Source organism: Neopelma chrysocephalum, unplaced genomic scaffold (assembly GCF_003984885.1).
Source record: "Neopelma chrysocephalum unplaced genomic scaffold, ASM398488v2 Primary Assembly neopelma1_76, whole genome shotgun sequence".
In the NCBI taxonomy this organism is placed as follows: domain Eukaryota; kingdom Metazoa; phylum Chordata; class Aves; order Passeriformes; family Pipridae; genus Neopelma; species Neopelma chrysocephalum.
Window position 1 is genome coordinate 14,030,523 of NW_020897737.1, and position 52,911 is coordinate 14,083,433.

The 52,911-nt window shown below is 44.3% G+C and overlaps 2 protein-coding genes across 2 annotated transcripts; one reads left to right on the forward strand and one right to left on the reverse strand.

The window, feature by feature from the left end:
- Positions 1-3,437: 3,437 nt before the first annotated feature.
- On the reverse strand, positions 3,438-23,531 carry UBASH3A (ubiquitin associated and SH3 domain containing A). The gene is made up of 14 exons (XM_027689088.1): positions 23,419-23,531; positions 19,911-19,964; positions 18,421-18,607; positions 16,343-16,541; positions 15,683-15,852; positions 14,636-14,844; positions 13,709-13,835; positions 11,444-11,552; positions 10,216-10,338; positions 9,353-9,445; positions 8,285-8,429; positions 5,264-5,370; positions 4,642-4,748; positions 3,438-3,628 (listed from the first exon to the last, which is right to left on the reverse strand). The coding sequence occupies exons 1-14, from the start codon at positions 23,529-23,531 to the stop codon at positions 3,491-3,493; spliced, it is 1,881 nt and encodes a 626-aa protein (XP_027544889.1). The 3' UTR covers positions 3,438-3,490.
- A 2,053-nt stretch (positions 23,532-25,584) lies between these two features.
- TMPRSS3 (transmembrane serine protease 3) lies at positions 25,585-45,913 on the forward strand. The gene is made up of 13 exons (XM_027689071.1): positions 25,585-25,602; positions 26,937-27,081; positions 29,015-29,125; positions 29,999-30,115; positions 32,183-32,306; positions 33,345-33,470; positions 34,199-34,242; positions 34,977-35,142; positions 36,631-36,800; positions 38,360-38,455; positions 39,536-39,678; positions 41,092-41,244; positions 44,940-45,913. Exons 1-13 carry the CDS (start codon positions 25,585-25,587, stop codon positions 44,958-44,960), a joined length of 1,434 nt encoding a protein of 477 aa, XP_027544872.1. The 3' UTR covers positions 44,961-45,913.
- The last annotated feature ends 6,998 nt before the right edge of the window (positions 45,914-52,911 follow it).

Genomic DNA, 52,911 nt, shown 5'->3' on the forward strand with positions numbered 1-52,911 from the left:
TATCCCACACCACCTTTTGATTTCTCAAAACAATGTTAAACCCCCCTGAGGGGGTTTATACCTTTAGAAGCACAAACTACCACCACCTGTGGGAATAAAAGGAGAGAAAAAGAAGAGAGGAGAAGGCAAGGAAGAGGAGTTTGTCCAAAGGCTTGAAAATAGAAAGCAGAATTAAGAGGTCTAGTCAGCATAACAGCACATTTATCTCGCACCAGTATTAATGATGGCACAAGGGAAAAGCTTAAGAAAAATCAGGAACAGAACATTCAGAGAATTTTTTTCATCTTGCTTTTCAGAAGAATTGGACTCAAATGTCTCTCCAAGCTCTTCTGCTTAAAACTAGTCCCAAACTTCATAAATTTTGATGTTACTGTCCTTTCAAAGGGTGTGGATGGAGCATTATTGTTCAAATAGAAGTGTTGGTCCTCCTCTTCATCCCTCAATCACACAGGATCTTACTTAGTCCTGTAAGTCTGAGGTTGTGTTTTCCCACAAGGTGTCACCATAGATTAGGTTCACTGGAGGTCTTTATCAAAAGAAGTTGTACTTTTACTTTTAAGTTATAAAGAAAACATTCAGAGTCTCAAGGCAGTACTAGAAGCATGTATTAAAGTACATAACTTTGTAATGAAACAGGTCCAATTGAAAAACATTGCAATGGAGTAAAGCAACATCTATTTTTAGAAGTGGAGTAAAAAATACTCAAGAAACTGGAAAAGAATTTCCTATTTCTTTTGCTTAATACAAAATCAACTTTGAAACTTCCCAGGACATTTTCCTCATTTCCCCTGTGTTTAGTGATTAGTGTCATATTATGTACACAGCACATTAGGAATGCTCTCTCTCCTAAGCACTAGATTGTACAATTAAGAAACCTGGTATGTTTAAGTTATAATTTCAGCTCTGATCTTAAAATGTGTTTAGAGGTGAGTCTGTGCTCCCATGGGAAGCCAAAAGCAGGGTCCTTGTGAATAGAAGAGCTTGTCTTGCCCTTCCATCTCAGTCATGAAACTATCTCAGTCACTAAGACTGAGATAATTTCAATGGCTTGCTGTGGGTGCTGCCTGTTCAATGGAATCAAACACTAGAAAGGGAGAAGTTTTTATAAGCTAAATACAGTGTTTTGATTAAGCATTTGTCCTCATCTACTTAGCACTGTGGTGTCTGGATTAGAAACCACCACAAGAGAATACTTAGGTCCTCAAACCCTCTTTCCCACATGCTCTGAAGTTCAATTCCTTGTTTTCACTGAAGTAAAATTCACTGGAGTGCATCTGTATTAAAAACAAACAGAGCACAGTTGGATTTTGGTCCAAGTGTTTTAGTGATCTGCCTGTTAAATATATTTAGCTTGTCAATAGGGTTGTTTGTGCCCCGTTGGCATTTGATTAGATGCCAAGATGGGGTGAACTGATTGAAACCTTCCCCCATATCCCCACCTGTAAGAGACAGACAGACACTTCCCCCATCCACGTCCTCCCCTCCTCTCACCTGCCTCTTGGGAGCTGCACACACTCATTATGGATAGGAGCTTGATGGACAATAACAGCATTGCAGTGCCATAAACTGGCTTTTAGTAACATTATCTCTGCAGATCAAAAAGTTTGAAAAGCAAAGAGAAATATATCATTGCTATTTTGTACACCGTGGCAGCAGAGTAGGACATCTGATCAAAAAAAGGAGATGATGCAAAAGATTCTGTTCTTATGGGTTACTTTTCACAACAGACCCACCTTGACAACATTTCTGGTGCCACTGGGCGAAGGGAGAGGTGTCACTCGGTGTTTTATTTTGCTTTTTTTTTAAAGGAAGACCCAGATTCTTTACCCAAACTTATGTTTGCAGCACAATCTAGGATTAACACATAAGATAATGCCTAAGAAAAAACCCCCTCACATAATTTATAAAAAGATAGAGGAAAATTTCTCATGAAAGCACATGAAAGCTTTAAAACGCTTTAAAATGCTTTTTATGTCTATGCTTTAAAAATGACCAGTCTTTTAAGTGGCATTGAAGACTCTTGTCCCTGAAGGAAGTTTATTTTTTCTCTTTCTTGTCTCCATACCCTGCAGGCAGGTGGGTCATGCAAAAAGGGGAGCACAGGGCTCACCTGCCTCTGTCTGCACCCTTTGTTACATCCCTTGATAGTTAAAGGGCTCCGGCCTTGGCCATGGGATATTTGATTTTCACTTGAAAATCACAGCATTGTCAGAAAATCAAGAGCTCAAGCAACTTCACCAGAGCTGAAAAGTCAGAATGAGTCACTTCAGGTGCCCAAGTGAGAGAGTGAAATCTCTACACCCACAGATGAAGGTGCTTGTCAGACACCTCTCAGCCCCAAAGATGGAATGTTAGGTGGGCTCTACCAGTTGCCCTGATGGGGCATGAATGCAGAGAGATGTGAAATAGGAGCAGGTAGTGAGGAGTGAAAATGAAAACATTTCCAGTCATGCTTGGAGACAAACATTTCTATTTTTTCCTTTCATTGAAAGGAAAATTTGTACTTTCCCGGATGTAGTTATCTGATAACTAGAAATGAACATTATTAGAAAGAAAAACAGGCTGTGGAAAGGCATTTTCCTGTTTGTGCCCAATATTTCAGGGCTACATTGTCTTAATTAAACAAATCATCCAGAGGAGCTACAGAGACATTTTGGGTGACCCATCCAGGAGATGTGTCACCATTTATACAATTTGGCAAAAAACAGCACAAAGCAAAGCTGTTGTCCTGCAAGTGCCATCACAGGAAGGGTTCAGAGTTAAGAGCTGTTCACGTCATGGTTTTGTCACCAGTCCAGTAACACACTTTTTTTGTCCCAGTAACAGCAAAGCCATCAGTTTAGTTTTCTTCAAAAAGCAGGAATTTAGACCCTTCTGCAGTATGGATCCCTCAAGAATAGCTGAATGAGGAGCTGCTTGATAGAAAATGAACTCCCTTCATAGAAGAGGTAAATAAAGAGTCAGTGGTATTTGCTCTCACAGAACTGACGGAGTGAACAGGAAACCCAGTGGTTTTAGGTAGACATGATCCCCTCTTCAGGCAGGAGATGACTTTTTTCAGTCTCAGTTTTTGTGTTGTCTGAAAATATCCAAGTGCCTGAAAATAAAAAAAAAGGAATTCTTGCTGCATGTAGTTTAGTCTTGAAAATACAACATTTACTTCAATGCCTTTTGCAGTGGAATTTATAATCAGGTAGTTAGATCTGTATTTATTGAACATTTGTACTCTCAGAAAAAGTTAAAGGGAACTTTCCTCACCACTAGAAGTGTTATTTGTCACTTGAACTCCAGTACATAGTTCCCCTCTTCTCAGTCACCAAAATAAAGACAAAATTCAGGCAGCAAACTTGGAAGTGTTTTTCTGTGCTTTGACAACTCGGAGAGGGCATTTCCCACCCACTGTGTGTCTTCTGGATGAATCCCTGGGCTGTGCTGAACCATAACCCGCCTTTGGCTCATTTTTGACAACTGCAAAGGCAGAGCCAACCCTTTAATCTTCCACGATAGTATTTCTCCAGTTAAATGCTGCGTTTGCTCCGTGAGTTAAGGTCTTCACTGGTGGGTTGACCATCTGCCACTTGTTCTCCTCTTTCAGTTCTTCGCAGTAACACATGCCCAGGGAAGGGATCTAGGAGAGAAGTTACCAGCAGAGTTATCAGCAGGGTCATTGCTTGGGCATGAAGGGGGGGGTCTTTGCTACACAAGAGAGCAGACCCTGATATTTTGTCTCTTCTGAAATGAACTGAAACCATTCTGGAGGCCTGAGGGGTGAGAGGTGAACTTATCTCTTCACATTCATGCTTGGCTTTGATGACCAAAATATATTCACCCCTTCTTATGCATCGACAGTGGTAGTAAAAATATATCTAATTATATCTAAAGACTGAATATAACTGTAGGTTACACTCACCATGGGGAGGAGAAGGAAGGTTCTTAGCCCTGTTTCACAGAACCATGGAATCACAGACTGTTTTGGGTTGGAAGGGACCTTAAAGACCACCCAGTTCCAACCCTCTGCCATGGGCAGGGACACCTTCCACTGGCCCAGGTTGCTCAGAGCTCCATCCAGCCTGGCCTTGAACACTTCCAGGGATGGAGCAACCACAGCTTGGGCAACTTGTGCCAGGGCCTCACCACCCTCACAGTAAAGAATTTTTTCCTAGTATCTAATCTAAACCTACTCTCTTTCTGTTTGAAGCCATTCCACCTTCTCCTGCCACTCCTGGCCCTTGTAAATAGTCTCTCTCCATATTTCTGGTAGTCTCCCTTCAGGTACTGGAAGGCTGCAATTAGGTCACCCCAAAGCCTTCACCTTTCCAGGCTGAAAGGAAGGAGGACAGCTCCAGGTTTCCAAATGTGCCTCTTGGCTGTAGGTGTTACATGGCATTGACTTTCCAGGGGAGTTGGATCAAAATCTTCTCCAAAGACATAACTGCTAGTCACATACAAAGCCACCCAGATGAAATCCTTCTCTTGACCTCCAGTGCTTTGCTAAAACTAAGTGAGATTCCCTTTGGAATGAGAAAGCTGACGTCATTGGTATTGGCGTGCTCACGTCTCCCTGCATAAGCAGGCTCCCTATTAGAGGTACAATAAAACAAAACAAAACAAAAGCTTCCTGATGGAAAAGAATCCTCTTACCTTCCGTACCATCTGGGCAAAGTCACTGCTGTCTCTGCTGGGGAGCCCCATCAGAGGCCGGGTGAAAGATGCCAGGGAAGAGCCGTGGCCCACGATGAGGATGACGCCTGGTACACCCAGAAAAAGCAAAGAGGAGTAGTAAGGGAGCTGCAGCACTGTCAGGCTCCTCATCAGCAGATGGGTATGAGGTGCTTTTGGGGCTGTTCATCTCTCCAGACCTTTTTAATCATGTGGCTGGGGGTATTGTGTTGGGCAGAAAAAAATCAGGTGTGTTGTAACACGCCAGCCAGTGAGAGAAGGTGTTTGCTAGTGAAAAAGAAAAAAGCTTTCCAGAAAAGTGTATTATCTTTTGCTGAGCTACAACCCAAGGTAGAAAGACCAAGAAAAGAGCATACTCTTGCAATTTAGTAATCTACTTTCTCTGTTTAATTTTACTTTCTCTCATTTCTAGCTCATAAATTGCATGTATTTTTACTTCAGTGTAGCCCAGGACATGCACTCAGACTACTTTAAGCTTTGTGCAGCACCAACAACTCACATTAAATGTGATTCTGCTGGCAAATCTCTGCCATTTCCTGTTTCTGAATGTCTGACAGAATATACAAAGATCTGAAACCTTCACCTTTGCTGGGGCAGGCAGCGATGATCTGTTTCATAACCACAGAGCTTCGGCTTAAATAGTCTTCATAACTTTCCGACGGCACCAGAGAAGAGAGTGGGAAGTTACCCCTGACAACAAAATCACAAATATGTTAATCTGGGTGTCTGCTGGGACACTGATAGCACCACTGAATGATTACACCAGAGAAAAGGCACTTGGTGAAAAGTCTGCTGTCTTGGCTGATACACTGTGACCTCAGCTTGCCTGGAGAATTAGCTTTCCCCTGGTCAAATGGACAGTAAAGACTTTCACTCCCAGAGTTAAAAAGAAGGTGTTTCCAGGAGAATTAGTCACAATGCATCACTCCTAAGCGCCTGAGATCTTCTGCTGAGACCAGGCATTTCTTCTTTCTTTTATATGCCAGGGCTCTTCCTGCACTGAGTAAATATTTTCCAAAGAAGTAAGAGTCAAACTGCTGTGAATCAGGGAAGCCTCACAGGACTGGTGGGGCTTGGGTCAATGAACAACATTCCCTCTGCACAGACCCATCCTAGGGTTCCACAGCAGCTTCCAGGACACCAGTTCTGCCCAGCCCCAGGAGGAGGCCTGGGGGCTGCTCCAGTCCAGCAGCAGGAGGGAAGAACCTGAAGGGCCCTGATGTGCCCTGAGGTGCCAAGGGTAGGTGGCTGGGAACACCAAATTCCCACTGATGGGAGACCCTGGCAGCCTTCTGAGATCTGCAGGACAGGCAAAATAGGCAGCAGGACCACAGTCATTTGCTGCCTCTCACCAGGCTCCCACTTAGCTGATGCTTGAACCAGGACTTCCTGGCAACAGAATAAAACCTCCCCAGACTCATGTCATCCATATAATCTGTCTTCTCCAGGAATGGGAAGTGTTCACTGCTACAGCTGGCAAATCCTTAACCATGTGTTGTGATACAACACAGGTTGTTAATTTTTTTCTACAAACAACTGCCCCCCCTCTCCCTGACTTGACTGTCTCCTTATTCAGTGAACAGGCAGGAATGAGATTAGATTAATATATTGCAATAAAGTGTGGTATCATAGTGTTCTTTCACAGGTGAGTCCTCAGTACATTAACTCACCACAAATGGCAGAAGTAGAAAATATGTAAAACCTAATATTAATCTTGGCTAGATCAGACAAGTCTAGATTGGGGTGCTCAAAACTGGTCTCCATTTTGGCAGAGCTGCAATTTCTTTTTTTTTTTTAATGTGTTGTGCTGTTGGCACCTTCGTCCCTTCAGTATTAATCATGTTGTTAACCAGCTGTCCTACCCCAGAACTGATCATCTCCAGCACCAGCCTGGGTGGTCTCCAGGCTAAATACCAACAGGATTGCTCAGCCCAGGATAAGATCTCACTGAGATTGCTGTGTCCAGCTCTGAGTACTACAGGCCAAGTGACACAAGGATCAACAAGCAAAAATCCAGAGAGGAGCTGTGAACAGGGGTCCAGAAAGCACAGCCCACGGGGGAGCACAGGAAGAGTTTCAGCTCAGAGGAGTGGCTGAGGACTACATGATAACAGTCTGCAAAGGGCTGTTGTGGAGATGGAAGGTTCTGTCCTCCATGCAGAGGATGAAGAGGAAAGAAATAAGCAGCTTTCACAGCAACTCGAAGTTAACAACAGCAGGAACAGCCAAAGCAGAGTTTATTTTATCCTGCTTTGGGACAGGGAGCACCTACCAACCTCTGCTTCTGTGAGAATGTGAAAGGATAGAGAGGCAGAGTTAATCCCACCCAGCTGCCTACAACTCAAGTGTCTGGCAAGGTCAGTGGAAATAAATAAGGTCCTTCAGAGGGAAATTTGTGCTATCCTAAGCACCTGACAGAGGTTATCTATGACAGAAAATCAGTGTCTTGGGAGTCCCCTTCTTTCCACCATCAAGAAGGCTGCTAGATAACCATCACAGCCCAGGCACCCAGCTCCTGGGTGCAGTTTACCTGAAGGTGATTTCATCTCAGCACACACCACGTGGGCAGCAAGTATTGCAAGTGCTCTCAGGTTGCCTCTTAGTGGCACTGGAAACAGGAAAATTTGAAACTGGTCCGCTGCTGACAGGGAACAATCAGGGACCTGACCCAATTAAAGGTTGTCATTTGCACAGGTGAATGTGGTAAAACCAGACCCTGGGACCTCAGGATTTTTAACCCTGTACGTGGTGGGAAGCAACTGGCAACATATGTGCAAGTTTATAGTTCATCCATCCCATTTTTGCCTGGACCTGAGTGAGCTGGGAGGGGCCTGAACACTGTAGTTAGCGTTGCTTCAGAGCTTCCCTTCTGAGCTTCTCAATGCTGTCCACTTGCACGCTTTCTTTTGAGGGAAGTGATTTTGTACAAAAAAAACCCCAACAACCTAGGGAAAACAGTCTGATGGCAGAAAAAAACCACACCAGAAAACCCTATACTCCAAGAAAATGCAGGATTTTGTTCCTTCATGCAATCTCAAATGAAGATGCTTGTCCGTAAGAAATGCATTAAGACATAAGAGGTTTCCTTTCTCCCTCTCTTGAATACGTGGGAAATCCCAGAGACACTTTTATCAGCTGAGTAATTTCCTGGATCTGGCTGTGCACTGCGAACACAGAGCAGCCTGGTTTGAGAGCGAGATGAGGAGCTAGATTGAAATGGAGCCTCATCATTTCCTGCCAGGGTGTGGTTTGCAAGTGCTCAGAAAAGGCATCACCTCTCACTCCACCAAGTTATGAGAGCCCCAAAAAGTCCTTGCTGAGCACAATATTAATATTCAGGCAAATTAAAATTAAAAAAAACCTCAAACATCAATTATAGTGAAACACTGTTGTCCTGCCTGTCCCCAAAACCAGGACAGGTGGCTCATGTCAGGCTCATCTCTCCCTTCCCAGACCCTGTGTACTCTGCCCCAGGGTTGCACAGAATTTGATCAGGACCATCCCATCTTTGCAGTGTTTGTAGTGATTTATGACATATAAAAGGATAAGAAATCTCAGGGGAAAAAAACTCTACAACTTTATCAGCTAGAAATGGAGCAATTACCTGTAACTTGTATCTATGTTGTAAGATGCCTCTGCCAGTTCTGCCACAGTCATGAAGTTAGGGATTACTTTGCTTGCTTCCCACTTGGTCCATTCAAACAGACCTGGTTCCACCCTGATTTTGACTTTTTGATTTAATTTAAGCCCTGCAAGAACAAGAAATCAATCATAGGAGAAAGGTACACCCAAAGTGCTGCATTCAGGCTATACATTCTCCCTGGTTTGCTGCAGTACTTTCATTAAAGAAAACAAATTACTTATTGTCAAACAAAAGAGGATTGTGTTGATTAAATGAAGGCACTGTTATATTCTTGTCTGACTAATGTTAAGACACTTCAAATTATTATATTATTATTATTATAATTATAATAATCATCATAATTTCTGAAGCTCGCTCTCTTGTGATGCTCTGCTAGAAGAAAAAAATTGAAATCTGAATAAATTTTAGACAAGAAATGTTTTTACCATTTTGATATAGCATTTTGCTCAGTGTTCCACAGTGGGGCAGTAAATTGTCTGGTGGTGTTAGAAATGGACTTCCCTTGTCAAAAGACACACTTTTTATTTTATTGAAAAGGGACAGGAAATGAAAAAAGAAGAGAGGGAAAGGAAGGGAGGAAAGAGGAGGAAAGAGGTTCTACAATATGGAGGCATTAAAATAGTTTAGCTTGCAAAAGAAAGGATGAAATCTGTCTTCCCTGATTCAGATCCCTCAGAGCGCTGGAAACATCTGCTTTTTGGCTCCAAATGTTTTCCAGAAGAGGTGACAGTGGTGATTTGATGAGCAGCTACTAATGTTGAATTTAACCTGATGTGAAACACCTCTGTTTCATACATTAGATCGCATTTTAACTGGTGAGGACTGGAGTTAATGGGATTACATCCCACCAGACTGCACACACGGCAGCAGGTTTGTTGCTGCCTGCGTTATCAGCGAGTTAAAACCACCTTGACTTCCCTGCTTAAATATAACCACTAATAACCACAAAATCTTTTTATTTGCTTATCTCAGAGACTTCACAGAAGTTTGATGAAGATATTTTCACTGTGGCTGGTTTTGGTGCCTTACCCTGCAGCACGTGCTGAGCTGTCTGTACACAGCGGAGGGCAGGGGACGAGTACACGTAGCTCACCATCACCTGCTGGTCCAGCAGAGCTTCCCCTGGATGGGAACAACCAGGTGTGACAGATAAGAAACTACTAAAAAATACTTACTGAAAAAAGACCCAGCTTGGAGCTTTGCATTTTCATTGACATGGGATCCATTGACAGTCCCTTTCTATTCATTTTTTCACACTACCTGCTGATCGAGCTCATTAAAAAGCTCTTTCTGGTGGAAACAGCAAGTTTAAAATGAGTGTTGGAAAGATAACCACAGAAGAATCACTCCAAATCTTCAAACAGCAGTGAGGCATTTGGCTGTCCCCATGTACCTGAACCATCAGAGACAGGCATTTGCACCAGGCCAGCACTGTCACAGTCAGGCACCTTGCTCAGAAAGCACAACCAACTTCATCTGGTGAGTGAATTGAGTCAGACTAACCCACACCACCCATCCTCCAGCTCCCTGTGACACGGTGACCACACTCTGCTGACCATGAAGCTGCTTCCTCTGGCCAGACCCTTCACTCCTCACTGCCTGTTCAGTGACAATTGCACAAGCCATTAATCCCTTGCAGACAAGCAGCAGGGCACAGATAGTGTTGTGGCTTCTTTCTTCCAACTTTCTTTGCCAGGAACTGGCAGGTTGGGCCTTGAAGACAAGCAACCAGCCGTGTTCTCTATTGTACTATTTGAGATCTTGCAGAGAAGCTTAACCACAGTGAGTGCTGCTAGGAAGTTTTCCTATTACAAGCCAGCATGAGCTTTGGCAGACGGTGGCAGCCTGCTTCCTAAACCCTTAGATTTGCAGTAGGATATTATCCAGCTTACCTATAAGCCTTGACTGGAAAATACCACAGCAAGATAAAGGAGGATCATTTTCAAACTGCTTCATGCTGTCTTTCCTCTTTGGCAGGGCAGAGGGGAAGTTCAGATCTGCTCTGTAGTATTGTCCTAAAAAGAGGTGGGACATTTTGCTGTGGCACAAGGGAGGCAGCAGCTGTATTATGTTGGTACTGCAGACACAGCCAGTGTGTCACTGATGAAAAACACCCAGTGCTATTACCTTAAAGGGGTCACATTTTAAGGTCACAACACTGAACTGGGGAACCACCTGTCCTAACAGAATAGCACCTCTTCTGCCAGCTTGGAAGGAGCAAATGGGGAGGAGGAGAGGCAGAACAGGAAATCATGAGAATTCAGCTTTGTGGGGCTCAAGTGAAACAAAAAACTCCTCTCCATATCTATATTCTTTTACCATTGCCGAAATGACAGAAACCCAACATTTACACTGAAGAAAAGTGAAAGCAATGCATTGATTGTACAGCCAGAAGGTGCCCACCCTCCTCATCTGATGTGAATTTCACCCACTGAACATAGGGAATATGCATAGCAAAGGTGTGACTTTCAGCATAAAGCACCTCTTGTTCCCCCCCTTCCTCCTGACACATTTCCCTGTTTTATGTCAGTTTTTTTCACCTGAAAACATACTCTTTGTTTTTTTTTGTTTTCTTTGTTTGTTTGTTTTTTGATTGTGTTTGTTGTTCTTTTTTATTTTAAGAGAGAGAGGGAGAGGGCCAGGAAATTCGGATTTTAATTTACGTCAGTTGCTGACATTTCAATTCCACCACAGGTTGCTCTTGCTCACCTTCCCCAGGTTGGACTAGTGACGTGCTGTGATTCTGATCAAGAGACCATAATTCTGACTCGGCCGTGGAAAGGTGGAGGGGTCTGACAACCTCCACCTTCCGCAGTGAGTGGTGGTGAATGTGATCTTGTGATTTGTTGATCCGCCAGTGAGGCACACTTCCATCAGTAGCACAAGGGCTTTGTTTGTCTGCAGGGTTTACTGAGCATAAGCATGAAGGACTTGTGAAGGACTTGAGGAGGTTATGACCTGGTTACGTGCAGGTCAAAGCAGTGCTGGGCCTGCCTTGCAATGCTACTCACTGCTTTGCCGTCAATGTTTACAATAACGGGTAGAAGATTGAATCCCTTGTACCCATTACAGGGGTTAATTAGCTCTGGTTTGCTAAGATCCTCCTGTTATCTCACTCACCATCTGAGGTCAGGCACTGTTGGAGCCAAGATTTGCCAAAGACCTGGTCAACTCTTTCCCCGTGGCGCATCACCAGCACCGCTCTGCGCAGGGGACCGTTCTGAGGCAGCTGTGGGAAAAGGGGGTTTCATTATGATGTTACATATAACCTGCATTAAAAATCTGGATTCCTGGACAGGGTGGATGTAATAGATGCCTGTCTTTAGGACAACAGTAAGCCTGACTTGTCCTCCACTGAAGGCAAGTGAAAGAAACAGAATCATAAAATCATTAAGGCTGGAAAAGACGTTCAGGACATCGAGTCCAACCTTTGATCAATCAGCACCTTGTCAACTGAACAACAGAGCACTGAGTGCCACATCCAGTCATTCCTTGAACACCTCCAGGGATGGTGACTCTGCCACCTCTCTAGGCAGCCTGTTCCAATGCTTGGCCACCCTTTCAGTGAAGAAATTCTTCCCGGTGTCCAACCTGAACCTCCACTGGTGCAGCTTGAGGCCATTTTTTTTTGTCCTGTCAAAGGTCAGATCCCTGACCCCTGAGGGCTACACGAGGTTTTAACTCTATTTGCACTAGTGAAAGATAGTGTTGATAACAGATCTTTCAATCCCAATGTGGGAAGGAATTACAACTTTAATTTCTATCATATGGTTGATATAAACAAAAAAAAAAAAAGGAAAATTAACAAAGATTTAAGTGACAATGCCCTTTTCCACACCAGGATTAACACCAAGCTTCTCCTTCTTTTCCTAATGAAAATAGTACTTCTGATTTTCATAACTGTGTGGCCAAGCCAGCAGTGAACCCAGACCTTCCATGAGGCTGCTTTTTTTTAACTCAGACTCCATGGAATTACAAATAAATTCTAAGCAGTTTGAGGTTAGCCTACAATGCACGTTAAATACAGACGAGAAGATAAGGAGGAACAGGTCAAAGGCTTTAAAACTTTAAAAACTGCATTACTGCTGCAGCACAGATGTGCATCTTCAGCAGCAGAGAAGGGAATTCTTAGGAAGTGGTATGAGATTGATATTCATGTGTTCTGTTAAACACTATTGCGTTTCTGCCATGAAACGCCAACCAACCGCCACAAGATCAGAGTTTAAAACCAAGGTTTTGTGGTCTTCCTCTTCTGCTTGAGAGGAAGCCAGAGGCCAGGAAGACTCTAGACTGGAGAGGTGCCCATCTGCACAACATGTTCCTCAGGCCAAGTGGTGGCTCTGCCGCAGATCTGACCTAGATAAGCAAGACCAAGAGCAATCCAGAGCCAGAGGAAGGGGATGTGACTTGTTCAGAATTTTCTGTCCCCCAGTCACACACTCACAGCATCCTGGAGGCCCCAGGTGGAAGTTCCCTCAAGGTGCCCTCAAGTTTCTCTGACATTAACACAAACAAGCCTGGGGTTGTCCCCCAGCACAGCAGGAAGAGAGGCTGTGGGGCCAGCAAGCCCAAAGGGGTTTCTGCACCATGACAATGTGCTGGAAAGAACCATCTTGGCATCCCTGGCAGCCAGAGCCAACTGTGCAATGCAGGTGCAAATGTGCTCTAGGTAAAAAAAACAGAGTCCTTATTTACTTTGTTCTTTCTACCAGAAGACCAGTGGAAAACACTGTGAAAAATTGATACCTGTTGATTTTGAAAATCAGACAAAAGTGTAATCCTATCAGTGCTGTTAATCACTCCAGCTAGCTGTTCTGGGCAGTTTTTTGCATTAGCTACATAGCTAAAAAAATAAAGAAGAAAATGAAACATTTAAATGTTATCTGGGACCATGGAAACCATGAAGATGGCATCTGTAGAATCTGGACATAAGAGCAAAAATGAACAATGAGCCTAATTCAGATACAGTTGCTGTGCCTTGAACCCATATGGAAGTCAGGAGAAGTTGTGCCTGTGTCTCACTTGTCAGACTTGTCTCCATACCTCTGCACAGCTTGCCCAGGAAGGCTGTGCTCAGAGAAACTTGAACAGGGAATTCATGTGTTGTGCTATTATGGCAGGAACAAAAGGAGTGTTATGAAAGGCAAGAGTATATACATCATATATACACTACAAAATATTTATGAGATACTATATTATACAATAAGAGCGTGTGTGTGTACATGTGTATATATATATATGCATTACAACATAACATGAAAATGTGAGGGAGGAAAGGGAAGCATTTACTAAATGTACACTTACATTTATTATTACATTTACTTTTAATTAGTAGTTTGTCTGCACAAGCATTTGGCAAAGATAATAAATGGAAAAAACAATTACCTGAGTAGAAAGTGCATTGGTTCCACTCCTTGACATACTTGGATTATGGGCTTCTCCATTCAGCTTTACACTAGATTCCCTTTCAGTTTGGGTGAAGGATCTTGAAGCTGTCACAAAAACATATTCCCTGCAGAAAAAGCAGAGGCAACACACACACACAAATATATGAGCACACACACAAATAGAAGAGATTTTTGAGTCATGATGATGTCTACAGGCACTTGTAAGTCAGGATTCATGTTCCATTCAATGCTTCTTGCACACTTGCAATCCACTTCATCACTTTGCTCTTGATTTAAAATATGAACTGATGGCACATGTTGGGTGTAACCCTGCTAAAGTGGGATCTTCAAACAGAAACTACTACCTGGTTGCCTCCTCCCTGTCTCTGAGAGTTCAGCAAAAAATGAATCTAAACCTCCCTGCTTAGAAAAATCAGCTCTAATCTACAATCAGCATGAGCAGTGCTGTCGGCTGCAGAGCAAAGTGCAGGAAGCCAGGCAGGTGCCCTCTGATGCAGGGTAAATCAACAAGATGAGGGTAGTCTCAAGGTGGTGGAGCAACATTTGTGTGGCTTCATTTCAAGTTAACTTTCCAAGCTCTCGAAATGAGAAAAAAGAAGGAAGCAGAGAACTAGGCTGAAGGTTCAGCCTGCCTGGCAGAATGTGGTCTTTTAAAATTCATTAGGGTGTTCAGGTTGTTCGGGAGCAAACAGGGGTCATCCCTTGAGCAGCTGAACTTGTGAACTCTGGGTGTCTGAGGGTGCACGTCCTACCTCTTCTCCTTCAGAAGGTGTATTAGCATCCCCCTCCAGACCCTCAGGACCCCCCCTCCTCTCCTCTGCCCACGGCTCCCTGCAAGGAGGAACACCTGAAAATAAAACCAAAGTGTCTGACGTAAAGCAACGCCCACAAAACCCCAGCTCACCTGTGCTTAACCCACGTGTCTGACTCGTGGGCTTTCTCAGTGTAGTTTTCTGGAAGGAAACCCCTGCAGCCGGTGCGGTGCGAGGTCCCGACCACCCAGCCCTCGCTCGCGTCGCACTGCTGCGTCGGGTCAACGTAGATGAAATCCCCGGCGTTGATCATGAGCTCGTCAATGTTCTGGGGCTTGTACTGGAAGAGGGCCCTCAGCCTCTGGGGGGAAACACGCAGCAGGGTCAGGATGCTGGTTCTGCAGCAGCTCAGGGGATGCTTGTTCACCTCTCGTGGACACCGCAATGGGTTTTATTTTCCGCTCTGCAACGTGCTCTTTGGTGGCAGACAAAAAGGAAGACCCTACCACTTTTGCAGTATGTATAAAAAAGGCACTTGGTTTTCATAAAAATACTTTTTACCCCCCCTGTAACTAGTACAGATTCATTTGAAAGCAAACACAGCAAAAGCATCATCAGCTATTTTTGCGATCACTTGCAGCTCTCCTGAGCGTGACTAAAATCCAACATGAGACCTGGGACAAAGCAATTTACTGATCTGGCAAAAAACTGTTGATCATTCCATAATTTAAAATTAGAAATGAGAACTGGAAAAATGTTGACTGGTTTTAACAAAGAGTCTATTAAGCAGAAAATCGTTAATGAGAACTGAGCCTGTGCAGTTTTCATCATGGCTGGAACAAACGAGAAAACTAATTTTGCTGAGTGGAATTTTACTGCAAAACTGTAAACTGAAAAATGCTAGCAAATATTCAATGATCATGGTTTCCTGTCTCTTTTATTTTTTCATGCCATGGTAAGGTTATTTTTTTCTGATGGAGTTTGGAATTAGATCTTGAGACATGCAGGTCAAGCAGCCTACCATAAAGATATTGTCTACTGATCCACGAGTCCAGTTTTTCAGCCCAAAAAGGCAATGGAAACAACCATGCTCTTTGAAACACTGTGCTGACCGTGCACTGATTTTGTAAAGGAGGGACAGATTGTAGCAAAGAGTCCGACCACAAGCTCAGGAAATTAAATAAATGTGATTACAGCACCTGGTAATGCACAAAACGCATGTCCCGTGAGTAGAGAGCAGCCACCCACTGGCAGGGCTCCCCAGGGTTAATGCATTTGGCCAGTTGTTCCAAAGTCTTCTGATGGTGAGGATAAAACTTGTGAGCCAGGGTAAGGTGGAACTGCTTCAGACAGGGCTTCACATGGCAGTCTAGGGATGAAACAATAACATTGCAACGTAGAAACAAAGGTCATTTAAAGCTCTTCTTGTTTTATACCACATGCTTTGCATGATGAAGGAAATAACACAGTAGATCTACTACTACATCTGCTAAATAATGGTTTTGAAGAGTGTCATGGTTTTAATTATGCCAAAATAATTCACAAATATGGACTAGATTTGTTTCCTGGCTTTGCATGGGAGGAAAAAAATGCACAGGGTTTGACATTCCTCTTGGAATGTCAGTGGAGTGCATATTAGGCAGAGACAATCATTTCAGCTTCTGGACAAAAGCGCTGTCTCTTCAAAGTCTAAAACATGATCCTGTAGCCACTTTGCTTTCAAATCTGGAGGAGGAAAGGGTGCTTGCTGGCAGTAAAACATCAGCTAAGCTCCCCTGGAGACACAGCAGAGGTTTTCAGTACTGTGCCTTAACGTTTGTGCTACGACCCACCCATTTTCCCCCTGATGTTGGTCCTACCTGCCAGGGCCGAAGCCTGTGATGAGAACGCCAGAGCAAAGTCTTTGAGGACGTTAGCATGGACGTCATCAATGAAGAAGCCAAGGTAGCTGGGGGATGCATGTAGTGTTAGGGAAATGGATGGTGGAAAGCACTGGGAAAAGCTGTCACCGACCCGCTTTAGGGTGTCATACAATAATTCCACTTTCTGGTCTTCACACTGAAAGAAAACAGAAGAGGAGCAGGTTTTACCCACCAGCTCAACAGCCAGTACTGTAACCTCTGCTATACAGTAGAAAACTATGGGGCATGAAACTGCCTGAGAAACACAAAATACCTATGAATTTGCCTGGAATTCCAGGCATTAAAATCAGTAATATCAGGCATTTTGATTAACATGGTGCCCTGTTTTTGTAACAGGAGTCAGAGCTTTCAACCTGAGGTGTGTGTTGCCCAGGTAGGAAAAGACTTTACTGTCTGACAGGTGTGCAGTAACCTCTCTGAAATGAGGCAGGAATCATGACTTCCCTCTTCAATTCTAAGTAGTAATTTGTGTTATTTTTACCCTAAAGTCCTTCGCTGTAATCACTCCTGCCAAAACTCCAAGATTTCAGACGCTGAGCAACACACCCAGCAAAATTCCTGAGGCATCTTTGTCGATGTGATCCAATCACAGCAAAATAAAGGATTGTACAGAGCCATGATTCCTTGAAAAAGTGGTAGTTAACCAACATAAGAAGTGAAGAGACAAAGGTGGGATTTGTGCCATTCAGGCCAGAGGGAGGAGGGGATTCAGGGGGCACTGGGCAGACTGGTTGGGGGGGGGGCAAAGGTAGGGGGGAACCTGCACCAGGGCAAGTGCCAGGAAACAACAGAGCTCCTCCTGGGGCTGACAGCTCTGGGAGATGCAAAAGACATGGGAAACCGGGAAACAGAAGAGGGCAGGTCAGGAAAAGGAGGTGGGAGCCGGGTCAGTGAGTCTCACTTTCTGCCTGTGAGGTGCCCAGGTCAGCTCTTGCTGACAGCCAGGGAGCAGAGAACAGCCCCAGGGGGTACATTTATCCCTGGAAATACGCTACCTGGAATGGGGCAGAGATGTGCAAGGTGAGGGTTGCAACGCAGTTGTCTTTTGCAGGCAGGCCTTTAAACCTGGCACCTTCCAAAAGCATGGCATTCTTTACTAATTAGTGACTTTTGTTCTGTATAATTGTGTTCAATGGCCAGAGACTACCATTCAATATTTTGCAACAAAATTTCTTATATTCACTGTCTCTATTTCTTGGCATGGTTTAACGGAATAATTTTTGTCCAGCTGCTCTGGCTCATGCCTGTTTCAGCACATCTCAGCTGCAGCTGCACCATCAACAGACGAAAACCAGATTCCAGGTGGCTCCAGAGCTTTCCCAGACCATTGACTCTTTGCTGGTACTGACACATTCACCTATGCAGGAGAGGCAACTCTGCTGGGAAGTTCTCTCGGGGGTTACCCAGAATATGGAAGGAGGACAGCAGCTTCTCTAGAACCAGAAAACAGCTCACCAGGAGTCCAGCTCAGGAGCAAAACTTCCACGTTAACTTATTGACAAAGTTACTGAATTGTACTGCTGGAGTCCAACCTGTCTCCCCTTCCATCCCTGTGACTTTTACCTCTCTCTTTTTCACAAAATCTTCAACAGAAAGGGTAACATCTGGGACATGCCACCCTAGCAATGACCTGCTGATGGGGCTCTCTGGGAAAGGTAGAGGTTTCCCTGAGATTCCCACAGGCATGGCACCAAAGTTATCTGCATCCTACAACACTGTCCCTGATGGCTGATGGCAGCCACTGCTGCCCTAGCCAGGAAGGCTTACAATCCTGGATCCATGAGCCATGGACAAGGTCTCTGAAGCCTGACAGTAGCCTGGACAGGTTTGCTCTAGGTGTACACGTGTCACTCAGCTACCCTGAAACATCCACTCAAACACTGAGCAACGCTCCTGGACCCAGGCCCTGTTGTTTGATCACCGAGGAGTCCTGGTGTCAGACAACAACAGGTGGCCCAGTCTCACCAAACATCACCCAGCTGACACTCGCCCCTTGCACGCCTGTTGTGCCTCACCGTGAAGAAATCACAGAGGGTGATGTGTGGGAAAACCTCGTGGGCTCTGTTCTTCCCGCACTGGCGCTTGCTCTCCTTCCAAAACTCTTGCAGGCGGTCGAGCAGGCGGCCGGTGGGACACAGGTAAAGGGCATATTCCTGGGGGATTGGGTCGTCCAGAGAGGGATCGTTGCAGTGGGAATGCAACCTGGAATCAAGAGCATATCACTGAGACTGAGGGTGTGCGCTGCTTACTCTTGTTTCCTGTGGTGAAGGTATCCATAGCAGACATCAGGAAAAGGAAATACAATCTTATTATTTTCTTGCAAACCGAAGGCTGAAGTAAAAGTCCCTTAAAAATTTTCATTCTGAAGTAGTAAATAATGGAGAAATTTTTTTTCTGCTTATTTTCTGACTACTTTACGTTTCATTATGTGCCTTCACTTCTATCAATGTCTGAATATGAAAGATGACAAAAAACCCCCTTTTTTAGTTGTTTGGGGTTTTTTCCCCCTTTTTCATGGCTGGAAACAGAGGACTGGAGGAGGAAAAAGGCAATGGGTAGAACATGTTGAAGAGTGACAAAATTATATAAGTAAAAATTCACTGAAAATTAAAAAAATACTCTAGAAGAATCTTTTTATTCAGCCCTAAAAAAAGTGAACAAGACAAATCAGAAAATGCACAAGCAAAGGTCAGAAACTCATATGCCATGTGATGATGTCCTTCACATTGTCCTTCACATGCTGTGTGTTTGTCTTCACAGCTGTAGGATTGGGAGTGATTGTTGGAAAGTGTGGTAGAATCCCTGAAAAAAATTATTAGGAAAGAACATGCCATTCTCAAATGGCTCCTCTGGCTTTTCACAAAAGGAAAAAAAAAAAAGAATGGAAGAAAAAGAAGAAAAAAGCAACCAAACCAAGGGGGGGAAAAAAAAGCAGAACAAAACCCAGAAGAAAATGCAAGGAAAGACTGGATTTAATTTGATGGTGAATTAAAGCAAAAAAAAAATCAATTAACATCATGTGAATGACATAAAGACACTCTGTGAGGATCTTGACAGAGAGGAAAAAACGTTGTGGGGTTCAAACCAACAAATGATTTAGATTCTAATAATACCTCCCTCTGACCACCAGCCTTTCAGCTTACTTTGTAAGTTAAGCCCTTCTCTTTCCCTTCAGCCATTGCCATTTAACCCTATATTGTTACTGCACATGTTTGTAACCCCAGTTATGGGTAAAAGTAGCTGCTTCTGCCCAAGATTGCCCTTTCCTCCCCTTCTTTTTAATTTACCTTGGGCCTTCTGCAAGTAATGCTGCTTCCCAGAATAAGTACAAACACAAATATTTCTCTCTCTGAGTGAAATAAATGGGGAAAAAAAAAATCTCAGATGCTTTTTTTTTGTTTTTTTTTTTTTTTTTATGGCAGCTAACTTCAACTTCAGTGACAGGATCAGCACATAAATGAGGATTTTAATGCAAAAGCTCACTTTAGAAATCACAGATACTTACCATTTTGCTGCATCTTCTATTGTCTTTTGTCCAGTAGCAACCAAAGCTTTTTGCCTAGAAAAAAAAAGCAAAATCAATTCCTCGTAATAACAGAAAGAAAATTCCTAGAAATTAAAAGTGTTTAGTGACTGTGGTCACCAAGTTTACTTTCCAGCACAGGCAGGACCTTTAGCCACTAGTTTTTTCCTGGCATATTTTAATGTTCTTGAGGCCCTCCAGACAGCTTTTTCCACTGCAATTCTTTAATTCCTTGAAGATTGGTAACCTATCTTCCCCACAGGATCTTTTGTGTTTCCTTAGCAGCCCTACTGACTTTATGGATTTCCTTAGGGTTAGGAAAACCATCCATCCACGCACTGTAAGAGCAGAGTTTTCTTGGTTCATAGGAAAAAAGTTCTGATTCAAGATGCCAGGCCCAAGCCCATATATATAAACAAAGCAAAAAAATACTTATATTGGGGTTTGAAATCTGGTCTGAGGGTCTCTCGTAGGTCAGCAGAGAGCCAGATCTAAACCTGCAGCTCGGTCCAAGATGAGGGGCAAAATCTCACATTTCTCTCTGTTGTTGCAACTTTCATCCTCTGGGGTTGGATTTGATTCACATTTTCTTTTCTCACTAGAGCTTTTAAAATGTCAGCTATGTGCTTCACATGAACACGTATTTGTGGCTAAATACCAGGTGATGTGGGGATGGATTCCAGTATTGAAGCAGCATCTGCACCCATGAACCCCATTTCCACCCCAGAAACCCACGTACAGACTTCTCAGAAGAAACATGAAGGGGAAGTCGAGACAGTGGACATGGAAAAAAACCTACTGAATTACTCAGAATCTGCTCATCTGTTTCCTTCTCTCTTGAGGCCATCCTTTCTGGCCACTGCATCCTGATGGCATGGAATCATTTTGTCTCCTCTCGTTTTTGTTCTCTATCCATCCCTGTGATACCCAAACATGCATCAGTGGTGCAATGGGTGCATTGAGCTGCAGGGCTCAGGTTCATCCCTGATGCTTCCTCCGAGTCTTCTGACTTCTCTTTAGTGTAAAAACTACACACGGGCTTACTAAAAACATTTAAACGTGTTTATATGGATGTGCGACCGTGCCTGGCTCTTTAGTGGGGGCTCAGCATGGATGAGGGCTGAGGTGAGCCTTTCCACTCAAACTTTACCTTCTACCTTCCTTCTCCGTAAAGTAAATCAACTTCCATGGCCAGATCACTTTGAAATCACGAGCTGGCTGGTTTAAAGCTACTCTGTGTCCTCTGTGACTGAACACTGCACGTTTCCCTTCCATGCCTCTGCTGGGCCCCCTCCTTCTCCATCACATCAAACACAAACAACCCGTGTTTTTGTCGTTCTCCTCATGCAGTGGACCCGTGGAAGTGTCAGTGCCTGCTGCCACCTGGCCAACGATGCCAGGCTTTGCTAACCACTTGTTGCACCTCAAAGTGAGTTTTTTATGGCTTTGTGCCATGCTGCTCTTCCCATCCAGAGACAAGCTCTGTGCAAACAGCCCTGAAGCCAAAATGGCACTTCAGCTCCTCTCTACCACGGAGGCCTTCAAAATCATAAATGTAATCAGACAAGTGAGACCTGAGGCCACGAACTGCTCAGTACCGTCTTGTTGTAACCTTGTGTTCCTCTCCACACCTGTCCCCACCTTTTGTCTCATCCTATGTGATGATTTCCACCACGGTTTATAGAGCCCTTAGCACTAGGAGTGCATGAAGCTGTGACTAAACATCCTACTCTTCCAAGATGAGCAGTGAAGATTGAATGATAATGCACAGAACAAAATCTGCATATACCAGTTTTTATCAGGTAGAGAGTAGGAATAAATCATGGAAAAACCTGTATTGAAAGTAGATTAAAAATAAATTTACAGCGAGAATAAACTGGCTCTTCCCTAAAACAGAAACTGATGGCACAGTTCCATCCTCCATAAGCACGAGGGGAGGCCCAATTTGTTGATCTAATGCTAGACTTGACCCTCATATTTGAGTTTTGTTCTTTGGGAAAATGTTGCTTTGGCCTGTTGGTTCTACATTATGAAAGATTTTGTGGTACTTCCACCCAGCCTCATACTTCTCAGGTCAGGACATCTCAAAAGAAGCTTTTAATTTATGGTTCAATCCAGGAACAACAAACACAGCTAAAATGTTTTATAAAAACACAATCAAAGGTCTTAAAGTCAATAAAATTAAATAAATTTTTTTTTAAATTGCTTTTTGATATTTTGTCGTTTTGGGTCAGTTGCGTAGTATTTCTGCCACTATTTTTTGGTTTTGACCTGGGAAGCACAAAGCCATCTCAGTAACAGCAGAAAGTGTTTTGAAGGGGACTAGAAAAGCATGACATACAGGACAAAAATTTAAAGAACTAGCCTTTACTTTGGGGTGACCAAACTTACAGTATTACTAGAGAAATAACAAGCCAGATTTTCAGCCCACAGCTAAAATTCCACTTTGCATAACTGGGAACGAGGCACCCATATTTGCCCTGTAAGCTGTGCCCATCATGTCTTCATTGTTAACACAGCTGTTCCTAAAAAAAGCAACACAGCACTTATAAATGGAGCCTTTCCAACTAGCTTAATTTTCAGTCAAAAGGGAGGTATTGCTCTCCTTTCTAAAACATATTTATGAGGGGTTCTTCGACCTGGTTATTATTTAAATAATCAGATTTATTTTTTGAACAGTTGGAACCAAAATGTCCATCCTTTCCCTTCAGAAGGTGGAAAATCCTCCCCAAAACTTGCCAGTCCAATGAGAGACATATTTGGGGGACGAGTGACTACCATGTTTCTTTTTTTGTTAACTTAGTTATCTGCCCCAATTTATCTCCCATTCATTTGGGTTGCCAGGAATAGACCCTCATTCTTTACTATTATACATTCTAGTTAGAACAAGAGTTTTTAGAACAAGATTCTGATTCAAGACAGAAAGAAAAATTGACAGATTTAGGTGGCATCTTGTTAAGGATTAATCTTAATCCTAATCTTAATCTTAAATTAAACTTGATCTTTTAGATCAGGTTCCAGCAGGAAACATCCGAACAATATCCAGCAGGAGATCTTTGCCAGGCCTGAAAAAAACTTTGGATAGAAATCACATCCACATTTAATGCTCTTATGATAAGAGTGATAAGCAGAAAAAAATGAAAGATGATTTATCCCAAGAGCAAACTATGGCCAACTTCTTAACTCACTGTGAAGCCTCTCAGGCTCAGGATGTGGAAGGGTGTACATCTTCAGATATACTTTGGATATATTTATAAAAATTGATATTGAACAGGTTGGTTTTGCTATGTGAGCAATAAACACCACTCTACATGGAATTTGAAGCGAGACATGAAATTTGAAGTCTGATCCCTGTATAGGGACTTCAACCCCAGGAGCAGCACATTCTCCTGATCAAAAAAGCAACCTGCCTGATGTCAGGGTTTTATGGGAAACACCTCATGTCTTAAATAAATCTCACTGTGCGGAGGCAGCTGAACAAGTTACTCACGCGGTATGAGCCGGGAATCCTTTGGCGAGGAGGGACTCGAGGAGGGCAGAGGTGCTTTTGCTCCTGTGCTTGTTGGACACCTTTGCATAGAGCTGCGTCTCAGCCACCGCCATCTCCTCCGCTCGTCCCCTGACCCTGTGCTGAGTGTGACAGAAACTGGGAGGTGGGAGGAGGGTGAGAGGGAGGGAGGGAAGGGGGGAGGAAGAAAATGAGAGAGAGAGAGAGAGAGAGAGAGAGAAGCAAATAAGAAAAAAAAAAAGCCTCAAACCTCCTGTGATCTTTTCTGACAGAAGCTGACATCCTGTTTTCATAGAGTCTGCGCCTCTGAATTTTTGTGGCAGGGTGGCTAAAAAAGCAAAAGCTATCTTCAGGCTTTTCCTATCCACCCCAGCAGAACAAGACTAGAAGCCCAAAGGTAACCACCACAGTGAGAGTGGACTTGCTGAAGGGGCTGAGGTGGAATCTTTCAGCCTTTCAATTTAAACTGTCTCCTGAAAGCCAAGAAATCCACCTCAGCTGTGACTGCACTGTGTGAGAGGCAAGTAGGGCTGTCCTGCAGCATGTAAGAAGTTAGTCTGTAGGCCAGGTTCTTTCCTTTTAGGCTCAGTTTTCATGTCCTCCTGTCCCTATCATATGTGGCTCCTGCTTTGGCCTTCTCAGCCAAAGGCAATGGGCAACCCAACAGTGTGAGATGAACCCTGGTGCCCCATCTAGACATCACACCCTGGGGCTGAGCTTGGAGCAGCTCTGGGTGGCAGCAGGGAGAAGAAGCCTGTCCTTTCCAGTTGTGCCAGTCCCACTGTAGGAGCCTTTGCAGAGCTTCCCTGGCTGGTCCCCAGGCTTTTCCAGCATGGCCAGAGCAGGTAAATTGGTTGGAGATAGTTTTTTTCTGGCCTGGGCTGTCCTCACTGGAGGTATCACTGCTTTCTGGGGAGCACAGGACATCTCACCCCATGGACTGAAAGGATAACCTGAGCTGCTCATCTCCTGAAACAAGCCCTCACTTTGTCCCCTCTTTGGCTAAAGTTTCCCTTGGGGCACCTGGTCAGTTTGAGCTGCTTATCCAACCATTTGTCTCTGAAACCTGGTGGGGAGAATGTCAGAGCATTGTGTGCAACTCAAGAAATGCAGCTTGTTTTATACATCTTTGTCTGATTTCTTATTTTATTTTCTTCTTATCTCCCCCTGTGTTCCCATTTCCAGGGAAGGCTGTTGAAAGAGTGACATAGATGATGAAAAATTCTTGACGCCATGGCTTAATTTAACAGGATTATGATGTGGTGTCCTCTCCTTTGGAAGTGCCAGTTTCCATCCTGCACAGCGAAGGGACTGAACATCTTCCCTCATTGCAGCCATATTCCAGGGACATGGGTTTTGTCATGGAAAACCTTCATTTCTTTCCTGGCCTCTCAGCAGCCTTGTTTCACTTATGCTACTGTGGCTTTTTGCTTCATGTCTCCTCCTCCTTCTTCCTTGACCCCTCCCTCTGTCATTGATCTCTCTTCTTGGTGAAAAAAGCAAGCCAAATTATTACAACTCTTGAGCATTTGGTGCAGCTGAGAATACATTTTCATGTCCTAAATCCCCGAGTACAAGTGAGTTTCTACTTCAGAAACAGGAGACAACTGCCTGCAGAGTACTTCCAAAACATAGTGCAACATTTAATTACAAAAATCATACGTAATGAAACGATGGGTCTTTTTCAAAACCTCCGTGCAGGCACACAGCAAAGGCTATAAACCAAGGGAGGGAAGAGCAAGGTGTGCTGAAGAGATGAAGCTCTGGGGCTGCTGCTGCCTTCTGCCACCCACATCTCTGGACCATCAGGCTCCTCAGCCACGCGAGCTTCGACGGGAGATGAGGATGTGCTGCTTGTGGTGCTCCTTTGCTGAGGGGTTACAGAGAGGTTTGCAAATGCCACGATATTACCTGGCCTTCTTAGGCTAATTAGAAAGCATGCTGAATTTTTATCTTCCCCTTTCCGTGGCCAGGCCACCCGATACCCCTCACCAGGTTGGGTTACACGGGCTGCTGCCGTAACGCCGCACGGAACAGGCTGAACGGGGCTCGGCGGAGACCTTCCCAGAGCTGAGCGGCTCAGCAGACTCAGAATTTCCTTTTGGCTGCTTTTGATAATGAAGAAAGAAAACGGTTTTGCTTTTAGCTATGACTTCTCAGGAAGAGGTGAGTGAAGCTTTGGGAGCATGTGATAGCCTCTAAATGAACGAAACGTCAGCATTCGGCTTTCATGTAATTTGCTTCACAACGTTGTTTTGTCTCCTGATGGGCAAATTATGCACCAGTCAGAAGATTTTTTTTTTTGTTTTTAATATTTTAAAACCGTACTAGCAGGTTCTCTACGAAGTTTAATTTATTTTCATTGAAATGTACATGGAATTTTATCAAATGAAAGAGAGTAAACCTTATTGCAGTTGTTTGCTGAAAGGTGAGAAGATATTCCAGGTGACTTGAAGATAGTGTCACAGATAAAGCATGTATTCTTTGCCTAAAACGTGTCATTGTAAGCCTTTTCTGGGAATGACTATGCAAATATGCTGCTTTTAGAGCAGCTTTTTACAGCAGCTTTTACAGCTCCACTGTCTTTAACAAACCTGGACCCATTTCACACCACCGTGAGCTCAAAAATCTGACCCCTTTTGCCAATGTGCAGAGCCAGAAATTAGCATTTCAAATCTATTTCCCCTGAATTCTAGCGTAGCTCATTTTAATTGTTTGTTGTTTGTTGTTTTTTTTTTTCCCACTGTGTAGTAAGTCATCAAAAGTTTACTGGAGTAAAATTCAGGGGCTCCTGAATGAGGATCCTGTCAGGTTCTGTGCAGATGTCACATGCTTTTTAGTCTCTTGTTTCCTATTGCAATTATAGAGCAGGGGATGGATTTGCACCCCCAGTGGGAGATATTACAGGTAGATATGGTGCTTAGAAAAATCTGACCAAAAATTAACCTCAATAGTTTGCTGGTAAATTAATTATAAGTGCTCCTCACGTGAACATTAAGTGCATAACAATGTACTGTGTCCAGTTCTGGGGTCCTCAGCACAGGAAGGACATGGACCTCACTGGAGCGAGACCAGAGGAGGACACGAAGATGCTCAGAGGGCTGGAGCATCTCTGCTATGGAGACAGGCTGGGACAGCTGGGGCTCAGCCTGGAGAATAGAAGACACCACAGAGACCAGTTTGTGGCCTTTCAGTACCTAAAGGAGGCTACAAGAGTGTTTATGTTCAGTATTTGGAAGAAATTCTTTAATGTGAGGGTGGTGAGGCCCTGGCACAGGTTGACCAGAGAAGCTGTGGCTGTCCCATCCCTGGAAGTGTCCAAGGTCAGGTTGGACAGGGCTTGGAGCAACCTGGGCTAGTGGAAGGTGTCCCTGCCCATGGCAGGGGGTTGAAACTGGACGGTCTTTAAGATCCCTTCCAACCCAAACCATTCTGTGATTCTATGACAACATTTTACAAGGTGATTATGTTCTTTCTCTTTTTTTCTCCTGGTGAGTCAGGTGCAAGAGACAAATCCCACTCCTGGAAGTCTTGAAGTCATCTCTGTTGCAGAAGATGAACCTCCAGCACCACAAATTCAGTTTACCTTCAAAAGATTTTTCTTCATACCGCAAGCCAGAGTAGATGCCAGTGGAGATGGACCTGGTAGGGGCATTGCACAGCTTTTTGACCTTTGAAATCTAAGTGGGTAATGTAGATATTTAGCCTTGCAAAACTATGCTTGCCCACTCAAAACAATCACTTAGAGGAAGAAGAAACACAACCTCCCTCCCCTAGCTGTGAGGTTTGCCAGCTTAGTAACGTGATGACATCTTGTGTTGGCTTGCACACACAAACATTTTTCACAGCCACATTATTCACACACTTCAGCCACACAGCAAACATTTCCCCAGGCTTTTCAGGCACATTTTGGTATGGCTTATTTGAAATTTTACCAGCCTGGAAATCAGTCCATTAAAAAACCCGAATATACAATACAGCAGCCTTGGAGTTTGTTGCTTCCTGTAGGTTTCATGGCAAAATGACCACTAGCTTCAACAGAGGCAAGCTGAGCTTCAAGAATGGATATTTAATTTTCTGGTCCATTAGCTCCTACAGCTGTCTAAGATTTTTGGCATACCAGGCACCAATTCCCCTGCCAAAACTAGTTACTCAGCTTCTCCTGAGAGAGCCTGTGTAAGCTGGGATTTACTAGAGAGTCTATAAACCCTGGCAGACACTCCTTATCCTTGACTGATTGCAAATGTTTGCCAATCTGAAACTCAAAGCTTGAAAAATCAGAAGATGAAGAGCAGTATGAACTAAAATTGAAGACGAGGTTCTACCACTCCCTGTGTAGCTGTGTTTGCTATTTCCCCATAGTTTGCCCCTTGTATATCAGAATACATTTGAAACAAGCGAACTGCTCATTATTTTCAGTGGAATCTGTTGTTGTCTTCCAGGTTGACAATGCCAGGTCAGCTATGGAGAAGTGGTTGGTGAGCAGGTTGAGCTCATGAAATGTATTCAGCAATTACTACTGATCTATATTTTAACTTTAGATACATATTTTTTTCACTTGAAAACTCAAGACTCGGCCTTGAGCCATTGTTCAGGTCTCTTCTTGCCTTTGTAGCAAAACTTCTGACAGATCACTTTTTCACACAGTTTTCAAGACCACTTTGGGGATCCTGGTTTTTTGCTAATTTAGCTTTCTATAACTTTCAGTTAATCTTGCTTCCAAGTCCAAAAAGACCAACGACTCTCCTCCTACTTGTCTTGAGCACCTATTTACTAGCTAATCCTGTCTTTTTTCCCAATATTCCTGCTTCTGTTTGAGTCTTTACACTCCTCCTACTCATTATTGTGTCTCCATTACCCCAGCTTTGGAGGAATGCATCACATGTGGGACTTAGCTCCCCAGTGCATGAGGCAGAGCTGTGTGGCCTCTGACCTCATCCCAGAATTCCCAAAATTCCCATGATTCCCAGGATTCCCAGCAACCAGCTGGGGCCATGATTGAAGGAAGCACTGGGACCAGCAAGAGTCAGGAGACATCACTGAGGAGAACAGTCATAAGGAGGAGACTCAAACCAGTTCGTTCTTTGCTGCTTCCACTGAAAGATTTATTAGTCCACTTGACCTTCTGAAGCCTTCAGAGAGAATATGTGTGCCCTGCACACAGGTTTGATTACACAAACAAAACTGGTCTGAATTTCACTTTTGCTCCGGGACTCATTTTCAGGAGAGGTGCTCATGTACTTGAAAAGCTCACAGTGTGATGCAACCCCTGAAAACGAAAACTTAGAGCTCACATTCTCCTCTGCATTGAGGACAGCCCAGGTGCTCTGTAGGGGCACAATTCAGACCCCTCACGAGGCAAATGCTGAAGGGGTGTCTGAGAGCACCCGCAGCCCCAAAGCACTTGGAGCCTTCTCAATCCCTGAGACAGAGGATCCAAACCCTTCCAGGTCAGATCAGCTCATGAAGAGTATGCAGGAGGTTCTAATGCCATCTAGTTTAATGTTAGATAAATCTTTTTCATTGCAAACTCAGCTAGGTTCAACTTCACAGAAGCTGTTCTCTGTTTGGTTTCCAGGAGATATCGAACCACCTTCGATGTGCCATGCTTTTGCCTCCCTAAAATACTTTCCATATATCTGTGGTTTGTTCCTTGCAGTAATCCTAGCAGCTGCCATTGGCCTGGGTGGTGAGTACCATTAGTTATTCATTACGTTCTCACTTAACCATTCAAATGCTTAATTTTTCATGAGCCTTTTACTGACAATGGAATTAAACTACTGCTGCAGCTTGTTTGCTGAAGTAAAAAATCTTGTTGATGTGATGGCTTTAAATTTTATTTACACGTAGGTCTGGCACTCCTGAGAGGATTGGTGTAATATTTACAACACTGGGGAACACACAGCTCCAGGAAACCTTTCTCTAGTAAAACTTCACTGACTCCCCTTGGGTGATGAGCTGAATTTAGAACCCGGGGGAGGCTCCAGGTAGCTCACACCACACTTTTGTCCTGTAATTCAATTCTCTAAGCTTGCTTTCAAAGAATTAAAGAACTGTTCCCTATCAAAACCAACTTCTACAAAGGAGAAGAAAATGCAGAATGAGTTTAGTTGTAACTGGGAAGTGTGACCCTCCCAGGTCTGGGGGCCAAATACATGGATGTGTCTTCACACCTGCAACAGAGATAAGCTCAAAGGAAGTTGAGGCATCCCCTTGGAAAGAACGTTCTCTGGCTGTGTTTTAGAAGGGTCTCCTTGTTTGGCTGCTGAGGGACTGAGGTACCAGGCAGCAACTTGCCCTGGAGTGAAACTTAAACTGGGTAGAGGGATCTGGGAAGGAGTCAGCACAGACAGCAAGGCTGACTCCTCCTACGCGTCATTACTAATGGATGAGTTTAACAGCACCAGGTAGCAACCTCCAGGTTCTATTTCGAAAGTTCCTAGAGTACAGGAGTTGCCTTTTCCTTAGCCAGACTGAAATGTGGCCAGATAATGGAAGCCAGAAGTTTTAAATTAATATCCAGGTGTGTTTGCATCACTCTGTTTTCTTTCATTTTTGTTAGTCCAATACCACTGCATTGGGAAGTTTCGCTGTCGATCATCCTTTAAGTGTATCCAGAAATCAGCCAGGTGCAATGGTGTCTTCAACTGCAAAGAAGGGGAGGATGAGTACAGATGTGGTAACTTAAATTTGATTTAAATCCCTCCTACCTCCTCCTGTAGCACTGGCACAATGCATGCTGTAAAGAGTTGGGGTAGTTTGAGACAAGAAAGATAGAGACAGGTGGATTATCTAAATCACCACTTTGGAGGAACAACCTCTCTGAGGTACTGATTTACAGTTTATGAGAAATCAAACTGCTCTTAAGATAAATAAATGTGATGATTCCTGAGTATTGCAACTGCCATATTGGGCATCTTTCTCTGTTAGAAACTCAGATGCTTTTTGACTGCTGTGCTGGTTTAAAAGTTAACCAGCAAGGCAAAATGAACTCAATTCAAAAGAGAGATTTATAAATCAGAATAACAATTTATTAAAATAATGCAATAAGTACAATTATACAGACAGACAATTGGTTTTAATCCACAAAACCCAAATGTACAAACCCAGCACCCTGGGGTATGAACAAAAGTGGTGTACCTTGGCCCACCCCCCCGAGTCCAAAGCAAAGGGAGAGGGAATAAACCTGCTGGTGGGAGAGAGCTGCTGCAGTCTGGTCAGAAGTGGTGATTGCAGTCCAGTCGAGGGTGGTGGTCTCAGCCTGGTTGGGAGCAGCGGTGGTCTGCTGTCTTCCTCTGGGTCCCACGAGAGAGAGCCAAGGCTCTGAAACTCCCAGTTATATACTCTCCAGTTCAGGCGGGAGTGCTCAGTCCCTCCCTCAGAGTAGGGAATTCCATAAAAGGGCATGTGGATGCTCAGTCCCTCTTATCAGAGCGGGGAATTCCATATAAGGATATCAGAGCGGGGAATTCCATAAAAGGGTACAGGAACATCTTCCCACCTTGCAGGCCTCTACTGACAGCAGTTTTTGGGAAATGGCATGGAGGCTATAGAATACACAGTTTTGGGTTACACCCATCCAGGGATGAATTGGTCCCAGCCGTTCTAACCAGGACAACTGCCAACATTTCCTCTGCCTGCAAGGTATAACACCACTGCATTACAGTGTGCAAATACAGAACTCTGTATTCATTGGCACACAGTTGCACTCTGTTGGTTTTGAAGATTGTAAAAGCCTGATATTATCTTAAGGGATAAGGTAATGGGAGACACCAGCAACTTCCTTTTGTACATACAGTGATGCAGAGTTTGCTGCTACATGTGAAATTTATACCCTCTGAGTTTCTCTTTGTGATGATTTTGGGCATCAAAGGGCCATTTTAAATGGTCCCTCTCTGTCCTGTGCTATGGAAAATTTTTGTGGTGTTCACAGCCACTGGAGAGAAAGGAGTCTAATATTAGTAAACAGAATAACTGGTTTTTAGATCAGTGTACTTGTAATTCTGGCTCCTGTACCTACAGGTGAGGAGGCAGCACAACTTTCCCTCTGTGCAGTACTAGGAATGAAAAGAGCCACGAGCTTTTGGCCCCATCTAACCCCACACAAGATGTTCAGCCTTCAGGCCTCTGTGGAGCCCATGGCAATACCTCTGCTTTTCCGTAGCACTGGCTCATGTGCACAGGTGGGAAACCCCTGTTCAGCAGTGACCACGTGCGTGACCTCCCTTCTCCCTGGGGAGACCACGTAGATGTGCCTTTCCCAGGTCCAGGTGCCTCCTGGGCAGCTGGGCACAGGGGCATCTCTGACTGTGCTGTGGAGTGCAGGAGGTGCCAGCCACCTTTCATCACTTATTTTGACCACAAGTTTCCTCAGAAAATTCCTGCCGGGAATCTGCAGCTCCAACTCACTGCAATCAGCGAGAATTGCTTAGGCAGCCTTCTCCACCTGTATTAGAGCTGGCATTCCCTACCCTTTCCCATGAGCACAGATGTTTTTCTCCTGGCAGTTCTAGCTCAGCTAGAACATTAAGGAAGGTTCCCTTAATGGGGGAAAAAAAAAGCACGGAAAAATTCTGCCAAAGAATCCAAGTGATGAAAAAGGCAAGCAGTAAAAATTCGGTGAGCTAGAAAACACAGATACCACAGTGGTGCATTGATGCTGCTGAGTACCTGTTGTGTACCTGTTGTGTGCCTGATGGTTCATCTTCACAACTCACTCAGGCTTCTCTTCTCCTGAATCTCAAAGTCAGGTTGAGTGGCAAGAAGGCAGTGCTGCAAGTGTTCACTTCTGGATCCTGGAGAACAGTCTGCTCTGACGACTGGAGAGCAGAGTATGGAAATACTACCTGCAAACACCTGGGGTTCTCAAGGTATGAACATCAAATGTCAGAAACTGTATTTGGCATTTTGAACAAACTCTGAGGTTTTCAATGTTTTTATTGAAACCTTGTATTAGCTCATTCTTTAAAAGAAAATCATCTTAACAATCCACCTTTGTGAATGATGTCATTGAGGAGATTTGAGATGATGTGGGAAATAGTCCTGAATAATTGTGCACTGCAAATGGCTTTTATTACTGCTACAAATCTTGCATGATGGCTGAATACAGCGGCTTGGTTAAATCTCAGCTATGGGGTGCAGGTGCCTGGATCCTGTCTGTCACTCTAGTAGCTTAGAGCCTGTGGGGAGGCACAAAAATCAAATGAGCATTTCCACTTCCTCTGTATGAAATTTGTATGTACAAGTCGTGTCATGACATTTGATAGGATTTAAGGTCCACCTCACAATTACAAAAGAACCTGGTGACGTGGTTATTGCTGGATTGATCCCATTCCTGAAAAAGCACCCTTTCTTTCACAAACTTTCACAAAATTGAGAAAGAGTTGGAAGTTGTGATTTGCCACGATGTGCTGTTATTTCTTACAACAGCATCATTCTAATTTCTGCACATTATAGTTAGCACTATAAAGCCTCTTTGAATAAACTCTTGTTGCCTTTAGGACAAAACACATCTCAATTGTTCAACAACGAAGACAAGAGAAAATTACAAATTATTCATCCTCCCTGCTGCAAAACATAATTCTAGAAAAAGGAAACAATGAGCTTGTTAGTGCCTCAGGAAATGTGCCAACCACTTACAGTAAAAAGCTTTATTGCAATACTAGAATTAAAATTTACTTTCTCTGCCAGTTAAACGCATTTCAGCATGTGTGGCTTCCACACATGATTATGTGAAAAATACATGCATGTTGTAAGAAGCATAGGGGGAGGATAGAATTACCTTATCAAGTGTCAGAGTCTGATTATTGTGGTTGCCACGCTGGGTTTTCATCAGTGGAACTGCTGAATTATTTAAACAGATTGCTGAAATGCTGTCTAAGGGAGCTGTGTTTATGGTTTATTTGCAGTTATGTGAGTTCAGGTTACCTGCCCGTGGCAGCAGTCGAAAAACAGTTTCAAAGACATTTCGTATCCCTCAGCCAATGGTTTTCAGCTGCTCAAGTGACATCCTTGCACAATGCAACAAACCTCAGGTATGCCTTAGCTCCTTCCTCCTGACAGAAAGAGAGAAGTCAATAAAAGGGGAATTACTAATAGTTTGGGATTCTTGCTATTTTTTTCAGGCATGTAGTACTTCGTAAGTGGTTGGTGGTGTTATGCATCATAGACCAAGATTCAGCATCAGTCTTGCTGGAATATGAATTGAGTCTGATCCAAGACCCATTAAAATCAACAAAGGCTTTCAAATGAGCTATTTGAAGAGACTGTTTGTCCCAAGATCCCATTTTTGCAAATGGATAGACACCAGGCACTTATCTTTTTCCATTATGAAGCAGTTTGTTTTGGTTTACAGATCCTTATATATTTCCCAGTGGGTTTATGAACCCTTTATGGTCCATTTCTTCCTCCTGACAGATGCTTGTTTTTCTTAGTTACCTTCCACTGAGAAGGAAGCTATGGATCCAAGGAGACTACAGATCACATGTTGAAAACTGCTGATGAGCCTTCCCTCATGGAAGAGTGAACCACTCTTCAGCAGGGCAGCATATGGTCTGCAGGCTCCAGGTGGTGGCCAAGCTCCTGACTTAAGTATTTCAGTTAAATGCCCTAATTAGGTTGGATGAGTTCATGGCTTTGTACCTCTTTCAGTGTTTGAGTTATTTATATTTACGTGCACAGGAAAATGACACAATGCTGAAAAAAAAACCCCAAACCAGTATTTGTGAATTGGAACTAATGTTGCATTGTCTTTTCATCTCAGAGAGGAGTGCACTTCTGGCAATGTGATCATCTTAAAATGCTTGGGTAAGAACCAAGAAAAATGAAAATTAAATCAGAAATTGTCCTCTGTCCTTCTTTATCCACTGCATGTCAAGAGTTGGGAGGAATTCTGTACTCAGGGCATATTATAATATCAGTTTATTACAACAAAGAAAAATTATATTTCTTGAGTAAAATTTGAAAGAATTTCAGCAAGTGAAAATAATCTGGGAGTGCAGACTGGGAGCATCAGATAGCGGGAGCATTTTAGTGAGAATCCCAGTAGGAAGCAGGCATTTAAAGATTGTGAGTCGAGTCCCTGGACTGATACTGTAATTCCTATTCTTTGCCACCTCATCAGAGAAAGGGAAATTCTTCCTTAACATTTGAGCTTTCATCCCACACTCTTCCATGTCAGCTATATAAAAAAATCAAATTACAACAGCAAAATCATCATCGGGGGAGAGGAGATGCTTCAGCCTGCCTGTGTGGGACCTTTGTGCGTGTAAGGAGGGCAGAGCAGTGGGTTTTACAGCTCAGCTGATCACTCCCTGCAGGGGAGAGACGTGACCCCCACAGCCCCCAGGCCACGAACGATGCTGCAGGGATGGGAGGGAGGAGGATAAACTCCTGGGAGCTGCCACAGCCTGGCGGGCCGTGGGGTTGGGATGGGAATGGCCCGGCTGCTGAGACCTCCCAGCCTCCCAGAGGAGAGGCTGAAGGTGACCAAAACCAGGCCTGTGTTTCCTCCACGGACCGTAACCTTTGGTTCTTGGCAGCGTGCGGGACACGGGCCAGCTACGGGCCGCGGATCGTGGGGGGCAACGCGTCGTCCCCCCGGCAGTGGCCCTGGCAGGTCAGCCTGCAGTTCCAGGGGCACCACCTCTGTGGGGGCTCCGTCATCACCCCGCGCTGGATCCTCACGGCCGCCCACTGCGTCTACGAGTGAGTCCCCAAATCCCCTCGCTCGGGGTGTCCCACTGCGTGTGGGGCCACTGCTCGTGCACCCTGCTGTCTCCTAAAAACAAACTGCAGGATTGGATTATCCTTACTTCCTGGGCTCCATAACATTTGAGCCATTTCTCTCTCTTGTCGCGTGAGTCTTTCTTAAAAAAAGCCTCCCCTAGAAGTGATCCTAATCCAGAGCCCCTGTTTTCAGGTGTTCTGGTCACCCCCAGCTTCGTGGGAAATCACCTTACAACCACATTTAAGTGCTAGATTTTAAGTATCCTGATCTGCAATTGCTGTACATTGCATATGAGTTAGCAGCTCAAGAGGAATTTGGATTTGGCTCCTCTGATCCGCTGGAGCTCCAAAATAAATTACAGGATCATTTTTCAAGGTGACAGGATCAATCAGTGGTTGTTAGTCAGTTGTGCTGACTAACCTTGTACCCTTTGCCACATACTCACTGCTCCTTTTTATGCAGTTTGAAGAGGTCTTATACTTGTAAATAGATGTTAAATAGTTATTTAAACTCATATTCTTTGTGAAGTTTAAACTCATCTTCTTGACAAACATAGCCCTCTCTCATATTTGTAGTGAGCTGTCTGGGTTTGCAGTCTTGTTTGATGCTAATAGTGCAGGAGAGCTCTTCTTGCCCTTACAAACTCCAGACCACTTTCACCAAAGACATTTAGACAGCTAAAATGGGATTTTCCTGACCATTTTTAAGCACCCACAACATGGATGCCTTCTTCTGAGCAAGTCCTCTAGCGTGCTTTTTAATTCAGTAAAGACAAAAGATGGGACAGACAAATCCCACTACTAGATGCTATTTAGAGCCCTGTGTTGCCATAAGAATAATTACTTAGGAATTAAGCATTTTAGGACTTTTGTCCTTGGCTCTGTCCCCCACAACCCAGTTGGTCATGATGTGTTTAAAGGCTGATGGGGATGGGAGCTGGCAAAACCAGCATCCCTGGAGCCTTTTCCCAGCTCTTCTGCTATGCCAGTGGGGTGAAGCCAAGAGAAGAGGAGCTGCTCATGTGCTGGAGGCTGAAAGATGTGCCTGCTCATGAACTGGGGGCAGAAACACCTTCCAGAAGGAAAGTTTCTCCTTGAAAATGCCTTGCCACAAGTGCTGGGGGGGGTATGGCTGAGCAGACGTGTGCCAGGCAGCAGCTGTGGGGTCTCACAGGAGGACAGACAGCTGGGCTAAAGCAAAACTCTCATATATTTGTGGAAATATATAGATATTTGCACAGATAATATATCAGTGACCCAATGTCTTAATAAGATTAGTCATCATTTCTACATTTTTAAAAGTTAGGTGCAAAACATAGCCAATATTAATGGACAGGTAAGCAAGTACAGCAGACTAGAGCTATTTGAGTGTAGAGTTTTATGTGGTCCATAAGCTCAGAGGACAACTAGAAAACCTGAGGGTGTTTTCTTGAAGGTTTTTCACTGTCTTCTACCTGTTTATTTCAGCCTGTACTTGCCGAGCTCATGGAGTGTGCAGGTCGGTTTTGTGACTCAGCAAGACACCCAGGTTCACCCATATTCAGTGGAAAAAATCATATACCATCGAAATTACAAACCCAAGACAATGGGGAATGATATAGCCCTGATGAAACTGGCAGCACCACTTGCTCTCAATGGTAATTATCTCTGTGAGCTTTCACTAGACTTTCTCACCTTTCCAGCTAAAAGAAAGAAGGGTCTCTCCTGGTACAGACAGGGAAACTTCTGTTGATGCCTATGCCTGCCCCAGGACAGTGGGGTGGATTCCCATCACCTCTAAAATCAATGAGAGATGTGCAGTGTAGATGTGGCCAGACTGCTGCTGTGATGGCAAGGCAGTGATTCCTGTTCAGACAACACCAGCAGAAACCACCAAACCACCCTGACCTGTATCAGGAACTCCTCTGTACTCCCTATCCAGGCATGGACAGCAACAACGTGCTGCAAAGTGTTCCCAGTCCACCCCAGTATTGATTTACTGGAGGCATTTAATAATAGGCAAACATTAACTTTATTATTTCTAAATATTTTTCCTATCTAAAATAAACGCCCTGCCTCATTTTACTTGAAGGTCACAAAGATTTTTATCATGTCCTTTCTGTGAGTATCGTATATCCAGCAGTGTCCAAAGCTGAAAATCAAGCTTAAATCTCGAAGAGGAGAAAAGGCAGTTCAAATATAATTATGTTTTTAAATTAAAATTACTTTTATTTTCTCAGGAGGATGCTACCTGCAGGTGACACACCGAGTTGAAATAATATATAATAATATTGAATGAATTTACAGGATTGCCTGCCAATGCCTCCTAGTCACTGTGAGCTCTCTGCAAAGGGGAGCAGGTGCTCTCTGACACATCTAGATTGTCAATTCCAAAATCAATTCTCTTGTAATACTTCAAAGTTTCACATTTAATGAAAATTAAGTTTGATTTTGTTCTGGTTTATATCTCAGTTGATGCTGTTTTCTTGTGCTCGGGAATAAGTTTGGGGGGCTGCCAAGAACAGTGGTGGCTCTGCACCTGAGCGAGATACCCACCATGCCCCAGGGGGCTTGGATGGTCCGTGCTGGGGGCTTGATGTTTGAGCTGGGGCCACTGTGGAGAACTGAACCACTTGGAACTGCCCAGTAATACCTCGTGTTTTCCCTCCCTTTACTCGGCGTCGGCTCATCTCGACACGTCAGTTTGTCCTTGCAAGGATCAAACGCTGATTATATGGCACGACATTCCATAACCCAGAGCACTGAGACACAGGAACTCCCTGAGCTGATGGGTGGGGAGCAAAGAGCCCCCCGGGGTGTCTGGTTGCCCTTTCAGAAGAGCACAGAGAATGCACAGCTCCTTGTCTCACCAGAGCAGTCGTGCCGTGGGGCCCCTGATCTGCCCATCAGCTGCCCACACCGCGCATTTTGTGTTTGCTCATTCTTCAATTTACTGACCTTCTGACATCCCCTTCTGCTGCTTCATACTCAAAACTCCTTGGGCCCGGTGTGGGTGTTGTTTCAAACCCCTCATGTTGGCCCTGAGACAAGAGACCTGATGAACTGCCAGGCTATTTATGTGGGGAGTGGGTGGTGTTCATAACAACTTCGCTGCCAGCCAAATCTTCCAGTTTTTCTGAGGCATAAATGTTTTTTTGCTAAATTATAAAAAGCAATTCTCTCCTCTCTCTCTCTCTTTTTTTTTTTTTTTAAATAGGTCACATAGAACCAATTTGTCTGCCTAATTATGGTGAACATTTCCCAGCAGGGAAAATGTGTTGGGTATCAGGATGGGGAGCAACTGTGGAAGGAGGTATTTTAAATGGTCTGCTGCTGATTACACTACATATAAACATCTTACCCACAGTAAAAACAGGACTTGGTTGGGGCATTGTTCAATGTTTAATTTTCTGGAATATCAGTGGGGTGGGAAGGGGGAGAAAGAATACATATTCCTAAATTTTATGGTCATCCTGAACTGCAAAAATTCCGTAGAAACACTTATCACAAGGAATGGATGAGCACATCCTCTGAAACAGAGAGGCTGAGCTCTTTATAACTTCAAGCACAGAAAACACAGCAAGAATGCAAGAATTGACAATCCCTGCATTTTCAGGCAGGTTGGATGATGTAGAAATTGCATCTGTGAATAACATGAGACAGAAAAGGGAATTATTTTTTTTTCTTACCATGACTCACAGGTCATGTTAATCAATAATTTACACTGGATCACTTTCATGTGAAAATACGTGAATTCTCAGGTAATTGTTCTTTATCATTCCTCATTTGTGTCATTTAACGTGTTCCCTTGTTCAGAGAACAAGAACAGAATGTTACCTGATCTACAGATAACAGTGAAAGGTGGGGAGAAAATGAAAACAAGGCTTGCCACATAAAAAGTCAGCTCTGATCTGACAATAGGCAGTGTGCAAATACTTCCATTTGTAGCAATGATCCGTTCAGGCTCAGAATAAAATAAAATAAAATACATATTTATAAAAGAAACCAGATGTTTGCAGATGATTTCATTGACTAACAGAACAGGCGATAACTTTGAAATTAATTTTGGCACTGGTATTGTGGGCAATGTTCAACTAGTGTTTTTAGTTCATTACTGTCATTGATTGTCTAGTTTGAAGTGGAAATATATAATGAACAGATTTTAGTATACACTGTGGTAGCCCACAGCTCTATAGAGTGGATAGTTACTGTGTTGTATAAGTGATGAGACACCAACTTGCCTTACTTGTCATTGTAACTGTATTTCTTTGACCCTTGCTTGCCAATTCTTTGTATACTAAAACATATTCTGTTTACACGTGGTGATTATTTTCAAGGGCAGAAAGTTTTTGTTTTTCTTTTTTTTTTCTGTTTGTTTTTTTTTTTTTAACAGGTGATACATCTGACACCATGAATTACGCAGGTGTTCCTCTGATTTCTAATGCAATTTGCAATCACAGGGATGTCTATGGTGGGATCATAACTTCTTCCATGCTCTGTGCTGGTTTCCTAAAGGGAGGGGTGGACACCTGCCAGGTATGGAAGTTTCCAAACTGCAACTGTGCTCATTGACACCAGCAATGGAAAAACATGAGTGATAAGTTATCAGAAGGCACTCCCAGGCTTTTCTTGGGCAAACATTTGGGTTTGTGCCATTTATTCTGCTCACTGTGATTATCAGTCACTGACTGTGCCCGCATTCATATGCTACAATTTCCTTTTTATGTTTCTTCAGTGGACTTTATCTGCTACTTCTGAAGAAAAATTTACTTAAGGCATATTTTGATTAGTTGCATGTGCTGCAGCGTGGTGCCATCCTTTCTTTGCCTTGGCTGTGGCCTCTGCCCTGTGCTGAGTTGCACTTCCCAGCACTGTGAGCAGCTCCAGAGACCTGCAAGGTGTGGAAAGCCCATGGGGAAGAGCAGCCAACACGTGTCTTAATAGAGAAGTAGAAGTGTGTGATTTTGAAAAGAGTAGTGAGGCAGGGGAAGGAAGAAAGGGAGAGGTGTTTGAGTCACTCAGAGGGCTAGTGATGACCCTGGGGGAGGGAGATTCATAGCAGTGGTGAAGCAGAGCATCCTTCACAACACAGGGTGATGATGATTCCAAATCACTGCCGAAGTCACGATGGTGCCAACCTTGTGCCAGGTCTCATTCACATACAAACTGGTGTGAACTTGCCTAACTAGTCATGGAGCAAGGGCTGGGGAGGAATTTCTATTAGAAGGTGTCCCTGCCCATAGCAAAGGGGTTAAAACTAGATGATCTTCTATGTCCTTTCCAACCCAAACCATTCTGTGATTCTGTGAACTTCATGTTTTCCGATTTGCTTGGTCTCCGTGACGCAAGGGACAAAATAAAGCAAAGGCAGTGGGTGCATAGATCTTCCTTTAACCCCGTGTTTGCACATAACCCCCCCAACAAGGTACCTGGCACCAGCACATCTCTCTGCCTGGGACTGCTGCCCAAAGGCAGCATGCTCAGCACACGGCTCCACGTGACTCACCACTGGGAGAGGCTGGTTACAAATTCCCTTTTTTCCTGTTGTTGCTCTGGCTCTGATGCTCATAGAGCAGAGAAAACAAAAAAAAGAGTTTTCAGTACTTAGGTGTGAGTCCATTGAGTAATATCTGCTTAGCAAAGTGTCTGGGAAGGGCCAGAAAAGAATGTTGGAGCAGGCAGGGAAGGAGGTAAGATGTGAGCTTGTTGTTGCAAATCTGGTCTCAGCTCAGCTCAATAGCCATGAGCCAGGGAAAGAAAAATATGATCTAATATGTGTCTCAAAAGTCTCCAACTTCTGCTGTAACATATGCTTTTCCCAGGACCCAGAACAGAGCAGAAACAAGAAACTTTGAATTACTTTGAATTAGTCTCTCCCCTATCTGCCCAAATAGACATTCCTATCATTTTCTGGGGCACTGACATTTGTTTTAATTCTTTGTCCTCCAGGGAGACAGTGGGGGCCCTTTAGCATGTGAAGATATGAGTATCTGGAAGTTGGTGGGGACCACCAGTTTCGGAGTGGGCTGTGCAGAAAAGAACAAACCAGGTGTCTACAGCCGAACCACTTCCTTCCTGGACTGGATACACGAACAGATGGAGGTCTGGTTTTGCCCTTTTCCTCCATCTCTGGTTGTTGCTTTGCTCCTCTTGTGCCGCACAGGGCTTAGCTCATGTTTGTCACAGATGAGTTGTGTTGCAGGGACACGTGTGACTTGAGGGTGTGTTCGGGGATTGGGGCAGGTCCTCAGGCAGAGCAGGGTGCGGGGGTTTTAGTGAGATGCTGGGAGCACCCTGCAGGGGTACAGAGGAGAGGAGAGCATGTCAATATGGGTGGGAATGACTGGGGAGGGGGCCTGGAGACAGAGCAGGGAGGTGTGAAAGGGCTGAGTCAGGAGGCCAAGGGAGGAGGTGACTGTGCAGAGTTCTGGTGCCCCCAACATAAGATGGACATGGAACTATTGGACCAAGTCCAGAGAAGGGCCACAAAGTTGGTAAGAGGACTGGAGCACCTCCCCTATGAAGACAGGCTGAGAAAGTAGTGGCTCTTCAGCCTGGAGAAGCGAAGGTTGTGTGGAGACCTCAGAGCAACCTTCCAGTATCTGAAGAGGATACAAGGAAGCTGGAGAGGGACTGTTCATCAGGAACTGTGGCGACAGGCCAAGGAGTAATGGTTCAAATGGAGAAAGAGGAAATTTAGGTTAGATATTAGGAAGATATTCTTTACTGTGAGAGTGGCAAGGCCCTGGCACATGTTGCCCAGAGCAGCTGTGGCTGCCCCATCCCTGGAAGTGTTCAAGGCCAGCTTGAATAAGGCCCTGAGCAACCTGGTCTAGTGGAAGGTGCTCCTGCCCCATGGCAGGGGGGGTGGGACTAGATGTTGTTTAAGGTCCCTTCCAACCTTTAGCATTCTGTGTTTCTATGGCTTTACTTGAAACTGCTACAGAAAATCCTGGGGAGTGAAAGCCAAGTGGGCCAAAGAAATTGCAGTGGGAACATGATGTTGGCTGGAAGGAGAGGAGAACAGAGGCAAGGAAATTAGGGGACACTGCAGCCACCTTCACCTGACCCAAGGGTGGCCCACTGTCTGGAGACCAGGTTTGTTGCTGTCAGTATTTCTCCAGTGCTGCCAGAGGGATGCTGGGTTCAATCAGCTGAGCAGAGAGAGCAGTTGTGCTTCAGGTGGTATTCCCAGGCAAGGTTCCATTGCCTCAGCAGGGACATCCAGAGCCATTTTAGAGACCCCAGGCTGTCTTGCCTGGCTCACAGGTGTTCCTGCAGAAGGACAAGGATCTACAGCTAGCCCTGGGTTACACTTTCTATCCCTGTGGGGGTGGCTCAGATATCCTGCAACGGCTCAGGTAGATACGGGAGATCTGAGGCCTTCCAGACCAACTGCTGGAGGTCAGGAAAAGTGCACTAAGACACCTCAAGTGGCACTAAAAGGTGAAGTGAACCATCCTCCACTGCCCTGGTTGGAGCCTGGGCACGTAGCTCCCAGGCAGACACCTATGCACAGGCTCTTAATGGTCATTTTTTGAGCTTTGTGGCAAAGCTACATTAAGCACCAAAGGGTGCATCCCATCCTGCTCTGTCTCATAGACAATGCTGCCAGTGCTGCTATTCCAGCACTCAGCTTGCTGGAATGAAGGAATGAATGAATAGCACTGATGCTGCTCCAGCACCAGCAATACGGGCACGTGATGAGACCACTCCTGTCCCCATCTCATTTGTGAAATATGTGAGACTTCCTCCTCAAACCAAAATGCCAATATCAAACATTCACTGACAAGGAAATGCCCAAAATAAGGTTATGTGTGCAATTTCAGCCCAGCCCACGCCTGTACACTGTATGACACACACTGTTTTCACAACTTATATTGCATATGAAGATTTAGGCTTTCACAAGCCTATCTGTCACTCAACAAAGGTAAAGAAGACAGGATAACATTTCTAAATCTTTAAGACCTCTAATATCAGTTGATTTCCTCCCACTCAAATGTATACATCATTTTGATTCATTTGCAAGTACAAACACCCAAACATTTCAGATGAAGAGCTCATATCCAGTGAAAGCACAGATCTCCCTTATAAAGTGATCAAGGGCTTCAAAGTGGAAGAGATTAGGGTTGGATTAGATACTAGGAAGAATTCTTCCCTGTGAGGGTGGTGAGGCACTGGCACAGGTTGCCCAGAGAAGCTGGGGATGGTCCACCCCTGGAAGTGTTCAAGGCCAGGACGGACGAGGCTTGGAGCAACCTGGTCTAGTGGAAGGTGTCCCTGCCCATGGTAGGGAATTGGAATAAGATAATCTTTGAATCTTTTTGAAACTGGATGATCTTTAATGTCACCTTCAACCTAAACTGTTCTATGATTCTATGATAAATGCTCCTGATCTGCTCTCACCTGCTATTGCTCACCACGGACTGGGGTTCACTTGGTCTCTCCAGAAGTTTCTGTGCTTTCTTCAAAGAAAATTAACTCCTGTAGCGAAGGCTTAGCAAAGGAGTTGGAAAAGTTATCCATTTAGATCTAAGAGATGCAAAATTGCAAGATGAGGAATTTGGCCATCAGCATGCCCTTAAAAAGCTCTTCTTCTGGAAGTTAACTTTATAACAGCTCACCTGTTAGGGCTGATCATCAAATGCAAGGCATGATCAAAAAGAAGGCAGTGGTGCTTTCTGATCTTCAACTTCCAGTATTGGAAGCTGAATAAAGCACTTCTGTCTCTCAGCTTTTTGGGAGAATTTTGCTAAAGGCTCTCTCCTGTGAATGCAAAGAAACAGGGTTTTTAATTGTTTTCCACTAGGCGGTGAAAATAATTTATGTCCTTTAGCAAGACATTGATCCAACATTGTGAAGAGAATTTCTGCTGCCTTCTTTTTGAACAGCTCTCCCACTAGGGAAGAAGCAAAATTTTATAGCACTAAGGGGCCAGTGACCTACACACATCACTGTCTGAGGAATACTATGCTTCAGCTATTAAATCTGAATAGACTTGAAAGGTTTCCCCCCAGCCAAAAGAAAAAAAAAAAGGAAAAAAAGGAAACCAGCAGTGGAACAACTGAAACAAAATAAACCCCTTCAAAGCCTACTTAGCTCCCTGTATGAGTGTCTCATGCATGCAGTATCTACCACTCTTACTAATATATTCCTCCACCCCCCACAACCATATTTCTTTATGAGCCTTATGTTCCTGTCTCAGGTCATGTAAGGCTGAGTACCAGTGAACTCCAGTGGTGACAGGAGCTGATGGCATTTGCTCAAATTCGCGGAGCCCGCAATGGAAACACCTCTTTCATCAATGTGGTGTGTTTTGCTGGAGGATTTCCTTCCAGTTCCTGAAGGGAGCCTGCAGAAAGGATGGAGAGAGACTTTTTTACAAAGACATGTAGCAACAGGATAAGAGGAAATGGTTCAAACTGAATGGGAGTAGGTTTAGATTAGCGAGTAGGGAGAAATTCTTCCCTTTGAGGGTGGTGAAGCCCTGAACAGGTTGCCCAGAGAAGCTGTGGCTGCCCCATCCCTGGAAGTGTTCAAGACCAGGTTGGATGGGGCTCGGAGCAACCTGGGATAGTGGAAGGTTCCCTGCCTATGGCAGGGGTTGGAACTAGATGATATTTAAAATCTCTTCCAACCCAAACCATCCTGTGATTCTATGATTCAGCTGGCAGGACTGGCTCCAGCAGCCTCATAGTTCCTTTGAAGGCCTTTGTACAATAGGAAAACCCCTTCAGAATACAATGGGCAGAAACATGAGCATTTGCAACAGATGCATAACTGGTTTTTCTTCCCAGAGAGAAGAATTGCAGACCTGAGGAGAGTGGTGATGTGCTGGGCTCCTGAAAACCTACATCGTGCTCCAGCCCCATGGATGGACCCACCTCACTCTTCTGGTCACCTGCTCTGAGCTTCAGACCTTCACAGACTGCTTTTTACCATTTATTTTTGGTACTGGCAGCTGTACTTGATGCAGCCTGTTGCACACTCAGCCCCTTCTGGATGGAAAAAGCAGTAGGATGATGGATGGCAAGCATTTTTGTTTACTGTCAGCTACAAATTTCACATGTAGAAAAAAAGCTAAGGCTGATAAACCAGGATGCTGTCACGATAAAGTTTTGCAGGCACCATGAGCAAAGGACTAGAGCTACTGCAGATCAGGTTGCAAGATATTTAGTACTTACCTTCCAAGATACAAACTGCAAAAAGATTTTTTTCCTGACAGTTTTCATATATAAGGTCCATGCTCTGTTGCACAGGCAGCAGCAGCTTTCTTGGAAGCCAGGAAACAAGCAGGAAGCAGGTAGTTGGTAATTTTGGCAAGTATATTCAACTCCTGTTAGAAAAAAAATCTCAGAATTTAAATATTTTATCACGTGGCTGTGAACGAAGTCCCTAAGAATTGAATCTTATGTGCTTTCGTTTGGTAAAGAGATCTGAAATGACCAACACACAGGTTGTAACTTTACTGAAAAAATTCTGAGCTTACTGAACAGTCTTAAAGGGAAGAGTAGCTTCTTTATGGCCTTTTAATAGGCTGGAGAGCCAAAATCATCCCTCTAACTATGGTGTACCAGGTAGTGCAATAGCCACTGAACATTCCCAAGCTAAGCATCATGTAGTACCATCACTAAGGCTCTCACACTCAGTCACCTTCCCTACTTTCCCTCCCTTTCTCTGTTGATGGGACAATATAAATCCCTCAGTCTTTGTATCTATTGGTGACATCAGTGTGTGGATGGACTGATGGCAGCCAGGCAAGGGACAAAACATCTGAAGTGCTGCTGGGGTTTCCTGATCTCAGTTTTAATATAACAATCTCCTGTTATTAGGCTGGGAAATCTCTGGGTGTTCTGCTCTTGACCTTTGTGAAAATCCTGGGGTGAAAGTTGTTAATTTTAGAATTGATCGCCGGGGCTGAGGTAGGATGAATAACTGATAATATTGTCAGAGCTTTTCAATATCAGCCAAAGTTGATCTTAGGATCTGATCAAGTGCTGATGATCTGCTTGAAATGTGGGTTTGGATGTACTCTGTATGCTTCTAAATCACCACTGCTGCAAGAAAGCACCAGCAGAATCAGAACTTCATTCTCGCTGCAACACGTCGGGTCAGAATTGAGAAAGAACAGCAAACCCACATGAACTGTCAACCTTCACGTTGTTCTGTGGATACAAACTCTGACATCACAGGACACTGCATCAAAAGTTTTCACCCTGGCTAAAGAAACTGCAGTGCAGTGGAAATGGCACTTCCCAAACCAGCATGTTGTTAAAAAGAAGAGGGAAGCATTACTGCAAAACTGACACAGAAACTGGAATTAATTTCAACTTGACAGAACCATGGCAGAATTAAAACAAAACTCTGAGACATTTTCAGGAGAGTTTTAATGTTCACTGCTTGTTATCATGACATTTTCGTATCCCAACATGGCTCATGTCTCAACATTATCAGCAGACTGGAGATGAGGGCGCTGCTCTTGGAGCTGACAGGGTCGTTGTTATTTCATGTTTCTGAAAGGACCCCTGAAAATTCCTTTTGAACTCATCTATTTCCATAAAAAGACTGTATGATAAGTATCCATTGTGATCTGCTTCTTTTATTAAAGAGAAATCCAATGTAAACCATAGAAAGCTACTGAACTTTTCCCAACAAGAAGTTGCACTGACCCTTAGACCAGTGACAGTCACTTATGGGTAGACCCAGCCCAGTGAGCCTGTGAATCTTCCTTCTGATTTCTGTTAGGCCCCTTGCTGTGGTGTCTTAATTATGCACAGGCATGATTTAAAATCATAGAATGGTTTGGGTTGGAAGGGACCTTAAATATCATCTAGCTCCAACCCCCTTATCATATAAAAGAGTTACTCTGTAAAGCTGGATTTTCCTCCCTCACCTTATGTCATTAACATGCATGCCAAAGGTTTTGGAATAAATATAATCACAATATTAGCATATTTCTCTGTGTTAAGCCAGGTGAAGGTACATGGAGGTTTAGGACATTTGCTGTGGGAAGGGTTTTGTACTGGAGATGGTCACTGTGTTTATTCAGAGAGAGGTGGGACTGATGAACTGGTCTCTACTAGTCATCAGTATTACAGCTGGAATGAACTGGTACACAGAAAAATAACTTTTCAAAGAGTTTTTATGGCAGGTTACCAAGCCTTTCTTTTTCCTTGGAATTTCTTCTCTTCATTCAATGAAAATAACTTGCTACACTGCATGTGCTTATAGAGAGGCCTGCCAAGCCAGGTGGAGCTGAAGGCAGCTCTGGTTTAATTTATGCTGATTAGGAGTCTCATGGTAAACACCTTGGAAGTGTTTAAGGTCTTTATACTGGGGGATTATTATATTTGCCACATTATTAAAGAGGCTGACTAAACAGCTTCTGGCTTGTGAACTCAGATCACTGGTTGAAATGGTTGCTTTAACACAGGATTATGTTACAGCCATGGTATCCCTTGGAAATACAACCTGCTTGTAGGCACAGCCTTGCATCACCACATAACAGACCCTCAGGAAGCTAATCCAATGTACAGTTTTGCAAGAAATGTCCAGCATGTGAAGAAAAATTCCTTTGCCATTCATCATTTGTTCCTGTCATCATGACAGTTAAGTCTGGAAACTGAGACAAAGCTGGTAAATTTGGGCAAATCAGATGTGACTTTTATTCAATATGCAGTTTTCCCAGACACTCTGAAACACATCACGTGGATAAACTCCGCTTTGGCCACTCTGAAATTTGGTTATTTTCCACTTGAGATGTACAAATAAACAGGAAATTTCTGTAAAGAGACAGAGATAAGCATGAAGCAAGGGCCTTAAGATTGGTGTCTGAGGATGCCAAAGTCCCTTCTGATGGATAACATTCTATTAACATGCTTTTGACATGCTGACACATCCTCCATCCGGTCCATCCCTGCACAGAGGTGGGGATGCTGTTCAGCTCTGTCTGTAGGGCAAGATTCAGGTAACTCTGTAAATGCAAATCCAAGAACTGGACATTAATCTTAAAAAAACAGATCTGGCTCATTTATTTTTTTGAGTGTCTTCAATATTCAGACAAAGCAGGTTGAAAACTAAGCGCTGCACTGTGCATCCTTCTGGTTTTGCTGACAAAGCTAGTTTGATCCCTGAAAGGTACACGCTCTCCAGAAATCTCTGCGAGTGTAGCACTGTTTTAAGATCTGCAGATCAAATTTATTTACCTCAGCAAACAGCCCAGTATCACACTTGTGGGCAGCAAGAGCCCGAGATTGCATAAAGCACAGTAAGAAAGGAGCTTGCTTGGTCTGTTTGACTTTAGGGAGGGTACAAGGAAGTGTTTCTTATCTGAACCCAAAGAGCACACTCGATCATTGCCTTTAATCTCTCTTTTTATGTATTTTTCATGAGCAGAGGCTTCCGAGTTTGTTTTGTTGCTTTTGTCACACGTTTTCTTGCTGGCAGAGCTCCAGCCCCGGTACAGGAGAGCAGGTTGTGGCCCCAGCATCAAGATGGGTTAGATGGGTAAGTTTTTGAACAGTTTGCATCAAGATTTGGCAGAGGTGAGGTGAAAATGCAGTATTTTGGGATGTCAGAAAATGACCAAGCCAATTTTTCCTGATTAAAGGAAAACTGACTCCATTCCTGATTCATTTTCCTGAAGAGAGCTTTGGTAGCTGACAATCTGAGCAATACAATTGTAAAATGCTATGGGCAGGAGGAAAAAAAAATAGTGATTCCCCCATCTTTTAGTGCTGGAGTGTATTTACTCAAGGCAAAAGCAGGCACAGGGCTGGCAGCTGAACAAGGAGCGTGGCCTTGCCTCAGGCACACACATCAGAGCTCTGCTCCGAGGCTGCCAGCCATAAATATGGTCCCCCTGAAGCTTTCAGGTGAGAGAGGGAGGGCAGTGACAGGGTGAAAAATGAGAAGGGAAAAGGACAAGGGTGTCTTGAAGCACCACAGAGTGAAGCGCTTAGAGAAAATAATTTGCACATAAAAATAAAATCACCAGTAAATCATAATTCCTTCCTACGGGGGAATCATAATTCTTTCCCACTTTTTGAAGTGTGTTTTGCATAGAGGGCCAAGTGTTAGGGAGTTTTAGATCCATTTTATACAACTCCATGTGTTATTTTTAGGGCATCCTTACTCTCAGCAGCATTACCTCTACCAGAAAAAAGTCTGAAATGCTTATGAAAATATTAAGCCCACAGCAGATGGCAGCAGACAGCAAAATTTTGCCTACGTCCTCTGTTGAAAAATAAATAAATAAACACTGAACAGTTCATGCCTCGGCCACCAGAGGTGGATAATGTGAACACAGTTACAGTCCCCATCACACTCTTGGCTGTTTGAGGAGAGGTTACCGAAGAGATGAGGCTTCCCCAGCACAGGAGGGGGATCCCAGGCACACAGGAATGTGTTCAGAGCATCCACAAACCTTCATAGGTCTCCTCTAGTGGGTGCTTGGCCCGGCTCCCCAAATTCTGTGACTACTTTGTGCTAGTGCTGCTGGCTCCTCACGCTATGGGATGCCCTGGAAATCACAGCCTCAGCCTTTCTCATGCTTTGATATATTTAAAAGTGATGCATTTGTTATTTTTAAAATACTGAAATTTTACAGTGGGCTAGCCATAAGCTAGCAGAGCTGGTTTTGATCCAGAGAGATCTGTTGAGCAGTATGTTGTCCACATCTACAAACACCTGGCTAATCCCATCTGATACTGAATTTATAATTGGACAGTAACAGTGAAAAAGAACCTTCTGCCTACAAATTATTTTGTGTCACTCACAAATGGCGGGAAAAAAAAGTTTATTTAGAGATTTAACAACCTTCCTTTTTGTTAGCTTTTCTACTATAACTAGCCTGGTATCACAATTTACAGGCCTCAGGGCAAAAATATGACCATAACACAAAGATATTTCTGTACAGGTAGCCAGGGCTCAACACAGCCATGTACAGATACCCATTACATAGATTAATTTCAAGGAACTCTTAAAGCTATTGGGGAAGTAGAAGATAAACTTCTCCAGAAACAAATCACTTCATCTCTCTGCGGCTGCAGCAGGAAGGAAGGGAAAGATGGACACCTAATGAAGGTTTCCTTCACCTCCTCCTGCCTGCAGGAGGAGTAAGGCAGGGCCGTGGCAACCAGAGACTGTAAGGTTGTGTCCCTGCCCCTCCGTGGCTCTGCATTCCCACATCCACCCACGCCACGATAATCCCTGCTTTTTATAGTGCCTCCTCTGCATTGCCCCACGATCCTCTCCACCTCTCAAAGACCTCACAAGCCCTTTGCTTTCTCCACCCATCTGTATCCCTAAATACCCACCTTCCCTCCCCTGGATGTCCCTCATGTACCCTGCCCATGGCATTTGGCTGGGCAGGAGGCAGGACAAGTGCCAGACAATCAGCCCAGCACCTGATGCCAACCCAAAGCCTGAAACATCCCTGCTTTTCCTTCAGTGGGAAGAGTCACTCAGATCACTTTCTTCCTCACAGCTGAAAACTTGCACAAAACTTGCCAGATGTTTTTATGACTGTTTCAATAGTTTCTTTTTCAGTTTCTCTCTCAAATTCTGTCCAACAGGTTCAGGAGTGTTGAGGTTTAACTCCAGCAACGCAGTATCACGCAGCTGCCTGTGCATTCCCCTCCCTGCCACGGTGGGGAGGAGAACTGGAAAGAGAATGTGAATCTTGTGAGTCAAGATTTGAATAGTTTAATAATTGGAAGGAAAAAAAAACAAAAAAAATAATAACAACAACAATAATAATAATAATAATGAAAAGAAGAGAGGGAGAGAATAACCCCCAAGAGAAACAAGTGATGCACAGTGCTCACCACCCACTGATGGATCCCCAGCCTGTCCCCCAGCAGTTATCTGCCCCTCAGAGCACCTCCCCTGGTTTATGCACTGAACATGACATTCCATGGTATGGAATATCCCTTTGGCTCGTTCAGGTCAGCTGTCCTGGCTGTGCTCCCTCACGGCTTCTTGTGCAGCTCCCCACTGGCAGAGCATGGGAGACTGAAAAGTCCTTGGCTTAGGGTGAGCACTACTTAGCAACAACCAAAACATCCGTGTGTTATCAACATTATTCTCACACTAAATCCAAAACACAGCACTGTACCAACTACTAAGAAGAAAATTAACTCTATCCCAGCCAAAACCAGGACAAGGAGCAGTTAGGGGACTGGGAAGCCAGGCAGGAGGAGGGCAGATGTGCTGCCTGCTTGCAAGAAACAAGGAGAACCCCACGGGTATCCCCAGGGCATGGGATAACTTCAAACCTTCATTCCCTTCCAAAGGCAGCACCCTCTCCTTCTCCTCAACTCTTCACCCCCTGGGGCTTCACCCCTCCTGTCATGCTGCACCTCTGCCCCCGTCACAGCCCGGGTTGGTCCTTGAGCATCTTTGTGCTTTTCCTGCTGTCCCTGCACAGGCTTCACTCACAGCAGATCCCAGTCCCCTGCTCCAGGGAGGGGTCCCTGCGGTGGTTGGGATGTCTGTGCTCCAAACATTCCTCCTCCCTAAGGGAACTGTGGCCCCACTGGCCTCTCTGTCCTTCGGCCTCAGGGAACTGAGCCTCCAGGGTGTTTGCCTTCTTGGGTGAAGCGGAGAATAGAATGAAGCCTCAAAAAAGCAGGTAGGCTTGAAAATAAATATAAGCCAGCAAACCAACAAAAGGAAAGGAAAAAAAAAAGCCTTGGAAGACTTAAAGAGCTTTATGTTTGTGGTTCATTACCAGCATCCCCCAGGACCCTCTGCTCCCCCCGTTTCACAGCCACAAAAGGGTGTGTCTGGTGGAGATTAAACTCCACAGAGAAACTCGAGCCCAAGTCAGTGGCTACAGAGGTAGAACCCATCTCACTGCCTGAGGGGGCTGCAAGGACTCCCTCGGTGGAGCCCCTGCCTCCATCAGAGGGACTCAGAGCTGTTTCCCTCCCTGCCAGCAGCAGGTGGAGCAAACTGGGAGCATCCCAGTTTACGTGGTCCCAAATGCGAGGTCTTTATCACTGGCAGCCCTGCCTGCTGTGCAGTGCCAGGTATTCTGCATGTGTGCTGCACTGGGATCAGCACTTCCCACCTGTCTGATTCCAAGGGCCACAGAGTCATTTTAAACAAAGCCAGGGATCATCTGGTACCATGCAGCCAAATGATTTTTTATTTACGGGTAGAAATGCTTCTTTATTTATGCAACTTCAGTTTTCCTGTTCACCCACCTGTATGTGTGGGCACGTGTTCATATTTATAAAGATTTTTTTTCCCTTTTTTTTTTTTTTGGCAGCTGCTGTGCAGATCACCCTCTAGTCACTGACAGGCTGGGACTGGAGACTTAAAAATGCTGTTCCAGGTGATTAATTAATCCCCTTCCCATTGCAGTAGGACAGTAAACAAATGCTGACTCCTCCGGGACCTGAAGTTCCTGGTCCCTGCCTGTGACAGGGATGAGCTGGAGAGGAGGGTGGTGACTGCTTTTCCTGGCAGCCCCCTGAGCACTGCCACCATCCCCTTGTGAGACACCAGGGATGCCACTGTGAGACTCATGGAGGGGGAGACTCGTCACTCATGAGAATCACATAAATCACACACACAACTGAAGTACAAAGACTGTGACAGAGCAGGGACAGACTCAGGGCCATTCCAGGGCACAGGCCAGCCAGTGCCCACCTGGAGCTCAGGGAGAGCTCCCAGCCCACACCACAGCCTTCCCTCCAGGGTTCCTGCAGCCCTGCAAGGGCTGCCTGTTCCCAAGGGCTGCCTGTTCCCAAGGGCTGCCTG

What these genes read in the sequence shown, in the direction of transcription:
- UBASH3A (XM_027689088.1), bottom strand. Translation starts at nt 23,531, where the DNA reads ATGGCGGTGGCTGAGACGCAGCTCTATGCAAAGGTGTCCAACAAGCAC. An exon ending in ACAGGCTTCGGCCCTGGCAG is followed by an intron (nt 15,853 to 16,342) that starts GTAGGACCAACA and finishes TTTCATCCCTAG; the next exon opens with ACTGCCATGTGAAGCCCTGT. An exon ending in ACAGTGCCTGACCTCAGATG is followed by an intron (nt 10,339 to 11,443) that starts GTGAGTGAGATA and finishes ACCTCTTTTTAG; the next exon opens with GACAATACTACAGAGCAGAT.
- TMPRSS3 (XM_027689071.1), top strand. An exon ending in CACAATGCAACAAACCTCAG is followed by an intron (nt 33,471 to 34,198) that starts GTATGCCTTAGC and finishes TTTTCATCTCAG; the next exon opens with AGAGGAGTGCACTTCTGGCA. An exon ending in GGATACACGAACAGATGGAG is followed by an intron (nt 41,245 to 44,939) that starts GTCTGGTTTTGC and finishes TTTTCTTCCCAG; the next exon opens with AGAGAAGAATTGCAGACCTG.